General features: G+C 39.5%; 1 protein-coding gene across 3 annotated transcripts; it reads left to right on the forward strand.

The window, feature by feature from the left end:
- Window positions 1-8,420: 8,420 nt before the first annotated feature.
- On the forward strand, window positions 8,421-52,164 carry NDUFAF6 (NADH:ubiquinone oxidoreductase complex assembly factor 6; the record flags this gene model as incomplete). 3 transcript variants are annotated; one of them, XM_079722309.1, is made up of 9 exons in its annotated part: window positions 8,421-8,617; window positions 14,219-14,318; window positions 26,552-26,674; window positions 31,672-31,728; window positions 35,456-35,558; window positions 37,348-37,481; window positions 38,537-38,638; window positions 41,024-41,080; window positions 52,021-52,164. In XM_079722309.1, the coding sequence occupies 9 exons, from the start codon at window positions 8,421-8,423 to the stop codon at window positions 52,147-52,149; spliced, it is 1,002 nt and encodes a 333-aa protein (XP_079578435.1). In that variant the 3' UTR covers window positions 52,150-52,164. The 3 variants fall into 3 exon arrangements, with proteins under 3 accessions (XP_079578435.1, XP_079578433.1, XP_079578434.1); XM_079722307.1 differs by lacking the exon at window positions 8,421-8,617 and having other exon boundaries at window positions 14,262-14,322; XM_079722308.1 differs by lacking the exons at window positions 8,421-8,617; window positions 14,219-14,318; window positions 26,552-26,674 and adding an exon at window positions 27,433-27,561.
- Between the last annotated feature and the right edge of the window lie 19,925 nt (window positions 52,165-72,089).

Genomic DNA, 72,089 nt, shown 5'->3' on the forward strand with positions numbered 1-72,089 from the left:
CATTCATCAGTCAGTGAACATGTGGGTTGCTTGGCAATTTTGAAAAATGCTGCTCTGACTATGGATGTACAAATATCTCTTCAAGTCCTTACTTGTATATATATATATTTTTTTATAGGAATGCAGATGTTGGTCCTCAAGAGAGAAGTAATTTGTCTCTCTCTCTCTTTTTTTTAATTAATTTATTTTATTTTCGGCTGCGTTGGGTCTTTGCTGCTGTGCGCAGGCTTTCTCTAGTTGCGGCGAGCAGGGGCTACTCTGCCTTGTGGTGTGCGGGCTTTTCATAGCCGTGGCTTCTCTTGTTGTGGAGTACGGGGTCTAGGCGTGCGGGCTTCAGTAGTTGTGGCTCAGTTTTAGAGCGCAGGCTCAGTAGTTGTGGCGCATGGGCTTAGTTGCTCCGCAGCATGTGGGATCTTCTCAGACCAGGGCTCAAACCTGTGTCCTCTGCATTGGCAGACGGATGCTTAACCACTGCGCCACCAGGGAAGCCCACTTGTATATTTTTATTTTTTATTTTTATTTTTTATTTTTTGTGGTACACGGGCCTCTCACTGTTGTGGCCTCTCCCATTGTGGAGCACAGGCTCCGGACGTGCAGGCTCAGCGGCCATGGCTCACGGGCCCAGCCGCTCCGCGGCATGTGGGATCCTCCCGGACCGGGGCACGAACCCGTGTCCCCTGCATTGGCAGGCGGACTCTCAACCACTGCGCCACCAGGGAAGCCCCCTATTTTTATATTTAAAATATTTTGCACCATGGAAATTGCATTAGTACTCAACTGTGGTATAACAAACCACCCCAAAACGGGATGACTTATAACAACAGCGATTTATTAATTCTCCTGGTTCTGTGGGTTGGCTGGGTTGTCCTTCTGCTTGTTTACCTGGCCTCAGTCATGTGGTGGAATTCAACTGGGAGATCTGGTGGGCACAAAGGTCCAAATGGACTTCATTCATATGTCTGGCAGTTGGTCTTGGCTCTTGCCTGGTTTTCTTCCACGTAACCTCTTCTCCTCTAGTAGGTTAAATCAGTTTCCTTAATGGAAGACTCAGAGAAGTGTTCAAGAGGGGAAAGCAGAGGCTGCAAGGTTTCTGAAGTGTGCTCACAGCGTCACTTCTGTTATCTTCCATTGGTCAAAGCAAATGTCAAAGACAGCTCATATTCTAGGGGTGGGAAACAGACTCTACCTCTTGATGAGAGTAGCTGCAAAAAATCTGTGGTCATGTTTAATCTCCCACAGGAATATATTACCTATTCAAACATGTTAAATAAAAATATTTATAAATAAATCTTAATGATATTGGAAAATTCATGTTATTTTATATATATATATATATATATATATATATATATATTTTTTTTTTTTTTTTTTTTTTTTTTTTTTTTGCGGTACACGGGCCTCTCACTGTTGTGGCCTCTCCTGTTGCGGAGCACAGGCTCCGGATGTGCAGGCTCAGCGGCCATGGCTCACGGGCCCAGCCGCTCTGCGGCATGTGGGATCTTCCCGGACTGGGGCACGAACCCGTGTCCCCTGCATTGGCAGGCGGACTCTCAACCACTGCACCACCAGGGAAGCCCCATGTTATAATATTTTAAAAAACAGAGAGCAAACTTGTATGTGAATTAACAATTTATGTCTGTAACACCACTGTCTCCTGGCTTCCCTGCTGCCTTCTTGACTACTCTATTTTAAGTCTTTTTTTCCTGTCTCCACTAGAGATAATGGCTCAACTCAGAATGGCCTAAATAGTAAGGAATGTGGATTATTTCACGGAACAAAAAGTTCTGAGGAAGGGCAGCTCTGGTTGAAAATGCATCTACTCACTAATGTCAGCAGGGACCCAGAGCCACGTCAGCATTTCAGCTTGGTCCTCAGACTAGTCTTGCTCATGGCTGCAGGATGGTTGCTTCAGTCACAGGTGTCTCATTCAGAAATCCAGAGGAAGAAGAGGTATTATTTGGAAAAACTGTAAACATTTTGAAAAGTTGAGAGTGGTGCAATGACTACCCATACACCCTCCACTTAGATTCAGCAACTGATATCATTTTGCCACATGCCACAATTGCTTAATCTCTCTTCTTCACTATGTGATTGACATGTGTATACATATTTATATTTTGTTTCCTGTATCATTTGAAAATAAGTTGCAGATATCACAACATTCTACCCCTACATAATTCAGCCTCTATTTCCTGTAGATGTCTCCTGTAGGACCACAATATCACACTGAGGAACAATTAGTAATCCCCTGACATCTACTTAATGTCCAGTCCCAAGTTTAAATTTCCTCAGTTGTCCCTAAAATGTGCTTTATAGCTTATCTTTTTCAAGCCAGAATCCAATCAAGTTTCAAACATTGCACTTGTTTATATTTCTTTGGTCCTTTTTAATTTAGAACATTCTCCCAGTTTGTTTTCTCGCTGAGTTTTTCTTTTGAATTATTCTGATATGTTTCCCCACAGTATCATTTATCTTGTTCCTCTTGTATTCCTTATAAACTTCAAAATTAGATTTAGAAGCTGAATTAGATTTATGTTAAATCTTTTTGGCAAGAGTGTTTCATAAGTAGTGTATTGTACCTTATGTCTCCTTTTAGTAGTGAGGCTTTTTTCTCAGAAACCCCATAGTGGACTTTTCCATAAGTGTCCTTGGCCAGAGCGGGGAAACATGCACAGTCCTGGACCAGTCACTGGTGATGCAAGTCGAAACACTATGCTTAGGTTCATTAGCTCATTGGATGTTCCTCTGTGGACTGAGGATGGTACCCGTCTCCTCCGATAAACGCACAAAGAGGGTTCTGCCAGGTGGAAGAAGCAGGCAGTATCTTTTTCCTGACACCTTCTGTGTTCTGTTGGTGCCATCTTCACCACATGTCTGATATCCACCCACTTTTCTCCATCTCCACTACTACACCTGTGCAAGTCACCAACAGCTCTGGCCCAGTTTGCAGCCATGAACTCCTAACCCATCTCCCTGCTTCAAATCTCTTCTCCAAATAGTCATCAGAGTTGTCTTTTAAAATCTAAGTCCCATTATATCAACCCCCTGCTTTAATTCCTTAAGTGGCTTCCCAGGGCACTTAAAATAAAATCCTCCGATCTCAATCTAGCTTACAAAACGTCACATCACCATCTGAGACCTCTCCAGTCTCAGATGGTCCACCCTCCTGCACACTCAGTAAGTGCCAGCTACGCAGGCTTTCACTCTGTTCTTTGAGTGTGCTGAACCCTTTACTGATTCAGGACTTCTGTACATGCAGCTCCCTCTTGTGAGACACTACCCCACCCTCACCCGCTTTGCCTGGCAGTATTATACAGCAGTTGTTACAGGCTCAATTATGTCCCCCTGCAAATTCATATGTTGAAGTCCTAACTTCCAGTACCTCAGAATATGACTGTTATTTAGAGAGAGTATCTTGAATGAGGTAATTCAAGGTAAAATGAGATCACTAGGGTGTGTCCTAATCTGACTGGCATACTCATAAAAGATGAGATGAGGGCACAGACACACCCAGAGGGAAGACCATGTGAAGATAGAGGAAGAAGGCGGCCATCTACAAGCCGAGGAGAGAGGCCTCAGAAGAAATCAACTCTGCTAACACTGTGATCTTGGACCAGAATTGTGAGAAAATAAATTTCTGTTGTTTAAGCCACCCATTTGTGGTATTTTACTAGGCAGCCGTAGCAAACTAACACAGTAGTTAAGCAGGTGAGCTCTGGAGCAGGCTTCCTAGGTGTAAATCCTGTCTCTGTCAATTACTAGCAAATTATTTAACCTTTTCATGCCTTAGTTTCCTTTTCTGTAAAATGGGGATGATAACAATAGTACCAGTAGAGTGACAACCATCTAGTTTGCCCCAGACCAAGGGGTTTCCTAGGATGCAGGACTTTCAGTGCTAAAACCGGAACAGTCACCCTAAACTGAATATGGCTGTTGTGAGACTGAATGAATATCTACAAGAATGCCTAGTACATGGTAAGCACCCAATAAATAACAGGTATTGTTACTATTACTATGAATTTTATTTCAGATCTCAGCTTAACTGTCACTTTCTCAGAGATACTTTTCCTGACCCCATAATCTGGATTAGGACTCCCTGTTAAATTCTTTCATAGTATCTGGTTCTTTTTTTTAGTGGCTCCCCAGTATTCATTCCTCTCATTTTCAATAATAACAGGGCCCTTGATTTCTAACTGGGCACATGGCGGCCTGGAATAAAGACTATTTCCAGCTTCCACCGTAGTAAACTAAATTCTGACCAATGGGATATGAGCAGATGTGGTACGTGCAAATTCAGGGTTGTGCCCTTGAAGCAGAGGGTTCTTAACTCAAGGAAGCTGTGGACAGAATTCACAGGGGTCTGTGACCTTGAATAGGAAAAAAAAAAAAACTACGTCTGTTTTTACTAAGTGCTAACTAAAATTTAGCATAGGCTTCAATTATGAATATAGGCAACAAAGCACAAAAGTATTGGGAGTAACTGTGATCTTGTCACCAAATGAAATCACAAATAGTTTTTCAATATTGTTTATGTTCATCACCACTATGAAACTTGAAATTAGACTCACTGCTAAATCTTATTATTTAATGCTTAAAGAAGCACATATATGCCACGGCACAAAAATGGTTAAGGAACTCCTGTCTGAAAGAGAAGGGCATCTTGCCCCTTCCCCTTTCACTCTCGCTGCTGGCTGGCATGTGGAACTAGCAATGGGCCATTTTGGACATGCAGGTGAGAATTACACCTCTTCAGGTGATAGAACAACCAGACTGGAAGAGCCTATGTCTCTGGGACCCTGGAATCTCCATGCAACCCCAGATTGCTTACACCCAAAATGCTACTTCAAAGAATAATGTCTACTTTGTTTACAGAAGTGTTATTTTGTGTCTTTATTTGAGCAGCTGAACCTATTTCCTTACTAATACAACAGCAGTTATCATATTTTGTAATTATATATTGATTTGTGATGATTTGTGTTTGTTTAAATGTCTTTACCACTAAAGAATAAGTTCTTTGAGGACATGGAGCATAGGTATTTGTTCACTCTGGAATCCTGGCAACTGGTACAGTGTCGGCACAGAGTAGATTCTTAATAAATGTTTCAAAATGAATGAAATAATAGCATAAGAAAATGTGTATGAGCATGTTAGTCTAATCAAATGACATTGTACAGGCAGTATGTAAAAACAAGCAAAAAGCCTATGCATAGAAAAAAGGTTGGAAGAAAATACAAAATGTGAATAGTAACTGTTTGAATTATAGGTTTTAGCATGATGTTTTCCTACTTTTGCCTATATTTTCCAAATTTCCTTTAATGAGATTGAAGAAAAAGAAAACATTTATATAATAAAAAACATATAACAAAACAAAATGGACCGAGGAGAAGTTAGTTGATCCCTGAGGGCCATGGAGAAGTTGGAGGAGGTGTGTGGAGTATTCTTGTCTGGGGAGATTTAACCAGCTGTGGTCTGGTGCAGACCCTCTCAGACCCTTTAGATACTCAAGGTGTCATATAAAAGCCAACAGGCCAGCCTGACTCTTAACATAAAGAATGAAACTCACTTCTTAACAGAGGCCATGGAAAAAAAAAAGAGGTGGAACAATATTCTGGAACAATAACGCATAGCTCTTTACAATGTAGCAACAACCATAGGACAATCTTTATTGGGCTAAAGCTTGGAAATAAATTTTATTATATTTCATTCACAATTACACAGATGAATCAGTTATAGTCACCATGAAGAGAGTCATAAACTCAAAGATGACAGAGTAAGCAACTGCCACAGCTAAAGGCCAAGTTAACAGATTGTGCTTCTGTGGGCATTTATTTCTTAATGTTAATTTTTTGGTTAAGCACTGAGCTTCTGCCTTGATTATAACCTTGATTGAAGAAAAGTGTACGCATATTTCAAATATACTGATTTTAATACCAAGAAATTACACTAAGGAAATATTTTCATGTATTCATAATTCTAAAAAAAATTAACTTCAAGATTGGCAAATAATAGATGTTCAATAAATGTTAGCTGGTGACAGTGTGTTATCCATAGAATAATTTTAAAGTTTCTTAATTTTTCCTCTATTGCCATTAATGGAAATTCTGCCTTCAAGTTTAAATATCTAAAGGCTCATAACATCTTTAGTATGCATTTATGATTATGTGAATTATTAGAAATGGCTATATTTTTTGATGTAGGTTGACTGGCCTGGAGACAAGAAAACAAATGAAACAGGTCCATCAGAAAGATGTGAAATTGGGTACAGGAAATAAAACAAAAGAGAAGTTAATAATAGCCAATGATAAATGTTAAGAAATAATTTTTAACAAAACTGCATAGTCATTATCTCATACAGATATAAAGTCAACACATGTTAAAAATTTCATTTAACTCGTTAATTAGTGGGGGAACCAGTAAGATTTTGCAACCAATTCAAAGAAGTATTAAAAAAAAAGTATTCAAACTACTAGACATCTATAGGCAGTCAGGAATGCTTAAGTAAATCTGCTTAATAGATATGAAACTGGCAAAAATAGATAATATCCATAGAACAATAATCAACTGAATCTCCTACGGATATAATTTGCATAAGTTATGGACAAGAATTATTTGCATTATTGTCAATATTCTGCAACTTACAGAATTGTAAAATAGTTCAAAGACATTGAAAGGCACAAAACCCCCATAAAATCAGATAAACTGGACAATGTCTAACTTTCCATTAAGACACCCAACAATCTTTTTGGTCCCTTTATTTATTTATTTTTTTGCGGTACACGGGCCTCTCCCTGTTGTGGCCTCTCCCGTTGCGGAGCACAGGCTCTGGACGCGCAGGCCCAGTGGCCATGGCTCACGGGCCCAGCTGCTCCGCGGCATGTGGGACCCTCCCGGACCAGGGCACGAACCCGTGTCCCCTAGCATCGGTAGGCGGACTCCCAACCACTGAGCCACCAGGGAAGCCCTCGTTTTGGTCCCTTTAAACAGCCTTTCTTCATGTTTTCCCTACACAGATGACTTGTTTTGAGTGCTATTTATGGGCCAGGCATTGCCCTAGATGCCTTGAAGATATTAACTCATTTAATTCTCACAAGAACTTTATGAGGCAGGTTCTGTTACTATTACCATTTCATAGGGGAGGGATCTGAAGCACAAGAAAAGGTAAGTCTGTCACCCGAGGTCACAGTGATAGTAGGAGGTAGAACCAGGATCTGAATCCAGGTAGTTTTGCACAAGTTATGCTGCCATGGATGTGAGTATATGAAGATAAACGAATTGACAGGACCTGACAAGTTAGATAACATTAGATACAGAAGCAGGAAGAGATAATGGTGACTCCAAAGTGTTTCCCCTGGTCGTGAGAAGGGGGACACTGTCCAGATAAAAAGACTAAGAAGAGGAGTTAGTTTAATTTGGTTTTTAGACATATACTTTGAAGTAACGGCAATATGTGGAGATGGAAAAGTCCAGCTAGGCAGGAGACCAGAACTAGAGATGTAGATAAATGACTTTTTAAAATTGAGCAGGTTTATTAAACTTTGGTATCAGAAACACTAGTGTGTGTCTGTCAGAACTAAAGGACAGAAGCCCAGAGAGAAAAGAGAATATTATGCAGGAGGGACTGAGGTCCTGCATAGGCTGAAGAGGGCCAGTGTCAGGGAGTAAAACCAAAGCAGGGTGAATTGGCTGGAGTTCTTAGGTTCAGACAACAGAGTACTCTCCCATAGGTTTAAGGAGAAACATTAAAATGGAGTCACAAATGCAGATAGCTAGGGTTGAGGCTGAAAGGTAAAAAGAGGCTACTATCGTGTTGAAGCTTTATCCAACACGCAGTAAAACTGGTCAAGCAGGGAGGGGCCATGATCAGAGGCACCCTTTGGAAAGAACAAGTGTGGCTGCAGCGCAAAAAATCTGGTCAAATCTGGAGGCAGGAGGTGTTACTGGGATCCAGATGTAGGCAGCTGCTGGCTTGGACCAAGTCAGGTCGTGGCAACTAGACCCAACTATAATATTTGAGGGGCCTGATGGTAAGAGTGCCAAAGGAGGCTCATATACCATGTGAATAAAGGTTTAAAAGTTATAAATCAACCTAGTAAACTGTCAAATTATTCTCTTTCCTACTGCCTCGATAAATATCAATACATCTTCAGAAGGACCTGGAAGGAAGGGGGAGAGCCCGGGCGAGATCCGTCGAATTTAGGCGGGGCTTTCCTGGAACCTATAAGGCCGAGGAGCGCGGCGGCGGCGCAGATGCAGGGGACCACAGCGACACCTGTCTCATCTCCGACTGGCGCCCAGCGGCCTCCTGCCCGCCGCTAAGAGGTGCGCAGACAGAGCTGCCGGGGGCGTGGCGGGGCGTGGCGAGGCGAGGCGTGTCCGCGCGTTAACAGCGCGAGGTCGAAGGGCACGGCTGCGTCCCTGTCATGGCGGCCTCCACGCTGGTGTCGGCGTGGGGCCCGCTACGGCCCGGCGTCCCCGGGCTGTGCCGCTGCCGGCCGCCCAGGGGCCTGTGGGCGCACGCATGGCGGCTCCCGGAGCCCGCGGGGTCCGGGCGGAGCGTGGCCGCGGTCAGCGGACCTGGCGCCTCGGGCACTGACCGCTACTGCTTGGAGCTGCTGCGGTGAGCGAGCCGGACTGCCCCCGGCCGGGAGGTTGGGGAGCAGGCCGAAAGGGACCCTGGTGGGCGCGGCGGGCCTCGGGGCGGACCTGCACCCTTCCTGTGTCCCTCAGCGTGTGAGCTCGGGTGTATGGGGGAGTGAGGCAACAGGAGCTTTCACACTGGTCACAAATTTATGGCAAAATTCCTCCGTCTCGGGCTTCCCTGGTGGCGCAGTGGTTGAGAGTCTGCCTGCTAATGCGGGGGACACGGGTTCGAGCCCTGGTCTAGGGGGATTCCACATGCCGCGGAGCAACTAGGCCCGTGAGCCACAACTACTGAGCCTGCGCGTCTGGAGCCTGTGCTCCACAACCAGAGAGGCCGCGATAGTGAGAGGCCCGCGCACCGCGATGAGGAGTGGCGCCCGCTTGCCACAGCTAGAGAAAGCCCTCGCACAGAAATGAAGACCCAATACAGCCCTAAATTTAAAAAAAAAAAAAAAAAAAAAAATTCCTTCGTCTGTCACCTTGCCCGAGCGTTAACTTTTACCTAATTAAACGCTTTGCATGAATAGCTTTTTAAAATTTGAAAGATGGCTAGTAACTAATTTTAATTAAGCAGTAGTTAACTTTGAGTTCTTCCTATGTGTCAGGCAGTATGCAAAGTAGTTTACAAGTAAATTATCTAATTTTCGTTACAGAATATGAGGGAACAGTTGTAGACCTACCACTTACAGTTATGTGGATTAGAGCATTTAGAACAATGCCTGGCACAAAGCAGGGGTACAGTGAGTACGGTATAAACTTTATTATCTCATCTAGCAGACATGGAAATGAAGGTTTAGAGAGATTCTGGAATTCACCTGAGTTCAGTGGAATCTAAGCCTCATAAAGTCAGTTATTCTGGTAACACGCGAAAGGTATAGCACATAGGAGTCGCTGTTAATCATTTGTGGGATAAATTGGATGAATCGGGTTACCTGGTACATGTGGGCAGGGGCCTGCCTGGGAATCCAGGCCTGACTTAAGGAGTGAGTGGCTTACCACCACCACCCCCGGCCCCGCCCCCGCTGCCCTTTTGCTGCTCTTAATTCGTACCAGTGGCAAAAAGTCTCAGAGTACCTGGTCTCAAGGACTTCTGAGAAGTGCTAGAATAGTTAAACTATCTTGAATTTGATTGGGCTAGTATATCCAATGTTTTTGAATTCCATTGTAGCAAAATGTAGCATAACGACAACATTCCCATGCATTTCAGTATTTTGTTTCGTTTTTAATCACTTTTAAAAATACTGTTCCTTCCCCACCTTATTTACTTCTTGATTGCTTATAGGAGAAACAAGGTAGCATTAGTGGAAATCAGGTCATTAAGAATTGTAAAAGCCAAAAAGATTATATTCATATAGAGTGTGTGTGTGTGTGTGTGTGTGTGTGTGTGTGTGTGTGTGTGTACGTGTGTACAGGCTCCGGACGCGCAGGCTCAGCGGCCGTGGCTCACGAGCCCAGCTGCCCCGCGGCACGTGGGATCTTCCCGGACGGGGGCACGAACCCGTGTCCCCTGCATCAGCAGGCGGACTCTCAACCACTGCGCCACCAGGGAAGCCCCGTCTTATATATTTTTAAGTTATCATTTTTCGATGATAAGACATTTAAGTTACCAAAACGTATACCACCCATATCCACTTGTTCAGTGCAATTTTTCTTTGACGCCAGTGGTGTCCTAACTTTCCTATCCAGGGTTGAATCACTCTTACTAATTTCTTATATATTCTTCTAGAAATAGTCTGTGGATATCACATAACAGCTTTTCTCAAATATATATTTATAAATGGCCAGACACTTAATCTGTCCATATTGGTATTTAAGTGGAATGGAGGCTGTTGACTCTAGTGATTTATCGAAAAGCAGGCAGCAGGCAGACCTTATCTGAGTTTAGTAATCCTAGCTCTGTCACTTGGGAAAGTTAATTACTTTAAGATTCAGCTATTTCATCATTTGTAGATTTCTACTTCTACTTTATAACATGGTTTTGAGGATTAAATTACATGGTGTATATAAAAATGCTGGTACATAACAAATGCTCAATAAATAGTTTAAAATAAAAACAAAATGAAAGGAAGATTAGAACTTTTAGCTTCTAATTGTCCATTAATCTTTGCAAGATTTGGCCTCCGAAATTGTGTGTGCAAGGTTGTTTTGGACATGTATCTTATGCAAGGCCTCCAAATATCAGACAGGATACTAGGCTACAATTTGATTAGCCAGCCGAGGATCTTCTAGGAATCAAGGTTCCCGGGAAAATCTCAAGCCTAACTTACATAGGCTTCTTGGGGTTTGGTTTGAGGAGCACCGCCTCAGGCCTTGGGATTAGTGTTATAATAAGATGAGGAGGTGGCAGTGGTGATATCTGGAAGTGCAGTTCTCCAGCCTCACTGAGGAACCACTTCTTTTGTGCTTCAGTGGCACAGGTCCGTGGAATTAGCATAGCAGTCCTAGCAGTAGATATGCTTACTTCTCATATGTCTGTCTCTCCCTGCTAGACTGAAGTCTATACCTATCTTCAGTGTCTAGCGCAGTGCCTGGCACGTGCTAGGCACTGAATAAATGTTTGAATGAATGAATGAATGAATGAAAGGTTATTGACCCTGCTGCTGTATAAAGCCATCTTAGCATAGCATTTCGCATTATCTGGAACAGTTCTTAGGTAACTGGACCTTGGTTAGCTACGTATAGGTTATCCTTGTATATCAGTAATCAACGTTGATAACAATGATCCTGATTGATGAAGAAATGGTTAAATAGTATATCCTATTTAATGTAAAGAAGTGGGTAATATTGTTTAGAAAAATTTCCAAAGTATCTTAAAAATTGTTAACAGGGTAAACCATTAGCTGTGTAGAATATCTTATTTCCCAAAGACTGTTACAGTTCTGTTATGTCTTCATTTTTCATTTTCGTGTAAGAAACTTGAAGTACTTCACATGTTATTTTTAAGGAGATATGAAACAGAATATCAAGCCTCATTTTTCAAGTTTCTGTCAATAACTAGTTGAGTAATGGAAATTAAGATTGTAGTTTGATTCCTATTCAGTGTTTTCTTACTGTCTCATATTAACTTTCACGTGTTTTAAACACTTTTGAAGTTTAGAGACTGTTTATAATAAAATAAAATTTAGAAATGTTTATATCTGTATATATTTAGCTTATACTTATAAGCTATAAAGCTTTGTCTGAACTCTCCATATTGTAGCTGAAACCGCATATGGTGAGATTTTTTAGTAGAGCTGTCTTGTGACAACAAGGTTACTGCTATCTGTTCATGATTTCTTCCGTTTGTTTATGTGGAAGTTGGGGGAATTGTGAAGGTTTAAGTTCTCTGTTAGCCACACGACGAAGTGTGAACCAATTGAAAAGTGGGAGTAGTCTGAATTTCAAACCTAAACTCCATGGAATGAGGTTGGACCCATTTTATACTGAGTACTGTTTTATAGGAAATACTGTTATATTAAGGCTCCAGTGTATTACAGTGAAAGTAGCCTTGTCAATAGGCAGTCTGGTAAGCACTTCATATTTATTTATGTAGGTATGTATGTATGGCTGCGCTGGGTCTTCGTTGCTGCGCGCAGGCTTTTCTCTAGTTGTGGTGAGCGGGGGCTACTCTTTGTTGTGGTGCGCAGGCATCTCATTGCAGTGGTCTCTCTTGTTGCGGAGCACGGGCTGGAGGCACACGGGCTTCAGTAGTTGTGGCACATGGGCTTTAGTAGCTGTGGCTCATGGGCTCTAGAGCGCAGGCTCAGTAGTGGTGGCGCATGGGCTTAGTTGCTCCACGGCATGTGGGATCTTCCCAGACCAGGGCCTGAGCCCGTGTCCCCTGCATTGGCAGGCAGATTATTAACCACTGTGCCACCAGGGAAGCCCTGGTAAGCACTTTATACTTAAGTCATCCTAGAATGAATATAGTAAGGATTATATTTTTTTAACTTTTCATTTTAAAGTAATTTCAAATTCACATAAAAGCTACAGAAATAGTACACAGAGCTCCAATGTACTCTTCACCCAAATTCCCTCACTGTTAACGTTTCGAACCACTTGAGAATAAGATGTAGATGCCCCATTACCCCCCTTATTATTTTGGTGTGTGTTTTTAATACACAAAGATTCTCTCCCATATAACCATAGTATAACCATCAAAATCAGGATATTAAAATTGATCCACTATTACCATCTAATCCACAGACTCCATTGGCATTTTGCTAATTAGTCTGTTATGTCTTTTGTATATCCAGGATCACATGCTACATTTAGTTGTCACGTGTCTTTAGTCTTCTCCAATCTGGAACAGTTTCTCAGTCTTTCCTTATCTTTCATGAACTTGACTTTTTTTTTTTTAAGAGAACAGGACAGGCTACTTTGTAGACTTTCAGTTTGGGTTTATTTAATGTTTACTCATGATTTACACAATTTTTGCAGGAATATTACAGAAGTTATGCTGTGCTTTTCTCAGTATCATGTCAGAAAGCACATGGTGTTGATTTATCCTATTACTGTGGAGTGAACTTTTTGTTACTTGGTTCTCAAGTGTCTTTCAGGTTTCTCCCTTGTAAATTAATAAGAATGTTAGCAAATAATATTTATTTTGTGAGGAGATACTTTAATACTATGTAAATATTCTTTTTCTATCAAACTTTCACCTGTTTAACATTTTCAGACATTTATTGATATTTGCTTGAATCGGTTTTTACTTTGATAGTTATCAGGTGGTGATTTTAAAAATTCAATCATGTCTTCTAGGTTTATCAGTTGGCATTGTACTGGTTGTCAAATTTTTCCTTCTCTTTGCATTTATTCATTCATTTATATTGGTATGAGCTGATGGGGTCCTGTTACAATCTTTCTGTCATTATTTTTTTGATGCTCAAATTGTCCCAGACTTGGCCAATAGAACTTCATCAAGCCAATTTCTTTGTCCTTTTAACAAGTCACTCCATTCTTTGAACATTTGTTTACTTTCTGCTCAAAGATGTTTCAGGCTTATTTGGTATTTTCCTTCCACCAGCCCTGGAGGCAGTCATTCCTTCAAGGAGCCTTATTTTCTTTCAGTGGAGAAATCAAGGTGTGTTCACTGATACTGCGGGTATGGGGGCGGATATCATTGTTTCTAGGCTTTGTCAGCAGATGCTGTAGGGAAATAGAAGTAAGTGTGAGTGTGTGCGCATACACACAGGCGCACCCTCCCCCCCCATATTGTTCTCTCTCTGTCTTATGTATATATTTATCTATGCATTCAAAACCATGAGTTCATACCAGTACTTGCTGGCACTGTTTTCTTGATTTCTCCATCTGTAACTCATTTGAATTCTTACTAAAACCAAAGTGATTCTGAAAGTTAAAATTATATATATATTATATAAGTCAAAATAAATTAATAGAGATTGATTATTCATTTTAACTGGTCTGGGATTGGAAGCAGATAAATTTTTTATAATTGTAGAGAAACAGATATAAAATATAGGGAACTTGGGGGCTATTTTGAGTTGAAGCGTTGTTTTCGGTTCATTTTGGTCAGTATTTTTTTGTGTGCAGTTTGGAAAGTGAAGAGTAATTATCTTTTTTTGCTTATTTATTATAGGAAACGAGATTATGAAGGCTATTTATGCTCCCTGCTACTCCCTGCAGAATCCAGAAGCTCTGCTTTTGCACTGAGAGCTTTCAATGTGGAACTGGCTCAGGCTGGTATTAAAATACCTTAAAAATTATTTGTAAAAATAGTGATGTAATATGTTTAATGCTGAACAATAAATAAATATAGTAGTAATTTATATGTTAGATGTGTTTAAGGTTTCTGCTGGTGATTTCTTTCTCCTGCTTAACAGTTCAATTCCAAGAATAAAACTAGCTAATGAACTTAATGTTTTTGGAAAGACCATCCTGGAATTTGTTTTTTTAAGGATATTATAAAACTGTGCAATTAACATTGCACATTTGTCTGTTAATTGAATAGGTTAATCAGGGTATTACTGCTTATTCTTTACATTTGCATAATTTACATGTATATAGCAGTTCTTCAAAGCACTTTTTTTTTTTTTTTTTGCATTACGTGGGCTTCTCACTGCTGTGGCCTCTCCCGTTGCGGAGCACAGGCTCTGGACATGCAGGCCCAGCAGCCATGGCTCACGGGCCTAGCCGCTCCGCGGCATGTGGGATCTTCCCAGACCAGGGCACGAACCCGTGTCCCCTGCATCGGCAGGCGGACTCTCAACCACTGCGCCACCAGGGAAGCCCCAAAGCACTTTTTAAATTGAGTTTTTAGCTTTAAAGTGAAATGGAAATTGAAGCAATTATAGCAAACCCAGACCTTATATCATACTAACTCACTTTTTTCTAAAGAATTACAAACAAGGGAGCGACTCTTCTTTTTCTTATACTGGAAAGAATGTGTGCTGATATAAGATAAATTGAAATGGAGAATGTAAATGAGGGAGTTGAGATAGAATTGCGTTGATCTTCTCAGTAAATGAAATGGAGAGGTTAGTTATTGAGAGTGAGGAAGCACGGGAGGGTTTGGAGTCTTCAAGAGTATAAGTTTTGACACAGCCTCTCTGGTGAATATGATAGGACGTGAAGTAGGAACACATGAAAGGATGTGAGTATAGTACTGAGGCATAATTGTGGTTAAACACTATAAATCTGCAGAGAGTAATAGAGTCTGGCTGTTTGTCCTCGGTGTATTTCTAGAAGTCATGGGTCTATATTTTTTTACATCATCCTTTTTCAGGTATAAACTATACTTCAGCATCTTAAGTCAGTCATAATTTAACAATAAATAGTACCCAATGTGATCTTCCATTATAACTTTAAAATAATTAAAATTCCATTTTTAATAAATAAGTCTTCCATATTTTCCCTGATTCTCTGTCACCTTATAGGAATGTCTTGCCTTTTTTTTTTTAATTTAAATAAATTCAACTGTGCAGGTAGCCTCGCACCTGTGTGCCACTCCAGGCAGTGTCCACCTGGCTGCCTCTTGGTCCCACTGCCCTGCACAAGATGCCACTTCCATCTCCCGATGGCTGTCTGTCTTACTGCTTTTTTGTACACACAGTCTTGTTCATTCATTCATTCAACAAGTATTGTCCAAAATATGCTAGGCACTATTTTAGGCACTGGGTTATAGCATTGAATAAAACATACAAAGTCCCTGTATTCAAGGAACAAGTAAATACTGTACAGAAAAATTAAGGAGGATAGGGAAGGCTAGGTATAGCAGGGGTTCCTGTTTTAAGTAGGGTGATCAGGAAAAACCTCACTGAGACGGTGGCATTTTAGCAAAGATTTGAAGGAGGCAAGGGAGTGAGATACGTGGCTGAAGAGTCTTCCAGACAGAAGGAGCAGCAAGTGCAAAGGCCCTGAGATGTAAGTGTGCCTGACGTATTCAAAGACAAGAAGGCCAGTGTGGCACAACAGAGAAAGGAGGGAGAGTGTGGGAGGAGATTAGGTTAGAGGTATCTGGGCCAGAAAAGTAAGGTCTTGGAGACCACTTCAATCACTTTGGCATTTACTCTGAGTGAGATGGAAAACCATTGGAAGGTTCTGAGCAGAGAAAGACATCACATCTTTGTCATGTTTCTAAAGGATTACCCTTAAAAAAATTTTTTTTATTAAAGTATAGTTGATTTACAATATTAGTTTAATGTGTACAACCATGGTTCAATATTTTTGATAGATTATACTCCATTTAAAGTTATTACAGGGCTTCCCTGGTGGCGCAGTGGTTGAGAGTCCGCCTGCCGATGCAGGGGACATGGGTTCGTGCCCCAGTCCGGGAGGATCCCACATGCCGCGGAGCGGCTAGGCCCGTGAGCCATGGCCACTGAGCCTGCGTGTCCGGAGCCTGTGCTCCGCAATGGGAGAGGCCACAACAGTGAGAGGCCCACGTACCACAAAAAATAAATAAATAAATAAATAAATAAATAATGAATTTATTTAAAAAAAAAAATAAAGTTATTACAAAGTATTGGTTGTATTCCCTGTGCTGTACAATATATCCTTGTATCTTATTTATTTTATACATAGTAGTTTGTGCTTCTTAATTCCTTATCCCTGTCTTGTCTCTCCCCTCATCCCTCTTCCCACTGGTAGCCACTACTTTGTTCTCTATATCTGTGAGTCTGCTGCTCTTTTTTTGTTGTTGTTTATTCATTTGTGTTATTTTTTAGATTCTACATACAAGTGATAATGTACATTATTTTTGATTAATTTGGATATATATCCAGGATTGGAGTTGCTGAATCATATGGTAGTTCAATTTTTAGTTTTTTGAGGAACTTCCATACTGCTTTCACAGTGGGTACACCAATTTACATTCCCACCAACAGTGTACTAGAACTCCCTTTTCTCCACATCCATGCCAACATTTCTTAATTTGTGGTCTTTTCCATGACAGCTATTCTGACAGATGTGAGGTAATATCTCATTGTGGTTTTGATGTGCATTTCCCTGATGCTTAGTGCTGTTCAGCATTTTTGCATGTACCTCTTGGCCATCTGTATATCTTCTTTGGAAAAGTGTCTATTCAGGTCATCTGCCCATTTTTTAATTGCATTGTTTGTTTTTTTGATATTGAGTTGTATGAGCTGTTTATATATTTTGGATATTAACCCCTCAACAGACATACCATTTGCAAATATTTGCAAATATTTTCTCCCATTCAGTAGGTAGTCTTTCCACTTTGTTGATGGTTTCTTTTGCTGTGCAAAAGCTTTTAAGTTTAATTAGGCTCCATTTGTTTATTTTTGCCTTTGTTTCTTTGCCTGAGGAGAAAGATCCAAAAAAATATTGCTATGACATAGGTCAGAGGGTGATCTGCCTATTTTCTAGGAGTTTTATGGTGTCCAGTCTTATATTTAGGTCTTTAATCCATTTTGAGTTTATTTTCATATATAGTATGAGAAAATGTTCTAATTTCATTCTTTTACATGTAGCTGTCCAGTTTTCTCAGCACCACTTACTGAAGAGATTGTCTTTCCCCATTGTATATTTTTGCCTCTTTTGTCAAAGATTAATTGACCATAAATGCATGGGTTTATTTCTGGGCTCTGTATTCTGTTCCATTCATCTATGTGTCTGTTTTAATGCCAGTACCATACTGTTTTGATCACTATACCTTTGTAGTATAGTCTGAAATCAAGGAGTGTGGTATCTCCAGCTTTATGCTTTTTTATCAAGATTGCTTCAGCTGTTCAGGGTCTTTTGTGGTTCCATATAAATTTTAGGATTTTGTGTTCTAGTTCTGTGAAAAATGTCATGGGTATTTTTATAGGAATTACATTAAATCTGTAGATTGCTTTGGGTAGTATTGACATTTTAACAATATTAATTCTTCCAATTCATGGACATAGGATATCTCTCCATTTCTTTGTATTATCTTCAGTTTTCTTCATCAGTGTTTTTTAGTTTTCAGAGTATAGGTCTCTCACCTCCTTGGTTAAATTTATTCCTAGGATTTTATTCTTTCTGATGTGATTTTAAACGGGATTTTCTTTTGCTTTTTCTTTCCTGTAGTTCATTATTGGTGTATTAGAAAGGCAAAAAATTTCTGTATATTAATTTTATATCCTGTAACTTTATTGACTTCATTTCTTAGTTCTAATAGTTTTTTGGTGGAGACTTTAGGGTTTTCTTTATATAGTATCATGTCATCTGCAAATAGTGACAGTTTTACTTCTTACCTTCCAATTTAGATGCCTTTTATTTCTTTTTCTTGTCTAATTGCTGTGGCTAGGACTTTCAATACCATATTAAATAGAAGTGGCGAGAGTGGTTATCCTTGTCTTGTTCCTGATTTTAGAGAAGAAACTTCTCACCATTGAGTATGATGTTAGCTATGGGGTTGTCATAATTGGCCTTTATTATGTTGAGATGTTTCCTCTATACCAACTTTGATGAGAGTTTTTATCATGAATGCACGAATGTTGAATTTTGTCAGATGTTTTTTTCTGAGTCTATTGAGATAATCATGTGATTTTTATCCTTTGTTTTATTAATATGGTGTATCACATTAATTGATTTGTGGATATTGAACCATCCTTTCATCATTTTAGTAAATCCCACTTGGCCATGGTGTATGATCCTTTTTACATATTGTTGAATTTGGTTTGCTAATATTTTGTTGAAGGTTTTTACATCTAGATTCAATAGAGATATTGGCCTATAATTTTCTTTTTCTGTAGTGTCTTTGTCTAGTTTTGGTTTCAGGGTAATGGTGGCCTCATAACTGGGAATCTTCCCTCCTCTTCAGTACTTTGGAGTAGTTTGAGAAGGATAGGTATTAGTTCCTCTTTGTGTATTTGTTTGAATTCCCCTGTGAAGCTGTCTAGTCCTGGACTTTGGTTTGCTGGGAGTTTTTTGGTTACTGATTCAATTTCATTACTAGTGATCTGTCTGTTCAGATTATCTATTTCTTTTGGTCTAGTTTCAGAAGATTGTAGTTTCTAGGAATTTATCCATTTCTTCTAGATTGTCCAATTTATTGGCATGTAACTATTCATAGTTTTCCCTTCTGATTTTTTTGTATCTGTGATATCAGTGGTAATTTCTTCTCTTTTATTTCTTACTTTGTTTATTTGGGTTCTCTTAATGAGCTTGGCTAAGGGCTTATCAATTTTGTTTATCTTTTCAAAAAACCAGCTCTTGGTTTCATTGAACTTTTTTCTTTTTTTTTTTCCTGGTCTCTATTTTATTTGTTTCTGCTCTGATCTTTATTATTTCTTTCCTTCTGCTGACTTTGGGCTTTGTTTGTTCTTCTTTTTCTAATTCCTTTAGATGGTAGGTTAGGTCGTTTATTTGAGATTTTTCTTGTTTCTTGAGATGGGCCTGTATCACTATAAACTTTCCTTTTAGAACTTCTTTGCTGTGTGTCCTACAGATTTTGGAAAGTTGTGCTTTTATTTTCATTTGTCCTGAGGTATTTTCTGATTTCCTCTTTGATTTCTGCATTGACCCATTGGTTTTTTAGTCTCCATGTGTTAGTGTTTTTCCCATTTTTCTTCCTGTGATAGATCTCTAGTTTCATACTATCGTGGTCAGAAAAGATGCTTGATATAATTTCTATCCTCTTAAATTTTTTCCGTCTTGTTTTGTGGCCTAGCATGTGATCTGTTCTAGAGAATGTTCCATGTGCACTTGAAAAGAATTCGTATTCTGTTTTTGTATGGAATGTCCTGTAGATATCTATTAATTCTAACTGGTCTGATGTGTCATTTAAGGCCATTGTGTACTCATTGATTTTCTTTCTGGATTGTCTGTCCTTTGATGTAAGTGGGGTGTTAAAGTCTTCTACTATTACTGTGTTTTTGTCAGTTTCTCACTTTATGTCTGTTGATATTTGCTTTATGTATTTAGATGTTCCTATATTACGTGCATATATGATAATGAATGTTATATCCTCTTGCTGTATTGGTTCCTTTATCATTATACAATGCTCTTCTTTTTCTTTTATTATAGCCTTTGTTTTAAAGTCTATTTTGTCTGATATGTGTATTGCTACTCCTGATTTCTTGTCGTTTCTGTTTGCATGAAATATCTTTTTCCATTCCCTCACTTTCACTCTGTGTGTGTCTTTATCCCTGAAGTGAGTCTGTTGTAGGCAGCATGTTGAAGGGTCTTGTTTTTTTATCCAATCAGCCACCCTGTGTCTTTTGACATTTAAAGTAATTGTAGTCCACTGACATTTAAGGTAATTATTGATAGGTATGTACTTATTGCCATTTTATTACTTGTTTTCCAATTGTTTTTGTAGTTCTTCTCTGTTAATTTCTTCTTCATTTTGTTTCTTCCATTGTGGTTATATGATTTTCTTTTGTAGTATGCTTGCGTTCGTTTCTTACTGGTTTTCGTGTATCTATTGTAGGTTTTTGATTTGTGGTTACCATGGGGTTCATATACATTGACCAATAATTATATCTACGTGACTTAAACTGATAGTCTTTTAAGTTAAAACGCATTCTAAAAGATCTACGTTTTTTTACTCCCCTCCCTCATATTTTGTGTTTTTTATGTCATATTTTACATCTTCATGTCTGTCTCTTTACTGTTTATTGTAGTTATGGTTGCTTTTACAGTTTTTTTTTTTTTTGCTTTATAATCTGCATACTGGCTTTAATATTTAAGTGGTTGATCCACAGCCTTTACTATATGATTTGTCTTTACTAGTGGGATTTTTTTTTTCACTATAAATTCTTACTTCTTGTAGCCTTTTCTTTTCCACTTAAAGAAGACCATTTAATACTTCTTGTAAGGTTGGTTTACTAATGATAAACTTTTAGTTTTTTCCTTATCTGAGAAGTTCTTTATCTCTCTTTCAGTTCTGAAAGATAACCTTCCTGGGTAGAGTATCCTAGGTTGTAGGTTTTTTCCTTTCAGCTGTTTAAGTATATCATGCCACTCACTCCCTTATGGCGTGCAAAGCTTCTGCAGAAAAATCAGCTGATAGCCTTAGGGGGATTCCCTTGTATGTTTTTCTGCTTTTCTCTCTTTCTCTCTCTTTTTTTTTTTCTCTTGCTGCCTCTAAGATTCTCTTTAACTTTTGCCATTTTAATTATGATGTGTCCTGGTGTGGGTCTCTTTGTGTTCATCTTGCTTGGGACTCTCTGTGCTTCCTGTACCTGGAAATCTGTTTCCTTCTTCAGCTTCAAGAAGTTTTCAGCCATAATTTCATCAAATACATTTTCTACCCCTTTCTCACTCTCTTCTTCTGGAATCCTTATAATGTGAATGTTAGTACACTTGATGTTGGCTCAGAGGTCCCTTAAACTATCCTCATTTTTTAAAATTTGTTTTTCTTTTTGCTGTTCTGATTGGGTGATTTCCATTACTCTTTCTTCCAGATCACTTATGTGTTCTTCTCTATCACCTAGTCTGCTGTTCATTCCTTCTAGTGCATTTTTCATTTCATTTATTGTATTTTTCATCTCTGACTGGTTCTTTTTAATATTTTCTAGTTCCTTGTTAAAATTCTCAGTGTGTTCATTTATTCTTTTCCCAAATTTAGTTAGCATTCTTTTTACTATTGCTTTGAATACTTTATGTGGTAAATTATTTATGTCTGTTTCATTAGGGTTTTTTTCAGGGTTTTTTCTTGTTCTTCCATTTGAAACATATTCCTTTGTCTTTTCATATTGTTTAACTTTCTCTGTCTCTATGAGTTAGGTGATAAGATTGGTTACCTGTCCCAATCTTGAAGGGGTGTCCTTGGGTGGGACTGCCCCTATGCAGTCTGCTTGTGCCCAGTCACTTTGGTGGGAGAGCTGGATCTGAAGTGAGCATAGGTCATGTCTTCTTCTGGGGTGTGCTGGCAGCTACCACTTTGGTGGGAGGTAGGGCTATAGATGAAGGGGCTATAGCCAGAGCCAGGTGTGAGCTGGGGCTTTTCCTTTGCTCTTCCAGTGGCAGTCACCATCCTGTCTGGGTAGGGTCTGGCGCCCAAGGTGCTGGAGCACAAGCCCTGAGGATTGACCTGAGCTGGTTCCCATCCTTCTAAGCGTGTGCACTCCTCTAGCAATGGCACCTCAGTCCTAGTCGAGAGCAAGAGGGGCTGGAACAGGCGCCTGGTGTAGGCTGGGGTGCATGCTGGAATGGTCTGGGAAGCCAGTCAGAGCCCCAGGCAGTTTTCAGCCTGCAGCCTGATGTGCATGCTGTTAATGGCTGCCTTCACCCTAGTCAGAGGCAGAGTCAGGTCCAAGCTGGCTTCCTTTTCTTTAAGTGTGTGCACTCCCCTTAGCAATGACAGCCTTCACCCTAGTGGAGAGCAGTGCTGGAGCAGGAGAGACTGGAGCAGGCAGCTGGTCAGAGCCGCAGGCAGTTTTCAGTCCGCAGCCTCCATGCTATTCCCGGGAATAAGTAAGTGTGTGCACACTCTTCACAAGCAGAGTCTTGGTTTCTTACAGCCCTCCAGTAAGTCCCACTGGTTTTCAAACCAGCTAAGGGTAATTGTGTTACCAGTGTCAGACCCTTGGGCTGGGGTGCCTGATGTGTGGCTCAAACCCCTTGCTTCCCAGGGTGGTTCCCTGAGCCTGTGTGTGATATCCCCCTCCTCTTCTGTGTCCCCTGCTAAGGGCCTGGGTACCAACCTAACCGGTTCTCCTCCCTTCCTCCCTGACTCCATGTGCATCTTTCTTGACAGCCTTGGTTGTAGAAGAGCCTTTTTGCCAGTTTCCAGGTTGTTTTCAGCGATGTAGATGTATTTTTGATGTGTTCATGGGGGCAGGTGGGCTCAGTGTCCTCCTACTCTGCCTTCTTGATCTCCCTCCTAAAAGGATTAACTCTTTTTAAAAAATGTATTTATTTATTTTTTCTTTTCCGTTATGGTTTATTACAAGATACTGAATATAGTTCCCTGTGCTATACAGTGGGACCTTGTTGTTTATCCATTCTGTATATAATAGTTTGCATCTGCTAATCCCAAACTCCCAATCCATCCCTCCCTCTTGGTAACCACCAGTCTGTTCTCTATGTCTGTGAGTTTGTTTCTGTTTCATAGATAAGTTCATTTGTGTCATATTTTAGATTCCACAAATAAATGATATCACTTTGGTAAGTAGTAGTTGTCTTTTTTCTGACTTACTTTATTTAGTATGATAATCTCTAGGTCCATCCGTATAGCTGCAAATGGCATTGTTTCATTCTTTTTTATGGCTGAGTAATATTCCATTGTGTGTGTATATATATGTGTGTGTGTATATATATATATATATATATATATATATATATATATATATATATATATATATATGCCACATCTTCTTTAAAGGATTACTCTTGATGCTGTATTGAGAATAGACCGTATGCCATGGGATCTGAACACTAGGCATTGCTAAGAGACCCACCCAGCACCAAGACCATTAAAAAAAAAAAAAAACTTTTTATTTGGAAATAATTCCACACACACCAAAGTAAGAGTAGCACAAATACCCATATACCCTTTGGTTAATATTGTGCCCTCTTTCCTTGATCGTATTGTGCCCCTCTCCCCTTCTCCCTCCCTCTCTGTCTCTGTGTACACACACACACACACACAAATATGCACACACGTACATGCACTGTTTTTCTCATGAATCATTTTACAGTAACTTGACTACACCATGGCCCTTATCCCTGTAAACTTGAGCTGCATTTCATTACCATAAGAATATTCTCTTACATAACAGTTATCAGTTTGAGTAAATTTGAGATTGATACAGTTCATTTATTTAATCTACCTTCTGGTTTCCAGTTTTGTCAGATGATTTCAATGATGTCCTTTATGGCATTTTTTAACCCTTCTGTACAGGATGCAATCTAGGATAATGTACTGCATTTAGTTTTCATGTCTCTTTGGCCTCCTTTAATCTGGAACATTTCCACAGCCTTTCTTTGTCTTCTATTACATTGACATTTTAAAAACAATATTGTTCCTTTTCAAAAATGGAGTATTTCTCATTTGGAGTTTATTTTTTGTCATGATTATATTTATATATATCTAGTCTAATGCTTAACTACCTAAATGGTATATGTCCTTCTCAGGGAATCACAAGGAGGCATTACATGTCTGTATGCCTCTTATTGGCGATACCAATTTTGGTCACTAGTCAAGATGTTAACATTTTTTTCCTTGTTAAATATGAGGAGACATTTTAAGACCATGGTCCTCGTCAAAATTTACTTCATATATGGCAAATAGGTATATGAAAAAATGTGCTCAACATCACTAATATCAGAGAAGTGCAAATCAGAACCACAGTGACATATCCCCTCACACCTATTAGGATAGCTGTTATCAAAGAGACAAGAAATAACAAGTGCTGTAGAGTGTGTGGAGAAAAGGGAGCCCTTGTGCACTGTTGGTGGGAGTGTAAATAGGTGCAGCCATTGTGGAAAATAGCATGGAGGTGCCTCAAAAAACTAAAACTAGAACTACCATATAATCCAGTAATTTCATTTCTGGGTATTTATCCAAAGGAAATGAAAATATTAACGTGAAAAGATACATGCACCCCCTTGTTCATTGCAACATTATTTACAATAACCAAGACATGGAAGCCACCTAAGTGTCCATTGGTGGATGACTGGATAAAGATATGGTATTATCTACACAATGTAATATTACTTAGACATAAAAAAGAAGGAAATCTTGCCATTTGTGACAACACAGATGGACCTTGAGGGCTTTATGCTAAGTGAAATAAGTTAGAGAAAGGCAAATACCATATGATCTCACGTATATGTGGAATCTAAAACAAAAACAAAAGCAAAACAAACCCCCCCCCAAACTCATAGATACAGAGAACAGATTGCTGGTTGTCAGAGGCAGTGGGTGGGAGATGGGTGAAATGGGTGAGCGTGGTCAAAAGGTAGAAACTTCCAGTTATAAGTAAATAAGTCATGGGAATGTAATGTACAGCTAATACTGTATTATGTGTTTGAAAGTTGCTAATAGAGTAGATCTTGAAAGTTCTCAACATACACAAATTCCTAATTATGTGTGGTGATAGATATTAACTAGACCTATGGTGATCATTTCACAATATATACATACATATACAAATCATGTTGTACACTTGAAACTAAGATACTGTTATATGTCAGTTATAGCTCAATTAAAAATAAAAAATTTACCTCCTAGATCTAGCATGCATTGGTGATTCTTGCTTGACCCTGCGCCATTCTTAATCAGTAGTAAGTGAGGGAGAGAGTAATAATCTTCTTTTAAAAAGTTACTTAGTGAATAAATGAGTTTATTTAAATGTACCACAGTAAAATTCACTTTTTGTGGTGTACAGTCCTATAGGTTTTGAGAACTGCTTAGAGTCACGTATTTACCACCAGAGTCGTGATACAGAGCAATTCCATCAGCCCTTCTGTGTCCCTTTGTAGTCAACTCCTCCCGTCTCCCACAATCTTTTACATATCCTTCTGGTTCCATTGTAAGAGCTGTGAGTATGCAGAGCATGGGAGAAACTTCTACCTTTTTGAGCCATAATTTCTGTGTTTGTAAAATGGGTGTATTCGTAAGGACCCTGTGAGTTTGTTGTGAGGATTGTGATCAGATAACCTCTGCTACAGTACCTGGTACTTGTTGACATTTGATAAATAAATATTAGTTCCTTCTCTGCTTCTTCTAAAAAGCCTCTGGTTCTATTTCCTAGGTTTATCTTCAGACTCAAAAATATTTTTACTATCACTAACCCAGTGAGGATTGTTTTTCTTCTTTTCCACTTATTATTGAAAGACTTTGTTTTGGAAAACTTCAGTCATATACAGCATGAAGTATATTCATATGTAGAGAGAGAAGCATAATGAACCCCCATATACCTCATCACCCACCTCCAACTGTTACTAATTCATGGCCAATCTTGTTGTCTCATCTTTACTCCCCACCCCCCTCATCCCCACCTCCAGGTTATTTTGAAGTAAGTCTCAAATTTTTCCATCTGCAGATATTTCAGTTTGCATCAAAAGAACTCACTTAAAAAAATAACCACAATACCATTATTATATATTAAAAATTTAACAATAATTTCTTAATATCATTAAACATCTGGTGTTCAGATTTTCCTAGTTGTCTCTGTCTCTTTAAATTAGGATTCAATAGGTCTACATGTGACTGGTTGATCTCTTTCTTAAATTTCTTTTAAACGAAATGATCCCCCTCCCTCTCTTTGTTTTTTCTTGCAATTTTTTTCTAGAAGAATTGCTCCTATTTTTGAATGCAGACCTTGAAAATATTTTTGAATAAGCACCAAATAATTTGTAGCTTTTACTTAGGAAACTTATAATGATGATAATTTAAATGATACATAACTTCAAGGAAAAATTAAATGTAGAGAAGCTTAATTTTTGGCTGAATTATATGATTATGCAGTTACAAATGCTGGTTTTTGAGACTGTGAACAGTGCATTTATTAAAGTTTTTAAACACTATTTACAGGTTAAGGACTCTGTCTCTGAGAAAACAATTGGACTGATGAGAATGCAGTTTTGGAAAAAAACTGTGGATGATATATACTGTGACAGTCCACCACGTCAGCCTGTGGCCATTGAACTATGGAAGGTAAAAAAAAACAACCCCCCAAAAAGACCCCTATTTTTCATTTGTAAGAATGTTATTTGAGCATACTTTTTGTTACATACAATTTGGATAGTGTCAATGGGGAATCTATCCTGAAAATAATTTTAGGCTCATGTAATGTTCAGATATATGTTAGATTTGACAGAATTTAAAATCATCCACGAATCATTTGCACACATCTTCAGTGTATTTCTTTATTAAAGGAAGAAGGAGAAATCTGGTCTCTTTATGTTATAAGTTATTTTCCACATATTTGATTGCAGAATTTAAACCCTACAAATTTTGAAGCAGTGGCAGGTACATTTTCTGTCTGACTGCCCAGCAGCTCCTTATTCCAGTGCTTTAATCCATACTCTGGGCAGTAGAAAATCACGCATTGATCTTTTGTGACAGGAGATGTGCTCTCATCGTTGTCCAGACACAAATCTAAAATTGTCTTGTCCAGTTTGATAGAATTGCATATTTGTTGATGAATTTTAGGTGTCCGATAATGGAAACCTATGGGCTAGGGTATTATTTGTAAACTAGATGTATTTAGTAATTAGTTTTACATTAAAGCTGTATGGATTCCTCATTCACAAACAGCCATGCACAGTTTAGAAATATGCTGAACTATGAACAGAGAAAGGGAATTAGGTACCTTTCATCACTGATCTGTGTCCCCATTGTAATATGATGAATGCCAAAAGATAGTTTCCGTCACAGGAGCCACTGACAGACCTGACAGTGGTACGCCTCTTCTCAGGTCTGCGCCCCAGCAGAGGCAGGCCCCATTTGTGGGCCCCAGATTGACTTCACAGAGCCTCAGTGAGGATGGAAAGCCAGGCCCCTCCACTGGGGACTGAGAAGAAAGAGTGGATGGGAAGCTTGTGAGTATTAGATTAGTTGTTTACCTTTATTCATCCCACTTCAAGAATCTCATCCTGGGTGACTCAGTTTAGAAAAAAGTTTCTCTAAAAATCCAGAAACTCTTATTTATTTTATATACAAACCTGACTGCATTAGAGATTTATGCTAAGACTTGCACTGAAGATTCTGACCTTTGTCAGGAAATAATGTGAAAGGTCAGAGATTTCTTTAACACAAATTTATCTTGTCTTCGCTTCTCTTAAAAAAATTCTGGAAAACATATCTGAATTACACAATGTTTACGTGTATGCCAATTTGTCCAGTTTTAATAGCTGTTTAAATTTTGTTGATTAATGTTGACCAGCTTTCTTTTTTTTTTTAATTTATTAATTTATTTTTGGCTGCATTGGGTCTCTGTTGCTGTGCACGGGCTTCCTCTAGTTGTGGTGAGCGGGGGCTACTTTTTGCTGCGGTGCGTGTGCTTTTCATTGCAGTGGCTTCTCTTGTTGCGGAGCACAGGCTCTAGGTGCATGGGCTCAGTAGTTGTGGCTCGCGGGCTCTAGAGCACAGGCTCAGTAGTTGTGGCACATGGGCTTAGTTGCTCTGCAGTTTGTGGGATTTTCCTGGACCAGGGATTGAATCCATATCCCTTGCATTGGTAGGCGGATTCTTAACCACTGTGCCACTGGCTGGAAGTCCCTGGCCAGCTTTCTGATATAACAGGTATTGAAGGTTAATATGAGTATTTGAAAGAAGCAGGTAGTGTTCAGACCACTTGTCCTGATTGCATATTCCCTACCCCTCCCCATTCTGTTAGAACATACCCTTATTGCACCACTGTCCAGTCAAACTTTCAGTTGATTCTTTGCAGAGTTTCAGGTTCTTTAGAAGATTAAATAGGGAAACTGACATGTTGTCCAAAGAGTACATTCTTGCCACACTGTTTCATTGGTGCCTTTAGGGTACAAAATAGTTGAATATCTATAATTTCTAATATTTATAGCCAAGGTTTTTGTTCTATTTGGCTTCTGTTTCAAAGTTTTCATAGTTTTGTTCAGCAGGTTTTCAGCTTCTTATAAATATTTATTTTTTATCTTGATCTCCGATTTCCTTCAGAATCAGACAAGAGAGCTATATTTTGTGGTCAAGGAACTGCAGCTGTTATAGCGTCAGTCTTGAGTAAATAGGAGTCTGACTTTTCAGTGGTTAAGTATTCATTGAGTACATTTCTGTGCCAGGAATGGTGCTTGATGATGTGGTTACAAAGATCAAACAAGTCCTGCCCTACTCAGACATGTGCCAAATAAAACAAGAGCAGGACTCTAATGACTGAGTTATCCCAGGCTGATTCCTGGGACTGGGGAGAGAGGCCTGTAGAGAGTCCTGCTATGTAATTGTAATAATGCTGAGAGCACTTGGAAACCAACTCCATGTAGCCCTTTTAGCTTCTGTTAAGTTCCTGTAGGGCAAAGTGGACTCCGTTCTCCCCAGATCCACCCTTTGTCACATAAATGTGTACTGATGAGCATGTCAGCCTTTACATTTTAGTATCAGTGACATCTTAGAGTCTCAGTTGAAGTGTAGGATATATTCCTAAGACTTTGTTTCACTACTATATTTATTTATTGTGAAAATATACTTAGTGTTGACTTGGTAAGAAAACAATGTTTTAAAAACTTATTTGGAAATAACTTCAAAATTTCAGAAAGGTTACAAAATTAAAAATAGTATAAGAACATTTCTATATCCTTTACCTAGATTTACCTGTTGTTAACATTTTATCCCATTTGTTAATCAATTTGCGTGCTCACTCAAGTGTATGTGTGCTAGCATGCTCTCTCTGTATATATTTTCACACTCATAAGTTTTTTAAATCATTGGAGTATAAGTTACATACATCATGTCCCTTTGTCCCTAAATACTTTAGTATTTCCTAATAGAGACATTCTCTTATATAACCAGTTACTGACTTTAGTAAATTTAACTTTGATATAACACTTTTCATCTAATTTTCCATTCATATTCCAATTTTTTTTTTTTTGGCGGTGCGCGGGCCTCTCACTGTTGTGGCCTCTCCTGTTGCGGAGCACAGGCTCCGGATGCGCAGGCTCAGCAGCCATGGCTCACGGGCCTAGCCGCTCCGCGGCATGTGGGATCTTTCCGGACTGGGACACGAACCCGTGTTCCCTGCATCGGCATGCGGTCTCTCAACCACTGCGCCACCAGGGGAGCCCTCATATTCCAGTTTTGTCACTTGACCCAATAATATCCACTAATATATTTTTCCCCTGCAGTGTAGGATCCAGTCAGGTATTTTTTTTGTTATGTCTTTTTAGCTTACTTTAATCTGGAACATTTCCATAGCTTTTCTTTGTTTTCTATGACATTGATATTTTTGAAGAATGTAATCCCTTCTTTCTTTCTTTTTTTTTTTGGTAGTAGAACATTCCTCATTTTGAATTTGTCTGATGTGTTCTTTTTTTTTTTTACTTTTTGCGGTACGTGGGCCTCTCACTGTTGTGGCCTCTCCCGTTGCGGAGCACAGGCTCCGGATGCACAGGCTCAGCGGCCATGGCTCACGGGCCTAGCCGCTCCGCGGCATGTGGGATCTTCCCGGACCGGGGCACGAACCCATGTCCCCTGCATCGGCAGGCGGACTCTCAACCACTGCGCCACCAGGGAAGCCCCTGATGTGTTCTCATGATTAAATGATTCAGGTTATGCATTCTTGGCCAGAATACTGCATAGGTGATGTATTCTCAGGGTATCACATCCGGAGACACATTTTGTCCATCTGTCCTTTATTGGCATTGTTCGTTTTCGTTAACAGTCAAGATGTTGCCTGGTTTTTCCAATGTGTAATCTACTGTATAATTATAGTTCCCCTTGTAACTAATCAACTTTAAGACAATGCAAATACACTGTTCCTCATCAACTTCTTGTGAAATTTCTTGCATTCATTGATGGTTCTTGTCTTATCCAGTCTTTACTATTATGATTGCAGAATGATAATTTCGCAACTCTGATGCTCTGTTCACATTTACCACTTGGCACTCTACTATAAGCAAATGCTCTCGCTCTCCTATGTTATTTATTTGTTTATTAATTATTGTATAAACTCATGAATTCCTGTTTTTTTTTCAGTAGTTTATAACTTATTACTATACTTAATTATTTTGGTGTTCAAACAGTCCCAGATTTGGACAGTGGGAGTCCCTTCAAACTGGCTTCTGTGTCCTGACGTGCCTCCCATTGTTTTTTTGAGCACTTTCTATTTTCTGGCACAATAAAATAGTCTAGAATCATCTTGAATCTCCCTTGCTCCAGCTCTGGAATCACCCATTTTCTAGACTCTTGTTTCCTTTGCGGGGAGTGGTTTTAGAGGCCAAGATCTGAGCACTAGGTGTTCTCTTTCCTACTAGAGTGTCTTTACTTGTAAGATAACACTGTACCCTGCAGATTGTTTTCTTTGGAGCTTTATTACTGTTTTCTTTTTGGAAAGTGTTTATTTTCATTAAATAGAGTCTTCATTTTTATGGAAAAAAGTTTGTGTGTAATAAGTAAGCATAGAAGTTGGGACATATCACATAGCAGAGAAGCTCCGCTCTGCTTAATTCTTGTTTCGTTTTTGTTTTGAAAGTGGAATCACTGAATTACCAATAATATAAGAAAATAAAGACAAATTAGTGGAAAAGTTTTGGATATATTATCCTTACTTGGAAATGTTTTGAAATGTTTTCCAGGGACATTCTCTTTTTTTCCTAGTTCTTTAACATAGCTATCTATCTGGTGATGCGTTATTACAAATGCTCCCTTACCTAGTTTTTTTGGGGGTTTTTTTTGCGGTACGCGGGCCTCTCACCATTGTGGCCTCTCCTGTTGCAGAGCACAGGCTCTGGACGTGCAGGCTCAGCGGCCATGGCTCATGGGCCTAGCTGCTCCATGGCATGTGGGATCTTCCCGGACCGGGGCACGAACTCGTGTCCCCTGCATTGGCAGGCAGACTCTCAACCACTGCGCCACCAGGGGAGCCCCCTTACCTAGTTTTGTATTTGGTTTGTTTATGTTATTCAGGTCTACAGAAGTCATTTCCAGTACTTTCTAAAACTTACAACTCTTGTTTGTTTTAGGCTGTCAAAAGACATAATCTGACTAAAAGATGGCTTATGAAAATCATTGATGAAAGAGTAAGTTGAAATTGCTCAAGTCTTAAGTTTTTTCTTCCTTTTTAATCCTTAAGCTAATCTTCAGGGAGGAAATGTTTTAGTATGTGTATTAATATTTGGAGGAAGGAAACTTTTAGAGAACTGTACTAAACATTTTATCCATTCTCCATCACTGCATGCCACCCACCTCAGCCGCCCACCCCCGTACCTAGAGACAGGCAAAGACAGGTACCCAGGCAGAGGCATGCATGTGCACACCACACTCTACTAGTTTGTTTTTTTAAAACAGAAAATTTTTAAAACAAAAATTTTCAGGCTTATATAAAAGTAGAGAGAATAGTGTAATATACTTCCATGTGTCTGTCACCCAGCTTTAATAGTTATAAATACATGTCCAATGTTATTTCATCTATATTCTACCAACTTCCCTCCATGAACCCTATTAGATTATTTTAAAGTAAACCCCAGACATGTTATTATTTGATCTGTACATATACATGTATCTTGAAAAGATAAAAACTTGTATAAAACAGATAATCAACAGGAACCTACAGTATAGCACAGGAAACTCTACTCAATATTCTGTAATAACCTAAAATGGGAAAAGTGTCTGAAAATAGATGTATGTATATGTATAACTGAATCACTTTGCTGTATGCCTGAAACTAAACACAACATTGTAAATCAACTATACTCCAATATAAAATAAAAATTTTAAAAAAGAGAAAAAAACTTGTATAAAACATAACTATAATATGATTTAAAAAGTATGGATAATTCCTTAATATCATCAAAACTTGAGTAGTTGTACACATATCATTATGCATACCCAGTGCTTGGATCTCTGTCCAAATAGAGAGAATAAGGAAAGTTCAACAGTTCTAGCAAATGGAATCTTATACTGAGTTCTTAGAACTAAGTTCTAGTTCTAACCAAGCATGCAAATTGATGACCTGGGCTGATTTGTGTAATCTTTCTGACACATTGTTGGCTAAGTGTCCTTGTTGGCCTGATATTTATCACATATTGTTGTCCTGAAAATGTAAGTTTACTTAGTTTATTTGGATACAATCTATTAATAACCATAGGCTATAGTAGTAATAATATGAGCAAAAATGAGATAATGACTTTAACATGTAAAAAATTGCTCAGTTGGCCTATAGAATTAATTAGTACTAAGAAAATGTATTTTTAGGTGTCTTCAGTTTTCATGAGGTAAAGAAAATTTGAGAACTCAAGACAGAGATAATGGAAAATCTCTCTTTTTTTCCTTAATGAAAAAATAGCAGTTTTTCCATTGTTTAATGGAAAATAACATTTGGCTTTTGTATGGAGGGATATTTAAAAGTAAAGGACTGGGATCAATCTCCCTGCATTGATCTAAAGATTCAGTATAATCCTTATAAAAATTCCAGCTGCCTTTTTTGGAGAAATTGACAAGCTGATCCTAAAATTCATACGAAAATGCAAGGGACCCAGAATTATCAAAAGAATCTTGAAAAAGAAGAACAAAGTTGGAGGACTCACATTTCCCAATTTTGAGACTTAACTACAAAGTTACAGTAATCAAACTGTGTAGTATTGACCTGCCATAGACATATAGATCAATATATACTGATCATATAGATCATATATATTGGCATGGAATAGAATTGAGAGTCCAGAAGTAAACCTATATATTGATAGTCAGCTGATTTTTGACAAGGGCATGAAGATAATTCAGTGGGGGAAAGAATAACCTTTTCAACAAGCAATGCTGGGACAACTGGATATCCACATGCAAAAGAATGAATTTGAACTCCTACCTCATACCGTGTACAAAAACTAACTCAAAATGGATCAAAGACCTAAATGTAAGAGTTAAAGCTGTAAAAGTCTTAGGAGAAAACCTAGGCATAAATCTTTTTAACTTTCTCTTGGGCAGTGACTTCTTAGATATGAGACCAAAAGCACAAGCAATAAAAAAAAAAATAGATAATTGGACTTCATCAAAAGTAAAAACTTCAAGAAAGCAAAAAGACAATCCACAGAATGGGAGAAAATATTTACCAGTTATATATATGATAAGGGACTAGTATCTAGAATATATAAAGAACTCTTATAATTCAACAATAAAAGGACAAATAACCCAACTTAAACATGGGCAAAGGATCTGAGTAAACATTTCTCCAAGGAAGATATACAGATGAGTAATAAGCACCTTAAAAGATGCTCAACATCTTTTCATGAGGGAAATGGAAATCAAAACCACAATGAGATACCACTTCATACCAATTAGGATGGCTATAATAAAAAGAATGAACAATAATGAGTGTTGGTGAGGATGTGGAGAAATTGGAACCCTTCATACAATGCTGACGGAAATGTAAAATGGTGCAGCTGCTTTGGAAAAACTGTTTGGCAGTTCTTCAGAAAGTTAAACATAGAGTTATCATAGACCTAGCAGTTTCACTCCTAGGTTGGTATGAGAAATGAAAACGTATCCACACAAAACTTGTGCACAAATTTTCATTCATAATAGTCCAAAAGTGGGAACAACTCATAGTTGAATGAATAAACAAAATGTGTGTATCCATACAATGGAATATTATTCATATTTTCTTCAATTAAAAGGAATGAGATACTAAAAGATGTGCCAACATGGATGAACCTTGAAAACATGCTAATTGAAAGAAGCCAGATAGAAAAAGCCACATATTGTATCATTGCATTTTTATAAAATGTTTACAGCAGACAAATCCATGGAGACAAAGTAGGTTAGAGGTTTGTCAGGAGATAAGGAAAGGGAGAACTGGGAAGTGACTGCTTAATAGATACAGGATTCTTTCTGAGGTGATGCAGAGAAAACATTCTGGAATTAGTGGTGATAGTTGCACAACTTTGTGAATATACTACAACCACTGAATTGTATACTTCAAAAGGGTAAATTTTATGGTATATGAATTATGTTCCGATTTGTTTTTAAATGTAATGGAGCTGGAGCATATTTTTTCCCCTGGGATTCATTGCTGGTGCCAGTTTCTCCTGATTGTAAAAAAGGAGGAAGGGGTGGAGGAATAATATTACCTTGGCCATCAAGTCTTTGTAAATGTATTACTATAGAAGTTGCTAGACGTTCTAAGATTTACATTTTTCTGTTTCTTGAATATAGTGTGTTCTGGTAATCAACCGTTAGTTTATTGAGCATAGTTTCTTTTGTGGGGAATGAGGTGCAGGGCCTGGTTGTGATCTCCTTTCTTTTTCTAGGCACCTTTTTCTTATTAAGAGCATGGGCTTAATGGTCAAAATATGTGGGTTTGAATCTTTTCCCCACCACTAATTCGCTGTGCGACCTTGGGCGTATTCCTTAACTTGTTGGTAACTCAGTTTCTTCATCTGTGAAATGAAAAAAGTATTAATTTCTTTTGGGAGTTGTTAGGATTAAGGAGATAATGTTTGAAGTACTTAAGTAAGACCTCAGTTGTCAGTTTCTCATGATACCTCAGGCTTTAGAAGGAAGTAAAAATTAAGCCAACCCCATGTCCGTGATGATTTGTGCATTGAGATTATTCCTGAGGTATTATTTTGAGGGGTGATTTGTAAGTACTGAACATGTAGGACTTTAATATTTTAATCTTATTTTATTGTGTAATAATTTATACGAAAAGTTTTTATTCTTTATTACTCAGTTCTTTAGGGCAAAAAAATTGTGCCTTTTAAAAATAAAATATTGACAATTCGTCAAGCAAATAAAGCATTTTGTTTGTAGGAAAAAAATTTGGATGACAAAGCATATCGTAACATCCAGGAACTGGAAAATTATGCTGAAAACACACAGAGCTCTCTTCTTTATCTAACACTAGAAATATTGGGTAAGTTTTTTTTTTATTTTACACTTCTCTTTTTTAAAGAAAACACCTTTTTCTGTTTAAAATTGAAGTGTAGTTGGTTTACAATATTGTGTTACTTTCAGGTGTACAGGAAAGTGTCAATTTGTGTTAATTTCAGGTGTACGGGAAAGTGATTCAGTTATACGTATATATATGTATTTCAGATTCTTTTCCATTATAGTTATTAGAAGATAATATAGTTCCCTGTGCTACACAGTAAATCCTTGTTGTTTATCTATTTTACGTGTAGTGGTGTGTTATCTGTTAATCCCGTTCTCCTAATTTATCCCCCACCCCTTCTTTCCCCTTTGGTAACCATAAGTTTGTTTTCTAAGTCTGTGAGTCTGTTTCTGTTTTGTAAATAAGTTCATTTGTATTATTTTTTAGATTCCACGTATAAGTGATATTATATAATATTTGTCTTTATCTGATTTACTTCACTCAGTATGATAATCTCTATGTCCATCCACGTTCCTGCAGATGGTAATATTTCATTCTTTTTTATGGCTGAGTCATATTCCATTGTGTGTGTGTGTGTGTGTATACACACACACACACACACGCCCCACATCTTCTTTATTGGCTCTTCTATTGAGGGACACTTAGGTTGCTTCCATGTCTTGGCTATTGTAAATAGCACTACTGTGAACATTGGAGTGCATGTATCTTTTCGAATTAGTTTTCATCTTTTCCAGATATAGATGCCCAGGAGTGGGATTGCTGGATCATGTGGTAACTCTATTTTTGGTTTTTTAAGGAACCTGCATACTGTTAAGAAAACACCTTTTAGACTTCACTCTTTCATAATTTGACAGTCTAACCAGTTTAACACTGAAGTTTTTCTTTGCACCAACTAGAAAGGAATAGCTTTTTTGTTGTTGTTTTTTTGAGTAAGAAGGGGAATATAATATATACCTTTCTCTGGAATGGAATGTAGACTAATCACAATACCCAGGCTCTCATAAAAGGACTTTAGCTACCTCATGAGAATGCTGTAATTAATAATCTGGTAATTGCAGATGATTCTATTTTTTTATGCATCTCCTACAATTTGGAAGGCCTGTGGCCTGACTCCTTCCTTCTCTGTCAATAATACTTCCCCATGTTTAAAAACAAAAGGTAGAAGAAATAAAACTGTGTATCTAAAAGTTTTTATGAGATTTGTCTTAAAAAAAAAAAACTATGCCATTTAGATGGTATTTTTCCTACTTTGATTTTGTTCTAAGTTGGTGAGGTCTTATTGTAATGAGGAAATTATTTGGGACAAGGACAATATCATGCATTTGAAGAAGGTAATATGTCTTTATGTCACCCTAAAAGAATAACACAAGTTCCTACCAAATTTCCTGGGCCTGTTCTGCCTGCACATTCAGTGACATGTTTGCCAACACAATGAAAGGAGGGAGCAAAGAGCAGAATGTTTGTTAAGCATATACTTGAAATGAGGTCATATGGAAATTGCACTGAGGAGAAGAAATGCAAGACTTGCAGTGTTTTTCCACAATAGCTAATTAAAATTCCAAATGTGCTCTTGGTGTGCTGTACTCTGAGGAAAACTCTTTTATTTAAAAGTTGAAGTTCAGAAACCTGTTTATGGTAAATGGTCAGCTTGTCTTTGTGCCCAGTTTTGCTCTCAGAAATCCTGTTTTTCAGATATAAAACATGGGAGAAACACCTTTTACATGTTTAGGTCATTTCACTATGCTGCTTCTGTTGACATGTTATGCATTTAAAGAGAAAAGAGCAGCCCAGTTGATTTCTAAAATCATAGGTGTAAAGGATCTTCATGCAGATCATGCCGCAAGTCACATTGGAAAAGCACAAGGCATTGTAACTTGCTTGAGAGCAACGCCGTATCATGGTAGTAGAAGAAGAGTATTCCTTCCCATGGATATTTGTATGCTGGTAAGGCCGTTGTTTGTACCCTCTAATTATTTACCTCAAGAATATGGGGAGGGACGTCCTGTCTTTGTTCTTTGCTTAGTCTATTCAAGTGACCGTTTTGAAACACATGCTTATTGCTTTTTTGCTCCAGAGTTATCAAGTCAGAATTTTATCAGTCAGGCATTTTAGGTCTGTGGTGGAGCTATGAGTAAGAAGGTTCAGAGAACCTCACTTGGTGTACTTACATGTTGATGCCTTACTCCCTTTCAAGCAATTACAGTAAATATTCCTAGTGGTCACCTTAGCCTGTTCTTTATTTTATTTTAAAGGAGGAAATAATCCATTAAAAAAGAATACTGTTTATGAGAACTTTTGTTTTCTGGAGGAGGTTCATTATTATCTTTTCTATTAAAGCTTCTTATCTGTTTGTTTCTTGCTTTATTTTGTTTCACTTACAACTGTCATTATTTAGCATCTTGTTGCATATTCTTCCAGGAGAGAGAGTGTCTGTGTGTGTGTCTATATATGCACTCACATACATATAGATATATTTTAAAAAACAAAGTAGGGGACTTCCCTCGTCCAGTGGTTAAGAATCCGCCTTCCAATGCAGGGGACGCGGGTTTGATCCCTCGTTGGAGAACTAAGATCCCACATGCCATGGGGTAACTAAGCCTGCATGCTCTAGAGCCCAAGCGCTGTACCTACTGAGCCTGTGTGTTCTGGAGCCCCTGCGCCGCAACTAGAAAGCTCTCACGCTGCAACTGCTGAGCCTGTGCACCGCAACTAGAGAGAAGCACGCACACTGCAATGAAAGAGCCTGCATGCCACATATGCCGCAACTAAGACCCGGTGCAGCCAAACAAAGAAACAAACAAATAAATAAATAAATATTAAAAAAAAAAAAAAGAAAAGAAAACTGACATCGTGCAAGCTGCACGGTGTGGCCAAAAAATCCAAAAACCAAGAAAACAAAATAGGCATTTTACTGTATATACTGTTCTATCACCAGTTTTCTTGAGCTAGTTTTAATTGTGCTTTTTGAATCCTGATGTAGTGTACATTTTCCCACACAGCATGGTGTTTCACAAGAGGATTTTCTACGGAAGAGCCAAGATAAAAATGTGAGAGATGTGGTATATGACACGGCCAGCCAGGCACACTTGCATCTAAAGCATGTAAGTAGCCTCTGTTTGCCAAATCATTTAGGAAACTATCATTTCTAGCTGTGGCTACTCCTAGAGCATGGTTGTAGTGTTCTCTCTTTGGCAGTCCATATCCATCGCTCACTGAAATCCCAATAAATTTATCTCAGGGATTATTATAAACTTTTTCTAGTTTTAAAAAATCTCCTTCTCCCTCTCAGCTTCCTCAGTTAGGCTCCTCTCTGATCCATCCACTCACTATTTCTCTCTCAGGGGACAGTGTGTCTTTCTGCCTTGTCAAGGCTGATGCCTCTTCTACTCTTCCAGGACCTTGCATCGTCAGCAGTTCCCAGCTGGTATTTTCAGTTGGCCTTTATGATAACTTGCCCCTTTTATCTTCTGGTTTGTTGCTACTGCCTTCTGAAGTTACAGGCAGCCCATTGGACCCTTCTGTTTCTTATTTTCCCCTCCCAATTAACCTTTTTTGCATAAGTGTTGTACATTCATTTTACCTCAAGGCCCTCACCACCATGGCACCATTCACCATACTATAATTTGGCTTTCATCCTGTTTACTCTAATAATAATCTCTAGTATATAATCTCCTTACTGCCACATTTAAAGAAGTGTCTGATTTGTTGCATGCTTAAACCTTCTTAGTAGCTTTACTCTAAATGCTTCCAAGATATGAGCGAACGTAACTTACCTAGGTTGCTCAGTCAAAATAGTTTCTGAAACTAAAATTTACATGTAAGTTATTAAAGCCCAGAAAGTACAAACAAGTGATTATCATATTTAATATAACTTAAATATATTAAATATAAAATATATATAAAGCTATAATATTAAAACTTAAAACTAAGCTATAATAAGTCATTAAAATATAGAGTGATTTAGAGAGGGTAGATGTTTTCCATGTATATGTATGTATGTGAATGTATATATATATATACATATATACACACATATAACAGAGGAAGAATCGACTAGACTTGATAACTGATTGGACTGTAGCAGAATCAGGAAGCAGGAAAGTCGAAGGCTGCATGGAGTTCAAACATAGATGGTGATGGTGCCAGTCAGAGACTACAATAAAAATGCAGTGGTGTGCTGGGTGCTGATCGGTAGCTGCTGGACATCATTGAATGTAAGGGGATTAGAGGGCATTTAGGGAGGTGGGCTAAAATGCAGACTGTAGGATTGTGACTTTAAGAGGAGGTCAGAACTGGAGATACAGATTGGGGAGTCATCCAGGTGGAAGGCTTATGTTTAAAGCTCTGAGTGTGGCTTTGCTGTTGTCCAAGGAGAATATACACTTAAACAATAAGACCAAAGGCAGAGCCTTGAGCCCACCTCCATTTCTCAGGTAGGAGGAGGAAGGGCCATTTAATAGGAAGAAGGAGAAGGAAAGAATGATCAAAAGAAGTGGAAGGTCTTCCCTGGTGGCGCAGTGGTTGAGAGTCCGCCTGCCGATGCAGGGGACGCGGGTTCGTGCCCCGGTCCGGGAGGATCCCACATGCCGCGGAGCGGCTGGGCCCGTGAGCCATGGCCGCTGAGCCTGCGCGTCCGGAGCCTGTGCTCCACAACGGGAGAGGCCACGGCAGTGAGAGGCCTGCATGCCGCAAAAAAAAAAAAAAAAAAAAAGAAGTGGGAGAACTCAGAGTCAGTGTCTTGGAAACCTAGGGAGGATCAAGTTCCAAGAATGGGGAATACTGAAGTTTTGCATTTCTTGGAGAGATTGAGAGAAAAGATAGGTATGATGATTAGTAAATTGTGGATGATGTTGAAGAGAGCAATTGTAGTAGATGGGGTAAGTGAGTCAGGAATAAGAAGCAGTATCTGACAATATAAACAAAGACCTTTAGACAGAAGTGGGCTTGGTGAGGGCTGGCTGATGGACATCAGCCTGAGTGGATCAGGGCTCTGTAGTCCAGAGTAGTAGGGTGTTAGGTTGGATAGATGAGGTTAGATCCAAGATGAATAGTTGGGACATGATCCATCAGGGAGTTAAGTTAAAGGTGGATTCAACCAACCAAGGATCGTGTAGTGCTGTAGTATTTACTGTTGAAAACAATCTGCGTGTAAGTGAACCCATGTTATTCTAGGGTCACCTGTATGTCTTCATTTACCCCTTACCACAGAGCTGGGGGGGTCAAAGTTATAAGGCAGCTGGAAATGCCAAAACCAAATGTAAGAAAGAAGAGAATTCTTAATATAGTACCTCTTCCTGATTCCTTTAGGTTTGGTAAATTAATCTCAACCGGCAGGAGATGAGAACTGTTTTCTTGCTTTCGAGAGCATTCCTAGCAGTGCTGATTTAAACTGCTGGTGTTGCTTTGTGTTCACTTTCAGAGGGAGAGTGTTTATTTCCAGAAATATTTATATTTCAAACCAGTTTCCTTTTGTCTTCCTTTTTTAGGCTAGGTCCTTCCACAGAAGTGTTCCTGTGAAAGCATTTCCTGCTTTCCTTCAAACAGTAAGTAGATTAACAGAGAAGGTTGTTTAATTAATGAAACAGATGTGTATAATTTTTTTTTCTATTTTATAAGGTTCCCAGTGCAGTTCTTTAGTTTGGAGTCTTTGTTTTGTTTTCCTCCCTATGGTATGTTTTGTTAGTTACATTCTGCTTTTGGTGAAGGTCATGCCTCTGTTCCCCAGAGGCAGGTGAGTGGAATTGTCATTAGCACTGGCTGCAGCCAGACTGCATCGGTTTGAATCTGCTTTGCCACTTACTAGCTGTGGAACAAGTTCCTTAATCACTATGTACCTCAGTTTATTCATAGGTAAGATGGGAATCATAGGAGAAACCACCTCATAGGAGTGTTAGGCTACTTATAGCCACATAAGTATGACTTAATAGTCTATTATTTTTTTTGTCCTTAGTGACCATATTGTAGCACTGGTTCCCGAAAGTGGTTCACAGACCAGTGCTGAGCTGGCTGCATCAGAATAATCTGGAAGCCTTCTTCAAAAATACAGATTCCTGGGGTCTTCTTACTAAACAAGACTCTTGAGGTTGGGGAGGGGAGCATTTCTAAGAGGATCTGTGATTTTTTAAAAATTCCCCAGGTGATTCTGATGTGTAGCCTGGTTCAGGAACCACTGTGGTAAAATACATAAAGAAATGAGAATAGCTTCCGGTTAGTAGCACCTACTGTGGGACAGGTTCTGAGCTAGGTCACTGCATACATTATTCCTAGGTGTGGTTTACTTCATTTTATAGATAGAAACCAAGGTTCAAAGATTTGTGATGTTTGAAAATGGAAAGTTCATGCATGTTCTACAGTACCAAACATATCTTCTACATTTTTCCCTAAAATATATTTTCATTTCTATCCTTTCACATCTTCTATCCTGGGTCTCAGATCTGAGTGTTTGAAATCATTTTCTTTCTTTTCTGGGTTTGCTTATTATAAAGGTAATACGTTAATGTTTTAGATGTTCACATAAGGGGAGGCAAAAGAAATTAGAATGCTCGCACAGTTCTGTCCTTTCCAGAGATAATGTCTGTTCATCTTTCTGGACTTGTTATGTTCATGTAATTATAGATGTATTTTTTGTATAAATGAGGTGTCGAGCATCTCTTTCTGTGTCAACATTCTATATCACCATTTTTAGTTGTTATTTATTTGGTTTTTCGGTGATGTACTATCATCTCTTTTGTCTCTCTTTTTTTTTTTCTATTTTTTTCTTTTCTTTTCTGTTTTTTTTTTTTTTGGCTGCACCGTACAGCATGCAGGATCCTAGTTCCCCAACCAGGGATCAAATCCACACCCCATGCCGTGGAAATGTGGAGTCCCAACCACTGGACCTCTGGGGAAGTACCCCATCACCTGTCTTGACTTATAAGCTCTAAGAAAGTTTAAGACTTTGTCTGTTTTGTTCACTTTTGTGAAATAGGTTGTTCTCAACTCTGCTTGTCCATTAGAATCACTTGGGGAACTTTTAAAGCAAAACAAAGCAATATTGGGCCCGTCCCCAAACCAGTTAAATCATATCAAAGAGGTTGGATCTAGCACTGGTACTTCTTAAAAGTTCCCCCAGTAATCATGAAGTGCAGCCAGGCCTAAGAACCACTATCTTAGGCTAGTGGTGTGGTCCCCGGGCCAGCAATATATGCCTCGGATATTGTTAGAAATGTAGATCTTGGGATCCACCACAGACCTAATGGATCAGAAACTCTAGGGGCTGGAGCCCAGCTCTGTTTCCGTCCTGTGCCAGGAGAAAGTGGAGGGACTACATGGCAATTTCCGAGGAGCTGCTTCTATCCTACACCCTCAGTCCAGCTGGGGCACATCTCTTCTCATTTGTTTTATATATGGAGCATCTGTTAATTATTTTGTTCAAAGAAGGTTTTGCTGTTTAAAAATGATTTGAAAATGACTAGTCTAGGGTAGAGTATGTTGTGCTCTATAGATGAGGTTTTAAGAAGCTATATTCAGAAATAGTAACATCTTTGAGAATTTCACAATGAATTTGTTACTTTGAACAATTTATTTACCATTAACCATGAACCAAATCCTAATTTGTGAATGCCCAGTTGAGCTCTAGTTTTCAGGTCATGTTTCATCTGTATTTTAATGGAATTTTCTCCTAATTATAAAAGCATTACATTCTCATAATAGAGATTTGGACAATATAAAAAGAATATTAGAAGAAAATAACAATCACCTACAATTCCCAGACCCAGAGATAAATGCTGTTTACACTGTTCTTTCTTTTAATTGAATTTCTGTGTATATTTAAAGTTACACTTTATATGGCAGTGTCCTATTTATCAAACATTTAACCACATCATTAGAAATATTTATTAATAATATTTCATGGCTGTATAATACTCTCTCATGTGCTTGTATCTTAATTTCATTAACTATTCTTTATAATTGGATATTATAAAACTATTAAAATGAACATAATAAAGTTCTTAGAGATGGAAAGTTAATAACAGTATATGAATTGATTTTAAAAGAAAGCAGGTTACAGAACATTATAACATGGGCCCTTTTTTCCAAAAAAAAAGAGAACATGTGAAAGTACACTAAAATATCTTCAAAGTTTTTTCTCTTAACGTGTTTTTTATTTGATATCTACAAATGAATATGTATGTATGCATGTATTATAAAGCATCACATAATGAACACCCATGAACTCACCACTTCATCCAGGAACTAGAATGTCACCATTAAGTTGCACTCATGTGTTTTCCCAGTCTCATCCCCTTGCCTCTCCTCTGCCTTCCCCCTCCAAGTAGCTATCCTGAATTTTGTATTTATTATTATATTGCTTTTATTCTAGAAAAGCGTTTCCCTATTTTATGTATTCCTAACCAAAATGTTGCTTTTTTTTTTTGGACTGCATTGGGTCTTCGTTGCTGCGCGTGGGCTTTCCCTAGTTGCGTAGAGCAGGGGCTACTCTTTCTTGCGGTGCACGGGCTTCTCATTGCGGTGGCTTCTCTTGTTGCGGAGCACGGGCTCTAGGCATGCGAGCTTCAGTAGTTGTGGCACGTGGACTCAGTAGTTGTGGCTTGCGGGCTCTAGAGCACAGGCTCAGTAGTGACACATGGGCTTAGTTGCCCTGTGGCATGTGGGATCTTCCCACACCAGGGATCGAACTGTGTCCCCTGCATTGGCAGGCGGATTCTTTTTTTTTTTTTTTTTTTAATTAGTTTCTGCTTTATAACAAAGTGAATCAGTCATACATATACATCTGTTCCCATATCCCTTCCCTCATGCATCTCCCTCCCTCCCACCCTCCCCATCCCACCCCTCCAGGCAGTCACAAAGCACCCAGCTGATCTCCCTGTGCTCTGCGGCTGCTTCCCACTATCTATCTACCTTACGTTTGGTAGTGTATATATGTCCATGCCTCTCTTTCGCTTTGTCACAGCTTACCCTTCCCCCTCCCCATATCCTCAAGTCCGTTCTCAAGTAGGTCTGTGTCTTTATTTCTGTCTTACCCCTATGTTCCTCATGACATTTTTTTTTCTTAAATTCCATATATATGTGTCAGCATACAGTATTTGTCTTTCTCTTTCTGACTTACTTCACTCTGTATGACAGACTCTAGGTCCATCCACCTCATTACAAATAGCTCAATTTCATTTCTTTTTATGGCTGAGTAATATTCCATTGTATATATGTGCCACATCTTCTTTACCCATTCATCCGATGATGGACACTTAGGTTGTTTCCATCTCCGGGCTATTGTAAATAGGGCTGCTATGAACATTTTGGTACATGTCTCTTTTTGAATTATGGTTTTCTCAGGGTATATGCCCAGTAGTGGGATTGCTGGGTCATATGGTAGTTCTATTTGTAGTTTTTTAAGGAACCTCCATACCGTTCTCCATAGTGGCTGTACCAATTCACATTCCCACCAGCAGTGCAAGAGTGTTCCCTTTTTTCCACACCCATTCCAGCATTTATTGTTTCTAGATTTTTTGATGATGGCCATTCTGACTGGTGTGAGATGATATCTCATTGTAGTTTTGATTTGCATTTCTCTAATGAGTAAAGATGTTGAGCATCCTTTCATGTGTTTGTTGGCAGTCTGTATATCTTCTGTGGAGAAATGTCTATTTAGGTCTTCTGCCCATTTTTGGATTGGGTTGTTTGTTTTTTTGTTATTGAGCTGCATGAGCTGCTTATAAATTTTGGAGATTAATCCTTTGTCCGTTGCTTCATTTGCAAATATTTTCTCCCATTCTGAGGGTTGTCTTTTGGTCTTGTTTATGGTTTCCTTTGCTGTGCAAAAGCTTTTAAGTTTCATTAGGTCCCATGTGTTTATTTTTGTCTTTATTTCCATTTCTCTAGGAGGTGGGTCAAAAAGGATCTTGCTGTGATTTATGTCATAGAGTGTTCTGCCTATGTTTTCCTCTAAGAGTTTGATAGTGTCTGGCCTTACATTTAGGTCTTTTATCCATTTTGAGCTTATTTTTGTGTATGGTGTTAGGGAGTGATCTAATATCATACTTTTACATGTCCCTGTCCAGTTTTCCCAGCACCACTTATTGAAGAGACTGTCCTTTCTCCACTGTACATTCCTGCCTCCTTTATCAAAGATAAGGTGACCATATGTCCGTGGGTTTATCTCTGGGCTTTCTATCCTGTTCCATTGATCTATCTTTCTGTTTTTGTGCCAGTACCATACTGTCTTGATTACTGTAGCTTTGTAGTATAGTCTGAAGTCAGGGAGCCTGATTCCTCCAGCTCCATTTTTCGTTCTCAAGATTGCTTTGGCTATTCGGGGTCTTTTGTGTTTCCATACAAATTGTGAAATTTTTTGTTCTAGTTCTGTGAAAAATGCCAGTGGTAGTTTGATAGGGATTGCATTGAATCTGTAGATTGCTTTGGGTAGTAGAGTCATTTTCACAATGTTGATTCTTCCAATCCAAGAACATGGTACATCTCTCCATCTATTTGTATCATCTTTAATTTCTTTCATCAGTGTCTTATATTTTCTGCATACAGGTCTTTTGTCTCCTTAGGTAGGTTTATTCCTAGATATTTTATTCTTTTTGTTGCAATGGTAAATGGGAGTGTTTCCTTGATTTCACTTTCAGATTTTTCATCATTAGTATATAGGAATGCCACAGATTTCTGTGCATTAATTTTGTATCCTGCAACTTTACCAAATTCATTGATTAGCTCTAGTAGTTTTCTGGTAGCATCTTTAGGATTCTCTATGTATAGTATCACGTCATCTGCAAACAGTGACAGCTTTACTTCTTCTTTTCCGATTTGGATTCCTTTTATTTCCTTTTCTTCTCTGATTGCTGTCGCTAAAACTTCCAAAACTATGTTGAATAAGAGTGGTGAGAGTGGGCAACCTTGTCTTGTTCCTGATCTCAGTGGAAATGGTTTCAGTTTTTCACCATTGAGGACGATGCTGGCTGTGGCTTTGTCATATATGGCCTTTATTATGTTGAGGAAAGTTCCCTCTATGCCTACTTTCTGCAGGGTTTTTATCATAAATGGGTGTTGAATTTTGTCAAAAGCTTTCTCTGCATCTATTGAGATGATCATATGGTTTTTCTCCTTCAATTTGTTAATATGGTGTATCACATTGATTGATTTGCGTATATTGAAGAATCCTTGCATTCCTGGAATAAACCCCACTTGATCATGGTGTATGATCCTTTTAATGTGCTGTTGGATTCTGTTTGCTAGTATTTTGTTGAGGATTTTTGCATCTATGTTCATCAGTGATATTGGCCTGTAGTTTTCTTTCTTTGTGACATCCTTGTCTGGTTTTGGTATCAGGGTGATGGTGGCCTCGTAGAATGAGTTTGGGAGTGTTCCTCCCTCTGCTATATTTTGGAAGAGTTTGAGAAGGATAGGTGTTAGCTCTTCTCTAAATGCTTGATAGAATTCGCCTGTGAAGCCATCTGGTCCTGGGCTTTTGTTTGTTGGAAGATTTTTAATCACAGTTTCAATTTCAGTGCTTGTGATTGGTCTGTTCATATTTTCTATTTCTTCCTGATTCAGTCTTGGCAGGTTGTGCATTTCTAAGAATTTGTCCATTTCTTCCAGGTTGTCCATTTTATTGGCATAGAGTTGCTTGTAATAATCTCTCATGATCTTTTGTATTTCTGCAGTGTCAGTTGTTACTTCTCCTTTTTCATTTCTCATTCTATTGAGTTGAGTCTTCTCCCTTTTTTTCTTGATGAGTCTGGCTAATGGTTTATCAATTTTGTTTATCTTCTCAAAGAACCAGCTTTTAGTTTTATTGATCTTTGCTATCGTTTCCTTCATTTCTTTTTCATTTATTTCTGATCTGATTTTTATGATTTCTTTCCTTCTGCTAACTTTGGGATGTTTTTGTTCTTCTTTCTCTAATTGCTTTAGGTGCAAGGTTAGGTTGTTTATTCGAGATGTTTCCTGTTTCTTAAGGTGGGATTGTATTGCTATAAACTTCCCCCTTAGAACTGCTTTTGCTGCGTCCCATAGGCTTTGGGTCATCGTGTCTCCATTGTCATTTGTTTCTAGGTATTTTTAAATTTCCTCTTTGATTTCTTCAGTGATCACTTCGTTATTAAGTAGTGTATTGTTTAGCCTCCATGTGTTTGTATTTTTTACAGTTCTTTTCCTGTAATTGATATCTAGTCTCATAGCATTGTGGTCAGAAAAGATACTTGATACAATTTCAATTTTCTTAAATTTACCAAGGCTTGATTTGTGACCCAAGATATGATCTATCCTGGAGAATGTTCCATGAGCACTTGAGAAAAATGTGTATTCTGTTGTTTTTGGATGGAATGTCCTATAAATATCAATTAAGTCCATCTTGTTTAATGTATCATTTAAAGCTTGTGTTTCCTTATTTATTTTCATTTTGGATGATCTGTCCATTGGTGAAAGTGGGGTGTTAAAGTCCCCTACTATGATTGTGTTACTGTCGATTTCTCCTTTTATGGCTGTTAGTATTTGCCTTATGTATTGAGGTGCTCCTACGTTTGGTGCATAAATATTTACAATTGTTATATCTTCTTCTTGGATCGATCCCTTGATCATTATGTAGTGTCCTTCTTTGTCTCTTCTAGTAGTCTTTATTTTAAAGTCTATTTTGTCTGATATGAGAATTGCTACTCCAGCTTTCTTTTGGTTTCCATTTGCATGGAATATCTTTTTCCATCCCCTTACTTTCAGTCTGTATGTGTCTCTAGGTCTGAAGTGGGTCTCTTGTAGACAGCATATATATGGGTCTTGTTTTTGTATCCATTCAGCCAATCTGTGTCTTTTGGTGGGAGCATTTAGTCCATTTACATTTAAGGTAATTATCGATATGTATGTTCCTATTCCCATTTTCTTAATTGTTTTGGGTTCGTTATTGTAGGTCTTTTCCTTCTGTTGTGTTTCTTGCCTAGAGAAGTTCCTTTAGCATTTGTTGTAAAGCTGGTTTGGTGGTGCTGAACTCTCTCAGCTTTTGCTTGTCTGTAAACGTTTTAATTTCTCCATCAAATCTGAATGAGATCCTTGCTGGGTAGAGTAATCTTGGTTGCAGGTTTTTCTCCTTCATCACTTTAATTATGTCCTGCCACTCCCTTCTGGCTTGTAGAGTTTCTGCTGAGAGATCAGCTGTTATCCTGATGGGGATTCCCTTGTGTGTTATTTGTTGTTTTTGCCTTGCTGCTTTTAATATGATTTCTTTGTGTTTAATTTTTGACAGTTTGATTAATATGTGTCTTGGCGTATTTCTCCTTGGATTGATTCTGTATGGGACTCTCTGTGCCTCCTGGACTTGATTAACTATTTCCTTTCCCATATTAGGGAAGTTTTCAACTATAATCTCTTCAAATATTTTCTCAGTCCCTTTCTTTTTCTCTTCTTCTTCTGGAACCCCTATAATTCGAATGTTGGTGCATTTAATGTTGTCCCAGAGGTCTCTGAGACTGTCCTCTGTTCTTTTCATTCTTTTTTCTTTATTTTGCTCTGCATTAGTTATTTCCACTATTTTATCTTCCACCTCACTTATCCGTTCTTCTGCCTCAGTTATTCTGCTATTGATCCCATCTAGAGTATTTTTTATTTCATTTATTGTGTTTTTAATCGATGCTTGATTCATCTTTAGTTCTTCTAGGTCCTTGTTAACTGTTTCTTGCATTTTGTCTATTCTATTTCCAAGATTTTGGATCTGGGAAATAGAATCTTGGATCATCTTTACCATCATTATTCAGAATTCTTTTTCAGGTAGACTGCCTATTACCTCTTCATTTGTTAGGTCTGGTGGGTTTTTATCTTGCTCCTTCTCCTGCTGTGTGTTTTTCTGTCTTCTCATTTTGCTTATGTTACTGTGTTTGGGGTCTCCTTTTTGCAGGCTGCAGGTTCGTAGTTCCTGTTGTTTTTGGTGTCTGTCCCCAGTGGCTAAGGTTGGTTTAGTGGGTTGTGTAGGCTTCCTGGTGGTGGGGACTAGTGCCTGTGTTCTGGTGGATGAGGCTGGATCTTGTCTTTCTGGTGGGCAGGTCCACGTCTGGTGGTGTGTTTTGGGGTGTCTGCGGACTTTTTATGATTTTAGGCCACCTCTCTGCTAATGGGTGGCGTTGTGTTCCTGTCTTGCTAGTTGTTTGGCATAGGGTGTCCAGCACTGTAGCTTGCTGGTCGTTGAGTGAAGCTGGGTGCTGGTGTTGAGATGGAGATCTCTGGAAGATTTTCGACGTTCGATATTATGTGGAGCTGGGAGGTCTCCTGTGGACTAGTGTCCTGAAGTTGGCTCTCCCACCTCAGAGGCACAGCACTGACTCCTGGCTCCTCAATTTGGGATGATTTGTTGTCTATTCATGTATTCCACAGATGCAGAGTACATCAAGTTGATTGTGGAGCTTTAATCCGCTGCTTCTGAGGCTGCTGAGAGAGGTTTCCCTTTCTCTTCTTTGTTCTCACAGCACCTGGGTCTCAGCTTTGGATTTGGCCCCGCCTCTGCGTGTAGGTCGCCGGAGGGCGTCTGTTCTTCGCTCAGACAGGACAGGGTTAAAGGAGCAGCCTCTTCGGGGACTCTGGCTCCCTCAGGCCGGGCGGGAGGGAGGGGCACGGAGTGCGGGGCGAGCCTGCAGTGGCAGAGGTCGGCGTGACGTTGCACTAGCCCGAGGCGCGCCGTGTATTCTCCCAGGGAAGCCGCCCATGGATCCCGGGACCCCGGCAGTGGCGGCCTGAACAGGCTCCCGGAAGGGCGGTGTGGACAGTGACTTGCGCTCGCACACAGGCTTCTTGGCGGCGGCAGCAGCAGCCCCAGCGTCCCACGCCCGTCTCTGGGCTCCGCGCTTTCAGTCGTGACTCGCGCCCGTCTGTGGAGCCCCTTTAAGCAGCGCTCTTAATCCCCTCTCCTCGCGCACCAGGAAACGAAGCGGGCAGAAAAAGTCTCTTGCCTCTTCGGCAGCTCCAGCGTTTTCCCGGACTCCCTCCCGGCTAGCTGTGGCACATTAGCCCCCTTCAGGCTGAGTTCTCGCCGCCAGCCCCAGTCCTCTCCCTGCGCTCTGACCGAAGCCCGAGCCTCAGCTTCCAGCGCCGCCCGCCCCGGCGGGCGAGCAGACAAGCCTCTCGGGCTGGTGAGTGCCGCTCGGCACCGCTCCTCTGTGCGGGAATCTCTCCGCTTTGCCCTACCCAGGTATGTGGGGAGTTTCTTGCCTTTTGGGAGGTCTGGGGTCTTCTGCCAGCGTTCAGTAGGTGTTCTGTAGGAGTTGTTCCACGTGTAGCTGTATTTCTGGTGTATCCATGGGGAGGAAGGTGATCTCCGCGTCTTACTCTTCCACCATCTTACCCGGAAGTCTCGGCAGGCGGATTCTTAACCACTGTGCCACCAGGGAAGTTCCTTAGGTTTTTTTTTTTTTTTTTGAGCTGTATAAAAATGGATCATTTTCTGTTTATGTCTTCTGGGTTACACACACACACACAGAGTGTTTCTAAGATTTATCCATATTATTGCATCTAGCTACATTTATTTCATGGCAGCTTAATATTTCATTGTGTGAACATTTATTTTTTTGTCAAAGAACTTCTGGATTGTTTCCAGTTTTTTTGCATCTGTGTACATTAATGCACATGTTTGTTGCTGTACATATATATAAGTGCAGGGTTTCAAAAGTAGAGAATGAATTTGTTTGTAGGTACACTCATCCGTTTATAGTGTATAGAAGTCTGGGAGAACACACAATCCTTTGGACAAACATGCTCTCTGTGGGTCACACAGGTTGCGCTGCAGAACTCTAGGGGGAGCTGTGTACGTGGGCTGAGAAGGCGGTGGGGCCGCTTCACACTGTGCAGGGCAAAAGTAGGTGGCTTCTCTGTTTAATAAAAATTTACAAATTAATAAGATTGAAAAGCATAAAGAGCACTGCCCATCATCAGTGTTTTCCATCCTGGCCCCCGGTCCCAGAGAAATCTTTGTCAAGTTTTGTGTGATGGGGGGAGCATGGTGTGACGTTCATAGGGACCTGTGATTGTTCTCCCTGGTTGCAAATTGTTTTCCAGCAAGAACATGGACACCCTTTAAACTTTTTCACAAAATAATTTTTTAAAGAAACAACTTGAGCTCCCCCTCATGGCACTGTGTGTTTCTGTGTGTGTAGCGGGGGGTGGGTTCATTTTCCTCAAATGAAACACCCCTTTTTATTCTACAGAATCTAGTAATAAGGCCTGGCAAATAATTTCTCTTTCACATTTTGACCAGAACACTAAATTATGATCAGAATTGGCTTGATGTTTCTAGTACTAGATCTGTGACATAGTTTTACTGGCTTCATAGAAAACTTCGTAGAAGATGTCTTTATTCTCTCTCTCTTTTAAAATTTTCATTTACATTCTTAGTATGTAGAAGACCATCTCAGGAAAACTAAAATAGCCTTAATACCTGCTGGGTTTGTTTTTGTTTCTTTTAGAGACTTAATCATTCTGTGATCTAGTGACCATTATTCTCTTTTTTCAGGTTGCTCTGGAGGACTATTTAAAGAAAATTCAACAAGTGGATTTTGATATATTCCACCCATCTTTACAGCAGAAGAATACTTTACTTCCATTATCTTTGTATATTCAGTCATGGAGAAAAAGATATTAAAATAATTTCATGGCACTGATATTTACTTTTATTAGTTTTACCAAAGTGTACTAGTTTAGGGTTCTTGTTTACAAACAACAGGAACTGTTTACATAAGGAGAAAATTCACTTATTGGATGAGTGTGTAGGTCACAGAATTAATGAGAAGTTGCTGTGGGGCCGTGATGCCCAGATTCTGCTGCAGGCACCGCCCTTGTCACAGCAGCCCAGACAGTGTCTGCTGTGCCATCCCTTCAGAGTCCGAGCCCCAGGAGGGAGTATCGTTTTAGCTATGCTTAGGCTGCAGGCCATGCTTCAGCCACCAGAGGGCAGGGGGAAGCACGTCTCCTCCCATCCTCACCCTTAGAGAAGAATGGGGAAGGGGCTCAGGAAGTACTAGGTAGGTTTATTCCTAGATATTTTATTCTTTTTGTTGCAATGGTAAATGGGAGTGTTTTCTTGATTTCACTTTCAGATTTTTCATCATTAGTGTACAGGAATGCCAGAGATTTCTGTGCATTAATTTTGTATCCTGCTACTTTACCAAATTCATTGATTAGCTCTAGTAGTTTTCTGGTAGCATCTTTAGGATTCTCTATGTATAGTATCATGTCATCTGCAAACAGTGACAGCTTTACTTCTTCTTTTCTGATTTGGATTCCTTTTATTTCCTTTTCTTCTCTGATTGCTGTCGCTAAAACTTCCAAAACTATGTTGAATAAGAGTGGTGAGAGTGGGCAACCTTGTCTTTTTCCTGATCTTAGTGGAAATGGTTTCAGTTTTTCACCACTGAGGACGATGTTGGCTGTGGGTTTGTCATATATGGCCTTTATTATGTTGAGGAAAGTTCCCTCTATGCCTACTTTCTGCAGGGTTTTTATCATAAATGGGTGTTGAATTTTGTCGAAAGCTTTCTCTGCATCTATTGAGATGATCATATGGTTTTTCTCCTTCAATTTGTTAATATGGTGTATCACGTTGATTGATTTGTGTATATTGAAGAATCCTTGCATTCCTGGAATAAACCCCACTTGATCATGGTGTATGATCCTTTTAATGTGCTGTTGGATTCTGTTTGCTAGTATTTTGTTGAGGATTTTTGCATATGTGTTCATCAAACAATAAATGCTGGAGAGGGTGTGGAGGAAAGGGAACACTCTTGCACTGCTGGTGGGAATGTGAATTGGTACAGCCACTATGGAGAACAGTATGGAGGTTCCTTAAAAAACTACAAATAGAACTACCATATGACCCAGCAATCCCACTACAGGACATATACCCTGAGAAAACTATAATTCAAAAGAGTCATGTACCAAAATGTTCATTGCAGCTCTATTTACAATAGCCAGGACATGGAAGCAACCTAAGTGTCCATCATCGGATGAATGGATAAAGAAGATGTGGCACATATATACAATGGAATATTACTCAGCCATAAAAAGAAACGAAATTGAGCTATTTGTAATGAGGTGGATAGACCTAGAGTCTGTCATACGGAGTGAAGTAAGTCACAAAGAGAAAGACAAATACCGTGTGCTAACACATATATATGGAATATAAGAAAAAAAAATGTCATGAAGAACCTAGGGGTAAGACAGGAATAAAGACACAGACCTACTAGAGAATGGACTTGAGGAGATGAGGAGCGGGAAGGGTAAGCTGTGACAAAGCGAGAGAGAGGCATGGACATATATACATTACCAAACGTAAGGTAGATAGCTAGTGGGAAGCAGCAGCATAGCACAGGGAGATCAGCTCGGTGCTTTGTGATGGCCTGGAGGGGTGGGATAGGGAGGGTGGGAGGGAGGGAGACACAAGAGGGAAGAGATATGGGAACATATATATATGTATAACTGATTCACTTTGTTGTGGAGCAGAAACTAACACACCATTGTAAAGCAATTATACTCCAATAGAGATGTTAAAAAAAAAAAAAAAAAAAGTAGGTTTGCATGCTGAGCAGCCAAAACCCAGGCGTCCAGGACAGCTGGGACATGCATTTATTTAGGGATCATGAAGAGTGAAGTTAATATTTGAGGAGTGTCAGTAGCTATGTTGAGGGCCTTATATCTCTAACATTTATTCTTTACCACCCTGTGAAAATTTGTCCATGATGATAAAATAACTTCTTTCAAGAGCTGGAACCCTAATTTGACTTTAGATGTGGCTGATTTGAAGGCTCTTACTTTTTTGTTTAGCCTTTTGCTTCACTCTCTATTACTGAGCATTATCATCATGAACAAAACTGTATTAACAAAATGTGTATTAATGTAGGGCTTCCCTGGTGGCGCAGTGGTTGAGAGTCTGCCTGCCGATGCAGGGGACACGGGTTCGTGCCCCGGTCCGGGAAGATCCCACGTGCCGCGGAGCAGCTGGGCGCGTGAGCCATGGCCGCTGAGCCTGCGTGTCCAGAGCCTGTGCTCCGCGACGGGAGAGGCCACAACAGTGAGAGGCCCGCGTCCGCCAAAAAAAAAAAAGTGTATTAATGTAAATTAAATTAACAAAATTGTATTGAACATTCATTAAGGGGATACTACATTTCTTTAAAAAACTACTATACTAGTCGAGCTTCCCACTAAAAAGCTCTGTGCTGTATGTATACTTTCCAGTGTCCTCATCTGATCTTCAAAACTGAAACAAGGAACATTTTTGGTAATTAAAAATTTTTAATTATAACATACGTACTAATTGCAAAAACCAAAATTGTTTACATTGCTGGTAGTTGGCAGATCTGGACTCTGAATGAGGCTCTGACTCGTAAAACCAGAAGTATGCCCTAGTTTCCTTTTCCTTTCTTTTTAGTGGTCATGTTTCCTGCCCACTCCCACCTCTGTTGTACCATTTCTCTGTGCCATCTCAGGCCTTTGGTTTCAGCTATGAATTAGTGCCTACTTCAATTGTGAATTAATGATGGCTTAAAGTATTACAGTTTTGCAAATAAAATTCAAATGGAGAGCTGCTTGAGGGCAAGAATACATTGTTTTATTCATCTTGGGATTCCCCCAGCGCCTCGTATGGCTTCTGATTCAGAGCAAGTGGAGATTAATAAATGTATAAATGAATGAACATACAATGCTGTTGTTTATGTTAGTGTACTTTTGGTTTATACTGATGCTGAAAGAATATCCTCTTATTTAATCCTGTGGCTTTAGAGAGCTTAAAGCTTATCTAAAAGAGGAAAATACAGGGAAGTGGGACACATTTCCTCTTGGGATTCTGAATGGTCCAGAGATGAAAAGTTCCTTAGAGATAGTCTTCATTAGTAAGAATTGTCTGTGGGTCTTACCAGGTTAAATCTGGCAGCAATCAATCACTAAGCATCTTAGTTCCTATCTAAGAAGGGTTAAAAAGAGGGGTTTAAACACTCAGCTGGATTACTGAATTTTTTACTGGCTCGGAAGCCAATTTACTTTAAGTAAATAATTTCAAAATACTTTCTAAGCCGTTTGAAATTTGATGCTTAGAGAGTTGGATGAACTGACGTTTCCAGTCTCCTAGAGATTAAGATAGGGTCTTATTCGGTGACATTTACTGTACTATTAATTTCCTGGCATAAAAGATACTCCCGTAGATGGTGCCAACATTGTTTTTCATTTTTCAGATCTCTTTTTTAGAGCATTTAAAGGAGTCAGATACATTTTCAAACCATTTAAGATGTATTTTGATATTGAATAGGTAGCAACAGATAACAAATGTTAAGTATTCATCTCAATGTAGGTAAAGTTGCTTATCATAAAGTGCATTTGAGTAGTTCCAGATCAGCTGGCATTATTTTTTCTATTCTTGTGGTTAAATCTCTCCTTTTGATGAAATTAAATTACTCTTGAGAAATACAACAGCAGTTAACAGTTAGCACGAACTTGGACAGGTGATGTGCTCTTGTGCTCCTAAGCTTTAATATTCACAGAGCAGTAGGTCTTTATTTTCCAAAGGATAAAACTGCCTCAGTTCAAGGTCACACAGCCATTAGAACTAGAGCTGGATGCCAAACCCACATTAGTTCAATGCCAAAGCCCACAACCCATATATTTTTACTATTCTTGAGATTGTAAAATAAACAGCCAAGTTTAAAAGCTCAAGGGCACAGCTTTTTTCCAGAAATAAGTGTTAACTGCATAAATTTCAGGTACAAATTAGGTTAAGAAGTATAATTACTACATAAGTTCCAACTACAAATTAAGAGAAATAAGTAGACAACTGAAATAGATATTAAGTGCTGGTCACTGGGTATATATAGGAAGGACACGTAACCACTTTGGAGGTCAAAGTTTTCTCAGAGGAGGGGGCGTGTGAGGAGTTTCAGGAAGGTCGGGTAGGGAGCAGGGTTTGGGAAGGGGGTGCAGGTGTTGTGGGGAGGTCCTGGCTGAGGAAGCAGTAGGAACAAAGGCCAGGAGGCCGAACCAATAGCCTCTCTAAGACTTCATTTTTTGGCTTCAACTCACCTAAGTAAAAATATAATGTAACGTCCAGAGTTCTTAGGAAAGTTTGTGAATAAAAAGTGGCTACATCTCCTGGTCTAGTGAAACATTTTGACTTAAGATCACAGACTTGGGAGTTTATATTTTGCCTGTTTCACCAAATGCCTAGTTGTCCGTGGATTTGTTTTAGCTCATATAAATAGGACTTCCTTGAAGACATGGCCTGATCCATTGCCTTGTCCAGAAGGATCCACAGAGTTGTAAACATTATGCTGACAATTATTGAAAACAAAACAAAACATTGTCCTACTGTTTGGAGGATTAATAATCCACATACACCCAGAATTAGGAAGGATGTCAGAGGTAGACTGGAGGGAACGGAGAGGAGATGGGGAGTCATCGTGAAAATACCTTAAATAACACTGAACTCTACCTGCTTTCTCCTATAATGAACATGTATTTCTTGGAGTATAACTGCAAAGTTCTTTCTAAAGAATTAGGATCTTCAAATGAGAAAGATGGTGGTAAGCAAGAAATGTAATGAAATTTATGGAAAGGTGAACAGATAGATGGTCAAATTTTTACATCATGTCTGTTTATACCAATCAAAAAAGAGTTTGATCAACAACAAAAAAGGAATAATATTTGGCACATTTTAAAATATGTAAATCATTTTGTAGTTTAAGCTGAATAAAGGAATTTTGAAAGTTTAGATACAGAGCAGTATAGTGCTATGAAGTACTTCTTTTAAGAGTGTGGGCTGTGAAGGAGCCTGACTGGGTTCAGTTCCCAGTTTCACCACCCTAATAGATGTGTGACCTCAGCAAGTTATGAGAACCCTCCCGTGCCTAAGTTGTGCCTTTGTAAAATGGACAAAATCATAACATCAACCTACACAGTTTCTGTGAGGAGTAAGTTAATACTTGCAAAGTGCCTAGAAGAGGGACCTACACGTAGTAAACATTAAACGACATTGTTAACCTTAGTATACAGAACTCACAAACCGGCAGCCTGAACCAAATCAGGCCTGCAGGCATATTCTGTTATTCGGGCATGGCATTTGAAAAAGTGAGTAATTGAATGCCTTTAGATAGGACAGGTACTCTCCATTTGGCTACAGGTCTCAGCATGAGCTATTATCTCACACCCAACCTGATTCATAAATTCGTGTTACCTGCTTACTCTGTAAGCACTCGAGTTTGCAAGCAGTAGTTCAGGAGAATTTGTGGATGATGGATTAATAAGTGATCACCAACTGGAGGCTGGTTTCACTAAGCATAGCCATGCTTTCTCCCTGCAAGCCAACTGTATTTTAACTATTGTTTACACATCTGTCCCTCACTCAGCCAAAGTTCTTTTGAGTGCAAGACAATGTTCTATTCATCTTTGTGTCCCCAGAACCTATCATCGATCCTCATGCTACTCCATAAACCTTTATGGTCTGAATGAACATACCAGAGTATAAGGTGGGGTAGTGGGATCCGAGGAAATGGGTTGGGGCTGATATGTACAGGACAAACTGGAAGTTCATGTCAAAGATGTGGTGGGCAGGGCTTCCCTGGTGGCACAGTGGTTAAGAATCCTCCTGCCAATGCAGGGGACAAGGGTTTGAGCCCTCGTCCCGGAAGATCCCACATGCCATGGAGCAACTAAGCCCGTGCGCCACAACTACTGAGCCTATGTGCCACAACTACTGAAGCCCGTGCCCCTAGAGCCCACGCTCTGCAACAAAGAGAAGCCACTGCAATGAGAAGCACATGCACCGCAACAAAGAGTAGCCCCCCTTTGTTGCAACTACAGAAAGCCCGTGAGCAGCAGCGAAGACCCAGTGCAGCCAAAAAAAAAAAAAAAAATGAGTAGACAGTGTATATGGTGTTCAAGCAACTATTATCAGGTACAGTTGGAAAGCAGGGCGTGAGGAAAGAAAAGTAAGGCTGGAAAGTAAATCATAGACATATTAAGGTGTTTGGATTTGAAGAATGGCATGAGATTTGGAAATAAATCACAGATGGTCCATAATACATATATTTTGTGTATATGCTTATGAATATTGTTTATGTTATTTCTAGTGTAATCGTATCTTTGATAAGCGTACCTTTTGAATCAGATATGAGATAGAATATTTTTATTCTTATTTGATAAGTCTGTGGGTTGACTTTTTATTACCCTGTACAAATACTGTTTTCCTTTGAGTTACCCTTCTCTCATTAAACAAATCCTGCCTTGGTGTTCTGTGTGTTTTCCTTTTTATTTTTAATCACGATTAATCTTCCCAGCTGCTTAGTTATGTAATAATAACCTGTGTGTTTAAACACAGGCCTACAGATTGAATTTCTCGGAGAGCAAGTTTTAGAGCTTTTTAAAACCACAAGATCTCTTTTACGGGTGCTACAAAGATTTTTTAGGACTCGACATTAATGATTTGAGAAGCTATTTTACTATATCTTACATTTGTTTCTTGCTGCAGTGGTTTTATCCTATGTTAATCTTCTAAGTGGACTAATAAGCTGAGAAAGTTCTCAGGCAATGTAAAGACACCTCCTCCGCTCCTTATAAGCTATTCCATGTGGTCATTAGAATTAGATCTGTTTGAGTCTTGGTTAGGGAGAGTGTATAATTCTCTCTTTACTAAGAGACCATTTTCTAAAATGTATTTATTTTCTTTTTACACAAGTAACTTACATGTGCTCATTGCAGAAATCTTGGGGAAAAAATAAAAAAGCATAAAGGAAAACCTTTTTAAAATCAACTATAATTTTACCAGGTAAGAAATAACCACCATTAACGTTTTAGTCTATGTCCTTCCAATTTTTTCCTTGGCACACATACAATATACAAAATTGGTATATTTTGTGTAGTTTTTTTTAGTCTGCATTTTAGCTTAATAATACAATTTGAAAAAGATCATATTGGAAAAATATTCTTAATTTTTATTCTAAGAACATTAATTTAGTGGGAATATGTTATCTTTCTTATTTTGCAGTTGTAATCCAAATATAGCTAAGGCCTCCAGCCTTCTGAAGTCAAACCTTCCTTTAATAACTAAATAAAGTCATTTAAGCCACCATTCCATGTAATGTTCTGTGAAAAGCCAGCATAATAGCCTTTGTCAATATTTATAAGGATTTCCTGGGTAGAATGGAACACAGGATTTATGTACTTACATCACTTCTCAGAATAGTTTACTTTGTCTTTGTCTTATTATGGATGAATCTTTTCATATATGTAAAAGCCATTTGATTATCCTTTGATTTAATTCCTTATATTCTTTGCCTACTTGAAGATTATAAAAAAATCTTTTCTCCCATGATTTCTTTTAGTATTTTTTGTGTTTTGATTTCTTATATGGAATGAATTTGAAGCAAGATGTGAGGTATAGATCCACGTGAACCAGTATCATCAGCCATCTTAGGCATATATTCAATTTCCATCTGTATTTGAATCTGAAGTGTATTTTAAATACATTAGAGGAGGTCACTTCTTGAAGAAATGTTCTCATAACTCCCTTTTATTAAAAATAAAAGACTCTTTGAGAAGTGAGTGGTCACACTTGATCATTTTTCATAAATCTTTTTTTTTAAATTACCGTGTGTCCAAAATGGCATATTCTGGAGCATCAATCAAACTTTAGTCCACCCCATCAGCTTTCTCTTTCACTGTCTTGGTTTCCTTTTTTTTCCCCTCCTCAAACAGTGAAGAGGCAACAGAAGAGAGGAGGAGAATAAACTAGAAGCCTGTAAACCACACTGCAAGTTAGCATGCCTCTGAACAAAAACTTGAAATAGAGTTCTAAATCATCTTGACACTTTTCTTTTTTAATTTTTTTTCTCTTGGCTTTGGACAGATACGAAGTAAAACAAGATTTCCATTTTGTTTTCTGATTGGTTAGCTCAGATGTCAACCATAATAAACAAGAGAAGTGGGCACTTGTACTCGACCAAGGAATATGAGGCAGACTAATAATTTAGCCCGTCCAAACTCATATTCATTTCAATAAATTTTCGAGATTAATTTAGTGTGGATGGTGCTGGTGAGGACTATTTTCCCGACTTTTTCTGTGGACGTGGGACAAATTCACATCTACTGGTTATGTGAGGAATTGCTTGTGGGACCTGAGTTAATGGAAACGCATTTCTGAGTTATTCTAGCGATGTCCTATATGCACTGATGCCCCACACAGCTGCTCAGCTCACCTTGTAAACTTGCTGTGGGGAGCTAGTTCTTATTCTCTCTGACTTTTTCATGTCTGTGCCTGTAAGTGAGAGTGAGAGAGGATGGATGAGCAATAGAGGAATTTATGCTGTGTTGCCTGAACATCAGAGGGAAAATTAAGCCACTGTGTGCCTTGGAGTATGGGCTCTGACGGACCTATCCAGCTGGGTCCTGGTGAAAAACTGGAGGTCAAAGATACCTATTTTGCTCCCACCAGAAAAGATTTACTGCAACTAATTTACTGCAAGATTTATTGCAACTAATCCCCACCCCCCCACACCCCCCAGTGCAGCTGCACTGGTCCAGGCTCATAGAATGTTCCTAGAAAATGCATCGAGCAGGATGGAGAAACAGGAGGGAAAAGGAAATTGGGGCAGGCGTGGCTCTGAAGGATGGCTGCTTTGCTGAAAGGCCACTCTCCTGTCTTATCCACAGAGCAGTCCATAGGCCACTGGGAGGCCTGAGCTTGGTTCTGCAGTTGCCCAGAGCTCCTAGATGTGGAGAACTTATTATCTGGGGCAAAGGGCATCTCTTGTCCGTGGTAAATTTTCTCCCACTATTAAAGAAAAAAAAAATCACTTGGCTCTTCCTTCATCTTTTTCCCTCTTTGTTCAAGGGGGAAAGGGGAAGGGTCCTTTTTGCTTTGTGTGTGTGTGTGTGTGTGTGTGTGTGTGTGTGTGTCTTGAGTTTTAAATTTTTTAATCTTGATGCAGACTCCCTAGATGGGAATTTTTTTCAATGACATTTCTGTGATGTAACTGCTTAGATATTTAGTAGTGATTTAAATCACTATTGAGGTTGACATGATACTTTCTGTTTGGAGTTTTATCTCTCCTGAACCAAGGAAACCACACTAGGGAGTAGAGAATGCAATTAAATGCTAAGTGTGACCCTAGCCTGGGGCAGGCCTTTTCATTCTTCCTGGGTGAACATCAGCGATTTCTTCTGCTACTGTAGTCACTACTTCATGCACATTAGTGAGCACATTGATGGTTCCAGCTACTCATTGTCTACACCTGGAATGAGTTGTGCAATGGGTTTTGTTTAAAAAAAAATCGTCGGCAGTCATTCAGCAAACTAGCTGCCCTGTTAGGGTGGGAAAGCAAAGATGTCTGTGATGCCAGGGTCCAGTAGAGAGCTGTAAACAAATAAGCAAAATAAAGCATCACCGGATCCATGATAGAGGTAAATACATAGAAGGTATATAGGGATCCGAAGAACAGTGTTAAATCTATTGTAAGGAGAAGATACTAGAAAAGAATTTCTTAGAGGAAATGATGCTTAAATGGAACGTTTGTAGTAAACTAGGTATTCAGGGGGATTAGGGTTTGAAGAGGTGTTTGTGGCGGATGGAACCGTGTGACTATAGCATATATCTACCATCTGCTGTCTTATGAACCAGCATCTCTCATTTCCTGAAATTATTTGAGCTGGAGCTGGGGAAACAGACACACAGATGGCAAGAGATGTGAGTCTCAAGAACCACTGGTGGCCATGTTTTCAGCCACGTGGAAATCTGAGAAATGAAATTCCTATTTAGAAAGAAGTAGAAATAAAGGAAAGAGTGGAAGAGAAAGTCCTAAAGACATCTAATTCATGGTTCCATTGTACCTGATTTCCACTGGCACCTCTTGTCCTGCCAACAGTTGAGTTTTATGGGCCTTCCAGGAAGTTCCTCCCTTTCACTTAAGCAAGTTTGATTTGAATTTCTGTCAGTCATAACCAGAGCAGTCTGGTCAGTTGAGGGGCTGAGAGCTTGAAGAAATGAAATGTATGTGCATATATCCTTTGCTGAATAACAGGCTCAAATTTCATCTTGCTGCTCTGTGACAATAGTGATCAAATGTGTGCTTATGAGTTTATGTTTGTGTGCCCAGAGAAGGTAAATGACAAACTTTCATCAGAGCCACTGTACATGTGCTTTAACGTAGGAAACTGCCTATAGAAGTGGAATGTAAACAGTACTATTCAGTTAGAAGAGAGAATTTAGGCTAAAATTGGGGAGCTTCCAATAAAACAATATTTTGGCCAACCTTTTGCGAAAACATCTGGGAATGTGAAAGTATCTTCTCTGTAAATCCAGATTTTCATAACTTTTGTTTATTTAAAGTGAGTGCCTCCCCTGCCTTAATTTGCTGTGCCCCATCTGGGCAAGAAAGAAAGAAGTTAGTGGTGATGGCAGATGCAGTCAACATCATTCCCAATGAACGTGAAATAAATTTCATTTGAAATCTTTCCTTTTGATAAAATAACTCCAAAAAACCCCAGTATTTATATCTAGATATTTAAAGTATCAATAGATCTGATTAGTGGATTTTTTAAAATGTGAAATTTGGATATAATCCTATCTTTGCATATTTTCTATGAGCAATTGAAAAGAATATGTATTCTGCTCTTGTTAGGTGAAGTGTTTTATAAATGTCAATTAGATCCTGTTGCTTGATGATCTGTATTCTTACTGACTCTATGTCTAGTTGTTCTGTCAATAGTTGAGAGAGGGATGTTGAATTCTCCAACTATAATTGTGTATTTGTCTATTTCTTCTTTTAATTCTATCAGGTTTTGCTTCATGTGGTTTGTAACTCTTAATCGTTTGGTGCCTCCATCGTATTTAATATTGATATGTCTCCTTGGTGGATTAATCCTTCTGTCATTATGTCATGTCCCTCTGAATCTCTGGTAAATTTCTTTGCTCTAAAGTGTTCTTTATTGATATTATTATAGCCACTCTGGCTTTCTTTTGATTAATATTTGGATGATATGTCTTTTTCTATCCTTTTACTTTCAACCTACATATATAGTCATATTTAAGTGAGTTTCTTGTAGACAACATTCGATTGGGTCATATTTTCTAATCCATTTTGCCAATTTCTGTCTTTTAGTTGATATATTTATTTTTTATTTTATTTTATTTTTTAAAATGTTTATTTATTTATTTGGTTGTACTGGGTCTTAGTTGTGGCAGGAGGGCTCCTTAGTTGCAGCTCGAGGGCTCCTTAGTTGTGGCTCCCTGGCTCCTTAGTTGTGGCATGCGAACTCTTAGTTGTGGCATGCATGTGGGATCTAGTTCCCTGACCAGGGATTGAACCCAGGCCCCCTGCATTGGAAGCGTGGAGTCTTAATCACTGCGCCACCAGGGAAGTCCCTCAGTTGGTATATTTGGATCATTTATGTTTAATGTAATTATTGATGTTAGAATTTAAATCTGCCGTTTTATTTTCTGTTTGTTCTATTTCTTATTTTTCTGTTTTATTTTTCTTGCTTTTTTATGGATTACTTGAACTTTTTTTGAATTATGTTTTATTTATCTATACTGTTTTAATTTTAATTTCATAATTACATTAATCTGTACATTTTCCTATGGCTATAGTGTTTTTGAGTGTATCTCTTTGTAGCTTTTTTAGTAGTTGCTCCAGGTATTACTTTACATATGCATAATTTATTACAATCTAATGGTGTCAATATGTTATCAGTTCAAGTCAAGTGTAGAAACCTTATCTCCCTTTACATTTCTTTGCCTTCCCCTGCTTCTAATTGTCTTAAATATTTCCTCTACATAGAAGAACATCATACGGTGTTATAATTTTTGTTTCAGTGTTCGAACATAATTCAGAAAACCTAGGAGGAGGAGAAAATGTATTTACTCATATTTTTTACTCTTTTTGTGCTATCTTCCTTTTTTATATTCCAAGATTTCTTCCTTTTCCATTTCCTTTCTGTTTAGAGAACTTCCTTTAGCCATTTTCTTAAGATAAGTCTGTTGCTGATGAACTTCCTTAGTTTTTCTTCAGCTGATGTCTTGATTTCCCCTTCATTCTTTTTTTTTTTTTTTTTTTTGTGGTATGCGGGCCTCTCACTGTTGTGGCCTCTCCCGTTGCAGAGCACAGGCTCCGGACGCACAGGCTCAGCGGCCATGGCTCACGGGCCCAGCCGCTCCGTGGCATGTGGGATCTTCCCAGACCGGGGCACGAACCTGTATCCCCTGCATCGGCAGGCGGACTATCAACCACTGCGCCACCAGGGAAACCCTCCCCTTCATTCTTGAAGGATAGTTTCATTAGATATAGAATTCTGGGTTGACAGTTCTTTTATTTCAGCACTTCAAAAATGTTATGCCATTTCCTTCTGGCTTCCATGGTTTCAGATGAGAAATCTACTATTATTCAAGTTGTTTTTCTTCTTTATGGTATTGTGTCTCTTAGCTTTCAAGTTTTTTTTGTCTTTAGGGGTTTTTGTTGTTGTTGTTGAAATTTTATTACTATATTCAGTGGCATAAAATTACATTTAAATAAACATAAGAAGAAATACTGTGTTTAGTTTTGAGTTTAGCTTGGTATGGGGTTTCTTTGGGTTTATCCTGTTCGTGATTTACTTACATCTTAAAACTGTAGGTTTATGTCTTTTGCCAAATTTGGAAAGTTTTCAGCCATTATTTCTTCAAGTGATTTTTCAGCCTTGCTCTCTTTCTTCTCTCCTACTGGGATTTGGACAACATCACTGTTAGATTTTTGTTATGGGCCCATAGGTCCCTGAGCCTCTGTTCATTTTTTTTCCCCCCAGTCTATTTCCTCTGTATTGTTCACACTGGGCAATTACTATTGCTCTATATTCCAGTTCACAGAATTTTTCCCCCTCTGACCCCTCCATTCTGCTGTTGAGCCCATTCACTGACTTTTTAACTTAGTTATATTTTTCAGTTCTTAAATTTCCACTTTGTTCTTCTTTACATTTTCTATTTCTGTGCTGAGACGTTACATTTCTTTGCTCAGACTTGCTATTTTTTCATGTTTTAAGCACGTTCATAATTGCTTGTTAAAGCATTGTTGAGATGGCTGCTCTAGAATCTTTGTCAGATAATTGTAATATCTCTGTCATTTTAGTGTTGGCACCTATTGATGATCTTTTCTCTTTCAAGTTTAATTTTTCCTGATTCTTGGTGTGATGAGTAATTTTCAGTTGAAAACTGGACATTTTGGATATTACGTTATGAGATTCTGGATCTTACTTAAACTTTCTGTTTTAACTGGCTCTTCTGATTCCTGGCAGAGGAAGGGAGGGGCACTGCCTTGTTGCTTCCAGGTTGGGGTAGAAGTCCAGATTCACAGCTTGATCTCTGTTGACACTGGAGAGGAAAGGGGCTCCTAGTTACTGCTGGGCAGGGGTGGGAGGTTTGGATCCCACGAGGCATCCACCAATATATATTACCCTGGCTGGGAGAGGTAGGACTGCCTTGTTATTGTTCCCCATGTGGCCACTACTGACACCATAGAAAGGTGGCCTCCTTATCTCTGGGCAGCAGTGAAAGTCCTGACTCTCCACTCAGCCGCCTTGGACACCACCCCAGCAGGGATGGAGAGGGGTGCCTTGTTACTGCTGCTGTGGGTGGAATTCAGATGCCCCATGTGGTTTCTACTGACATCATAGGGGCACGACCCATTACTGTCAGGTGGGGATGAAAGTCTGACTCCCTATGGGCTTCTCTTATACCATTTCAATGTGCGTGTGTGTGGGGGGGTTGCAGTTGGGGTCCTTTGATATACCCTGCTGGACAGGAAGTCTAGGCTCCCACTCCCCCTTTGCTGGTGTGGGTGGGAGTGGAGCTACCATTTTTTCTGTGGCTTTTGGCTGGGGTAAGTTGTTACAGTTTAAAGTTTTTATTCTTGTTAAGTTGCCCCTTTCCTGGTCTTTTGACTTTTATTGGGGACTTTTTGTTTGTTTGTTTGTTTTTACAACTTTATTGGAGTATAATTGCTTCACAATAGTGTATTAGTTTCTGCTTTATAACAAAGTGAATCAGTTATACATATACATCTGTTCCCATATCCCTTCCCTCTTGCGTCTCCCTCCCTCCCACCCTCCCTATCCCACTTTTTGTTTGTTTGCTCCTTTTGACATTTCTAGGGAATGCCAGCTTCTTCAGCTCCAAATGTGGGAACCACGAAGCTAAAAGAAAACCCAGGGAACTCATCACCAGGTTGTGTCTCAGATCCCAAAGTCCCTAGCCTGTCTGTCTCTTTCTCTCCACCTTTCAGAGTCTTCTCATGTCTTATATACAATGTCCAGGGTTTTAAGTTTTACTTAGCAACAGGGAAAAGTTTATCTACTCCATCTTCTTGGAAACAGAAGTCAAGATATAATTTTAAAACATTAGTTAGCTTCATGTTTTTGGAATAGTACAGAGATCTATTTATCGCCGGTGTGTTAACTCCCTCACTAGAACTGTGTCTGGCACATGGTAGGAACTTAATAATATTCAGTGACTGAATCTCTACTTTACTAATGAGAAAACTTAGGGACTCAAGTAATTTCTTCTTCAACTGATAATAGGAAGAACTAGGATCTGAACCTGGACAGTCTGATTCCAAAGCCTGAGCTCTCAGAAGCATCACTGGGGCACTCCTGAAATTCAAGGCCCCTTTTGTTCTTTTAGGACAAAGGACAAGTGAGAGGGGGCCCCCACTTGAGACAGTGACAAAGTGGCAACATGACACTTTTCTACTGAATTAACAATGTCCTTGCATTCTGCAAGCAAATGCCCAGTGCTGTCAACTCTCTTTCCTTCTATTCACTGCCAAGCTTCCTGCCTAGTGTCCTAATTATTCCTTAATTCCTGTGCAAATGGGGTTCCACTCCAATTTCGCTTCTGCAGCTGCCTTTTTTCAGCCCCAAAGACCAAATGCAACAGTGCCTTCCCTTTATCACCCTTTAAAATTTTTCTGCAGTGTTTCCTAATGCTGTTCACCACTTCCCAAACTTCTCCCAACTCTTGACTTTCATGATCCTTCACTTTCATGCTTTGCTCTCCATCCCACTCATTACTTTCTGACTCCAGTTTTTACTCCCATCCTCTAAATGGCAGAATTCCTCGAGATTCTTCCTTTCTTGTCATTGTCCACAGACTCACAGAGCTTATCCAAGCTCACAGCCTCAACAAGGCTGGTAAATACACTCATTCGTTCATACATTCATTTATTGAGCACTTGCTATGTACCAGGCATTGTTCTATAGCAGGGAACAAGGTAAACAAGGTCTTTATTCTCATGGAGTTTATATTCTAGTGGAAGACACAGAAAGCAAACAAACAACAACAGCAAATCAGTTAGTTATGGAGCCATATGACATTTCAACAATGTTAATCAAACTTGTAAACTTTCATGTACATTATCTCAATTATCGATTAATTCTAAAATTACTGAGGGTAAAAATTGTGTTACTTCCATAAAACTAATGCTACCACCTTATTTTTATGTATGAGGTTTACATTAAAGATGTGCTTTAACATAGTTGGTGATTTAAAAAAATCTGTTGATTTTAAAATATTGCTGATGATTACATATTAATTTTTTCTAAGGACTTTACAAATATCTAAAAGCCGTTTAATATGTTCTTGATGTTACACAATGACTTTGAAACCTGTGCAGCCATGTACCACCCCCACAGGCAACCTGTGCAGCCACGTACCACCCACACGGGCTGGGGCAAGTTCCTCAGCATCTCTGCACCTTCATTATTCTTGCCTCCAGGAGCCCCTCAGCTCATGAACCTCATATCCAGACAAGGACTCAGCTCAGGAGTTCAAGGCAGCTCCCCTGAGGGACCACTGTGTCCTAAGGGAAGCTCTTTTCAGGTTTGAAAGTCATAGCATATGGGACAAGAATGTGGCTCTGGTCATAGCATATGGGACAAGAATGTGGCTCTGGTCATAGCATATGGGACAAGAATGTGGCTCTGGCACCAGGCAGCTTGAATTTATGTGCTGGCTCCCTACTTCCTAGAGTGTGACCCTTAGCAAGTTATCTAACCTCTCTGGGCCTCCATGTTTTCATCCTTAAAATGAAGTAACGATAGTGCCTAGTCTATAGAATGTTTATGATGATGAAATGAGTCAATACCTATGAAGTGCTTAGAACAGTGCCTAGGACTTAATAAGTGCTACGTGAGTGTTTGCTATTTTAATCTATTTATATACATACTTCTGTCACTTTAAGAGAAAACCAGGTCACTGGACTTCATCTGTTGGAATCTCACTGCCATTAAGGTTTGAATCTTGGACTTTTACGTTTTGGATGCTTTAATAAATTCAGGTTATCAAACAAATAAACTTAAGAGAAGAAATACATTTTTATCTCTTAAACTTTAGAGAATGAGCTTCTAAAAATGAATGCTGGGTTTCTTTCCATTTTGAATTTTGAGAAAAAAAAGAGATTTATATAAACAAAACAAAAGGCACATAAAAATCCATTAATTCAGAGGTATGTTTAAAAGAAATAGGCCAGATGGCAGATAATTAATATACACTAAAACTGTTAATGTCACACATAAGAATTAAAATGTATCAACAACCAGAAGCTGGGCAGAGAATTTCTGGTGTCATAATTCACTTCTATAGCACTGTTCTGTGCAGTTCAACTGCAATTAAAAACAGAAAAACCCTCTCTCCCTCACTTCCCCTTTTCCTCAGGTTTGTGGTTTTGAAGCATATCTCCCATGATTCCCCCCCACCACGTTTTCCCCCTCTAATCACCTTCCCTATGTTATTTGTCTAAGTCAGAGGGAGAAAATAACTTTAGAAAAGCAACAAGCAGTAAAAAGTAACTTCTCTAACAGGGAAACAACATTGGTGATAATACAGATCACTTAGAATTTAAATATACCCTCCTTGCCCAGTCAAACCAACTAGCTTTGCATCTGTTAGTACCATATGGCTGGTTGTCTGAAAGCCTAAGGCTGACTTCATTAGCACAGGGCCCCTAGCCAGCCAGGCTTGCAGGCTTGCATAGCACCCAGGGCTGTCCTGGGGGCTCCTGGGCCTACAGAGGGTTTAAGACATTGGCCATTTACCAGGCCTGACCCAGTGACCTTTGCAGCTTCTTTGTGAGGGCTTCAGGGAACCTGCATCCTGTTCAGTGGGCACAGGGAGGTTGGTTCGTGTGCTGGAAATACCTAGATTGGCTCCATTTGCCGGTAAGTAGTTCCTGGCAGAATTCCTGCAGAGATGAGTTTGGATGTGAGACACGTCCTTCCTTCTTTAAGAGGTGGGGACTGAGGGGCCTGCGGGAATCTCGAGAGCATGGGGCTGAAGTCATCCCTGAGCCACGGCTCAGCTCCAGCCGCGCCCCAGGGCACCTCCGAAGCAGCTGCGTCAACAGTGCCAGCCCTACGCCCCGTGCCTTGTTTGAGGCTGAGATCCTATTAAGGGGCTTTTGCTGAGGAAATGAGCTGTGTTGGCAGGGGGTTCAGTGCCAGGCAGAGAGGTTTCCTGCTGCTGGCATCCACTTTCTTTCAAGACCTCTTTCACTCTGCACTGATTGGCTTTATTTTATCGGGAGAGGAGTAACAAAAAATGCCTGTTTTCACCTGCATAGTTTTAAACACTCCTTCCCAGAAGTTAGTCTTTGCATGGATCTCAGCACCAGCATAATGCCTGTCTCGATGTTCCGTAAAATGACAGTTTCCTTTCCTTCCACATCTCCTGCCTCCCCCATCCTGGCCGTTTACTAAGAGCCAGGGCCTTCGTGTTAGGGTAGCCCCATCTGCAGACACACCCAGATCCATGCAGGGCTGCTCCGCCTGCCAGAACCCTATCTGCCCCCATCCATTTCCTGGAAGTCTTGATATTCATGGTTAAGGCAATCAAATCTTTATACTAATCTACACTGGGGGTTAATGAGTGCTATCAGGCATCTGTTGGTATCAAGTTAACCTTGTCACAGAGGCGGCCTTAGATGCCAAGCAAAGCAGTGACTGACGCTGAGATTTTGGGATGCCTGGGCAGTTAGAGAAGGGAAGCTGATTGACAGCGCCGGTCCGCTCACAGGCTTCCTATTAGGGCTCAGAAGCCCTGTCTAGCATTTTCCTCTGAAGAGAGACCTTTGTGGTAGGCCCAGCCTCTTTCCAGGGCTTTCCAAAGCAGAGAAGGACTTGTTGCTCCTGGCTCTCCAGCGAGGCTGGACCAGACAAATGGGCATTGCTGGGGCACAGGTGGCCAAGTTGGTCTGATCCACTGACCCGAGACCAGGTGTCTGTGTGGTGGTGCAACCCACTGATTTTGTAAGAGTCCAAAAGTTTTATCATTGAAAGCTTAGCACAAAGGTGACTATAAATACTGCCATAGGCAGCAAGAAAGTGGTACACGGCAGTGAGGATACTGAGTAGTGGACACCTTGAAGAAGAGCAGGGTCCCTGAGTAGTGAGGGAAAGCAGGCCAATCGCTAGCACCTGAAGGAGAAGCCTGGCACCAGCTGGAGAAGCAGGAACCCTCTGCAGGGAGGCGCCAGGCCGGCCAGTGGGTGAGGGTGTAATTGCAAAGGCAGGTACAGGGCCTGTTGCAAGAGATGGCCACACTGAGGGCCAGGAGGACACCGCCTGGCCTCGTCATATGGCGGGGCACCCGGCAGCAAGCCTCCTCCCCTTCCCCCGCCCCGGGTGCCGGATCAAAGCCAGGAGCTGTGCGTGTTTGGTTCTTAGCCCTGTCCCTGAGGCTCGTGTTGCCCATGCATCCGGCAGTGTTTCTGCCTGTTTTCTCTCTGGGGCCACCAGAAGCCCCTGCAGAAGAAAGGTTACTTTCTACTGCAGGTAAAGAGGGGTCAGCAGCCCTGCCACGGCCCGGGTCTGGGGTGAAGACACCTGCGCGCTCTACCACCCGGTCTGAGCCTCCAGGTCCTGCCTCAGCCTTGGCCCGGCTGCGCCTCTGCCTCTCCTTACCAGAAGTGTCCTCCTCTGCCTGCCCCTTAAATGTCGCCCTCCCTAAGGGGCCTCAGGGGTTCTCAGAACCCTCCCGCTTTACACTATTTCCTGCTGATCCCGTCTGCTGCCAGTGGCTCCCTCCAACACCTTCACTGGGCATCTTTTTGCATAACATTGGAAATTAAAGTGGGTCTGAATCTGATCAAGGCTTCCAACTTATAGGACATAGCGAGCCAGAGGAACATGCCAACATACACCAAGGGAATGCAGCCAGCCAAGTCCAGAGTGTGGGAAATTCTATGGGCAAACAAATTCATTTCTTCACAAATAAATTGGAAGGGGGGTAGGGAGTGGGGATGGGGTGAGGAATGAGGATGGGGGGGAGAGAGAGAATCCATAGAGTAAAAGAGACTTAAGAGCCTATCAACCAATCCCAATCTGTAGACTAATTTGAATCCCAATTGAAATAAACTGTTTTTTAAAAAATGAAAATTTTAACCTGACTTGGTATTTGGTAATATAACAAATCATTGTTAATTTTTAAGGCATGATAATGGTATTGTGCTTTTTTTTTTTTAAAGAGTCCTTATCTTTTGAAATTCATACTGAAATATTTATTGTGAAAGCTATGATGTCTGGAATTTG

Source organism: Hyperoodon ampullatus (genome assembly GCF_949752795.1).
Source record: "Hyperoodon ampullatus genome assembly, chromosome: 17".
NCBI classification, from domain to species: Eukaryota; Metazoa; Chordata; class Mammalia; order Artiodactyla; family Ziphiidae; genus Hyperoodon; species Hyperoodon ampullatus.